General features: G+C 37.4%; 1 protein-coding gene across 2 annotated transcripts; it reads left to right on the top strand.

Annotated features, from left to right (window-relative positions):
• The first annotated feature begins 18263 nt into the window (after nt 1-18263).
• On the top strand, nt 18264-45598 carry LOC149817611 (guanosine deaminase-like). Of its 2 annotated transcripts, XM_089985852.1 has the most exons (5): nt 18264-18565; nt 18663-18722; nt 19009-19199; nt 44087-44191; nt 45258-45598. In XM_089985852.1, exons 1-5 carry the CDS (start codon nt 18550-18552, stop codon nt 45444-45446), a joined length of 561 nt encoding a protein of 186 aa, XP_089841978.1. In that variant the 5' UTR covers nt 18264-18549; the 3' UTR covers nt 45447-45598. The 2 variants fall into 2 exon arrangements, with proteins under 2 accessions (XP_089841978.1, XP_089841979.1); XM_089985853.1 differs by lacking the exon at nt 18663-18722 and having other exon boundaries at nt 18270-18565.
• Nucleotides 45599-63500: the final 17902 nt, after the last annotated feature.

The following is a 63500-nucleotide window of genomic DNA, read 5'->3' as shown; positions in this document are numbered from 1 at the left end:
GCTACAATCGTATGCCTAGTAGTACACTACGTTGACCATAGGGAGAGAGACAAGTAGTCCCAGACTTTGGGTTCTAGGGAGAGGGATGTCTTGACAAAGGATCCCAGACTCTGGTGTAAGTCTCTCAGTGTTCTTTCAGGGGTTTAAAATATAAAATGAAATGGTTGAATGAATGCTCTTGGGAGGCCTGAGCACCCAAAGTGACCCGAAAAGTAGTGCCTTGGGAGTTGAATCAGGATGATTACTTAATTTGTGATGATATCAAGCATGACATGTAATTCAAAAGTAATCTAAATGGAAAGATATAAATATTATATGTCATATATGTAAGTCATGTGATATGCATAATTATTATTGCTAGAATTTCATATTACGATACAATATTTAAATGATGACATGTAGATTAATTTTTCTTATCTGTATGTTGCATACTAGAGACCAGGTATGGGTCTGTGAGATTATACTGAGACATTAAGTTGTCTCACGCTTCTTTACATTACTGTTTTCAAGTTCACAGGAGTAAAGGATATTTTTGGAATGAACTAGACTGCATTTGAGAGTCTACTGTTATTTTTTGTTGCGAAACTCTGATATTTCATTCAATAAAACGAATGAAATTATTTTTGATACTTTAAATTTAAGTGGATCAAATGAATGGTTTCTACTTAAAAATCTGTGGTGTGCCCAAGGTCAACACAAGTTAAAAAAAGTCATTGTTTGAAAAGTGTTAGAAACAAAAAATTAACTTTTGGGGCATCACAAGGCTAGGCCATAGAAAAACTTCTGCAAAGTGATGTTGCTTGAGAGTTTGATTCCAAATCCTCTAAATAGGGAGAATGACTACTCTATTTATAGGTTTTGAAGTCGATCTAGATATGTTCCTATATATCCGAGATTTGGGATAAGATCTAGGGTTGAAATCAAAAGAATTCAAACCTAGGGCTAAGATTCGATCTTAGGGAGGTGATTTAAGAGGGAAAATCTTGAGTTTAATGGGCTCATTAAGTGAGGGGGTGTCCTTGGATGTAAAAAATGGATGAAAATGGGCCTGAAAGCGCATACTCAAAGCTTGCCGACATTCAAAATATGGGACATTTCAAAAAAGGTAATAACGGTGAATGGGTGAGTAATAATGACAAATCATTTATCGTTATTGCTTTCTAACAACGATAAATGTTGATAACAAAAAAAAAGAAGTAATAACGATACCTGATTTTGTGTCGATATTGCTAATAATGATAATTTGAGAAGTAATAATGATAAATCATTTGTCGTTACTAAACTGGAAAATAATGTCTGATAAGTCAACTTGTTTTGGCCATAACTTCTTACTTCGATGTCAGTTTGAGGTGGTTTTTAATTTGTTGAAAAGCTAATATCCTCAACTTTAATCCACATTTTATATACAAAAACAGATTCGATAGTTTTGGTAGTAAACAATGCTCTTAAAATTTGACCTACCTGAAAATCAGGTTTTTTTACTAAACAAGTCATATTGTTTTGGTCATAACTTTTGATTTCAGTGTAGGATTGACATAATTTTTAGCTTATTGAAAATATGAAAACCTCTATTTTAATTGTTATTTTTGACAAAAGCCATGAGGATGCCGTTTTGAAGGCCAAAAATGCAATTGAAGTTCATAGAAACTTAAAATATGCCGAAAACATTGGATTTTGGGTACCAGATTGACATGGAATGATTCAGTCAAAATTTGTGTGTCTACACCCTCATATAGGAAGAATCATAGAGAACATATGAGAGAGAGAACCCTTTACCTTTGAGGCTGTGAATATTCTTTTTTTTTCTTGGAAATCAAGAGCGTAATTGCGTGCTCCACCTGATATGCTCTCGTCCTCTTTTGATCATCATCCGTGAGCATCCCAACAGCTAAACAGCTTTACTGGAGCTTTTCCATTTTTTTCACTTTCATGTCCGGCACCCCAAATCCGTTAATCCCCCCCCCCCCCCAGTCTTTTCTCTTATTTTGATTGGCACGTTGAAGATAGCCCTTGGCATGATGTAACTCAAGCCCCCTGTGAAAGGTTCTGTGTCTTGACCAATTAAATGATCACAGTTCACCTAATTCTCGTGTACGACAAAGCCAGTTCATCTTCCCAAGCGCAGGACCAACGTAAGTATTGCTCACAGTCAATTTGCACCACAAAAAAGAGCAAACATTTTTATTTGTTGTTGAACAAATACCACATTTCCAATAAATTAACCTATAACAACTTGAAAAAAAAGAAAGAAAATATTGTATCTAGCAAAAAGAATCTTTCCCATTATTTATTTTCTCTAGGCAAGAATCTTTCCCATTATTTATTCTCTCTAGGCAAGAATCTCTATCCTCATTATTACTATATTTATGTACGTGCACGCAAGAAAGTATATATTCATTCACTGGCCCCCTTTGTCATTCATAGGCAAGGTACTAAAGATAAGGCTGTCATGCTTTTGGCATTTGTGCAACTCCCATGGCTTTCATGCTTTTGCCTGATTCTATTTCTGATAACCATGCGTAAATGCATTCAAATAGAAATAGCAAATAATACCTATTCTCATTGTTGCAAGAATTTTTTTTTTCTTATCACAAACAATGTGCCTATTCAACTTACGTTGCCGATACACCTCTTCAATCCCTTTGGTCTCTCTCTCTCTCTCTCTCTCTCTCTCTCTCTCTCTCTCTCTCTCTCTCTAGAGTCAACGGCCAGCCCTTCGCCAGATCGAGGTGGTGTGGACCCAGATCTGACTGCGAGGTGCTGGTGCCAGTTCAAATCCAGGTCCAACCATACCTATCATAAAAAAGAAAACCATGCTCGAGCCCTATAAGAATTACATCAACTAAAGGCAGTCCGGCCATGCCCGGTAAAATAATATTTTTTACGTTTTTTACATTGAAATTTTGCAGGTCTTAACTAAAACTCGAATTAGACCTTGGTTTGCTAATAAATTTTATAAACTATACCAAACTGTTGGGAAACGATAGGTACAAAACTGATGAATCGATAAAAAAACAAAATAAATGGGAAGAAGCAAAAGAAGAAATCAAACCACACGAGGAACAAAGATTTACGTGGTTCAGCAAGTATTGCCTACGTCCACAGCCGCACTGAAAAACTGTTATTCGATTATGAGAGATCGTTACAAAGGGCGGATGGCCCTCTTTGAATAGAGGAATCCAGAGAGTGTTACATGGACTATGCAAGTGTAGTTCAATATATTACAAGGACTCTTGTAGTATGAACCTACAAGAAGTTTAGGATAAAATTACAATACTACCTTAAAAAAAAATCGTATCCAAGTATAGGATTCATATCAAAGTAGTTGACAAGCACCACACTCTTCCAACAATCTCCCACTTGGAGAGTGATCTCCTTCCAACAACCTCATCTTGTAACTTCTTCCTCAAACAACCCAGAGTCTCTGTGTGATGCCTCCAACTCCTATCCGTGAAGGCCTAGAGAAGTTGAGCATGCCTTCAGCTTCTCAACTGTAACTTCCTTGATTAGCATATCTGCAATTTTTTTGCTGGTATGGATTTTCTCAAAGATAAATTGTTCATCTTTAATAAGAGAACAAATGAAAGATACCTTATGTCAATATGTTTCATTCTATAATGGAACACTGTATTCTTTGCAAGACAAATTGCACTCTGATTATCACTATGCAATTTAATTTTTCCTTGATGCTTGCCCAATTTAGACAAAAGATTTCTAAGTCATATAATCTCCTTACATGCTTCCACCACTGCAACATATTAGCTTTTGTAGTGGAAATGACAACTATCTTATGAAGCTTTAAAGCCCAACTGACTGTTGCACTACCCAAGGTGAATACATAACATGTAGTGCTTTTCTTGCTATCAAGATCAACAACAAAATCTGAGTCCACGAACCCCTGAAGTCTAATCTTTGATCCTCCATACCAGAGTCCCACATCTGTAGTGCCTCTCAAATATCTGAGAATCCATTTTACAACATCTCAATGTGTCTTGCCTGGATTGGTCATAAATTGGCTGACAACTCTCACTGCATGCATAACATCCGGCCTTATACACACCATTGCATACATAAGACTTTCAACGACAAAAGCAGATGGAACTTTCTTCATATAAGCCTTATCATATGGAGTCTTTGCACACTGGTTTTTGCTAATCCTGAAGTAAGCAACCAATGGACTGCTAGAAGGCTTTGCCTTTTCCATGTTGAACCTCTGTAAAATTTTCTCAATGTATTGGGCCTATGACAACTTCAGCTTCATGTTTACTCTGTCCTTGCTGATTCTCGTACCAAGTATTTGTTTAGCTGGACCCAAATTCTTCGTTGCAAACTTCTTCAACAACTCACTTTTGAGGTTCTGTATTTCTTTCATGCTTGATCCATCAACAAACATATTGTATACATACAATAGCAATATGATGTAAGAGTTATCAAGTTTTTTAAAATAACAACAGTGATCAACATTGCATCTACCCTAACCATGCACAAACATAAATTTATCTAATTTAATGTACCACTGTTTGGGAGCTTGCTTCAAACCATTTAGATTCTTCTTGAGTCTACACATTAAGTTCTCATTTTTTGAAGTTGTAAAACCATGTGGTTGATGCATATAAATCTCTTCCTCTAAATCACTATGGAGGAATGTAGTTTTTACATCAAGCTGCTACAAATGTAAATCTTTTGAAGCCACCAAACTCAAGAGAGATCTGATAGTAGTCAATTTGACAACAAGAGAAAATGTAACGACCCCAACTCATACTCCTTAAAAAGTGTGAGTTTTTTTTTAACAAGTGCGAAAACAATCCCAGAGACCCGGGGCCTTTACAGTTCCACTCACCATTGGATAACCAACCAACCACAAGGGATCTTATACTCATCGTTTATACCAAACTAAAATCAAACCAACTTTATTCATTCAAATGCAAAGAGTCTGAGACACAAGTAATTGAAAGTAAAGAAAACAAATAAAAAGATAAAAGGAAAGAGCCATGTCGTCCAAAGAATCTGCCCTGTAGTCGTTTGGTCCCCTCGTGACTCTTCTCAGAAGCAGGTCACTTCACTAGGCATCTGAGGCTGCAAAAAATATAAAAAGTAGGGTATCAGAATCCAAAGAATCATGCGTACAAGTCCTTCTAATGAATCAAATAAGTAAAAAGAATATAAATAAGATTCATGCAATGTTTTAGAGGAACATAAATATATCATATTTATAATTCAAATAATCATTCATGCAATAGGGAACATGTATTAAGCATGAGGAAACATTTAATAATAACAGAACTCACAATCTAAGCATTAAAGACATTTAACATGCATTAAGGAACAACATCATGCATTCATCAATATATCACAATTAAGGGAACAAGTAAATATGCATGATCTAATGAATAACATGAATATGCATGATTTCAATGCAATGTATGCATAATTTATTATCTTCAATTAAGTTTTCTTTTATATGCGTGTCCTTATTAGGATGCACACGCATTTAAGTTCCACTTTTTATTACCATCACCCGCAGATACTCAAAATGAGTAAATTCCTCGAGGTCAAGTTAGGTTCCCAGAGTAACTTAACATATAATTTGTATTTTATTATTGGGTTTCAAACTTAGCCCTCGACCGATATCAAGAAACAACATCATTCATCGAAACATTAAAAATCAACATCTAATGTCAGAGGCACTAGGGACATCAACATCCACAAGTGCCACTTTTCTTGGTATACCAAAACAATAGTTGTGTATACACACACCACCCCCAGACAAAGTGGAGGACTCTCCCTAAAACCGTGGCCAGGAGAAGAACCTCAATATCGGGTTCATGGATAATCAAATAAAGCACACAGAGTTTTTGTATCCTCGTGGTCCCCCAAAACCGAATCTCTAAGATTCCTATTCTTCTGATGAGAGATCCCAGAACATATATTACATTGTTCTTATTTATTATCTTTTTATTAAAAACCAATTATTGAGTTTTGCAATTCAGCATGCAAAAGCAAAGGCAAAAACTTGCATCTACCCCTGCAAGAACCATCACGAGACTCCCGATCGTGGAAATATATAGAACAGTGTAATATAGTGCAATAAAATAAATATGATTTTTGTGATGCATTTACAATAAATAAAGGAAAAAACCACAACTTGAAGCCCACCGACCCACGATGTTTCATTTCAATCATCGATGCGCCATATGCAAAAACCATACCAACATGTCATATAGCAAATAAATCACATGCTTTCTAATGCACATTCATATATGCAAACCTTTATCATGCGTATGAAACAAAAATATTCATTAGCATGTATTTACTTAATTCATATGCAACTATGTCAAGCACATCTTTTGATTTAATGCATTCACTCATGTCAAATGCATGTTTTTAATTCACATACCCACATCATATGCAAGCCTTCATTCATAAGTCTTTTTACACATGTGACTACTTGCACAACTACATATATGCAGCATGACCCAACATTTCAGATTGGTACATATTCACAAAATACACATGTAGTTAACATTGCCTTTGAATATCGATCACACAAAATGTGTTAATCATAAGTAGGTAAAAATTTGGAATCTACAACGGGCAACACACAATAGAAATGATATATATATATATATATATATATATATATATATATATATATATATATATATATATATATATATATATTTCCTAAAGAAATTTACACCCAGTCGACCTAGTCGGCTGGTGTTTCAAAACAGGCCCAGCTGACCTTAGTCAGTTGGGTCGGTCTGGTCAACCCCAGGCCGGACTGCATGCCAGGCCAGGCTGGCCAAGTCAACCCAGTTGAATATTAACTACTTGCCAAACTCAATACATTAAATAATATAATGGGAACTATTCCAAATAGATGTGATAATGAGACCCCATGAATTGCATGTTATGCACAAACGAAACTACAAAAACAATATACCAATAATCTAGTCCTTAAAATGCAAAGCCAAAATAATATTTTTCACTAATGTAAAGGACTACCCAAAAAAATGAGGATCCAATCCTAACTTGGAATATATAGTTAAATGATTTGGACATCTTAGTGTCATACACATTTTCTAGCTGCTATAAAACAATCAATAGAGAGATCCCTATACAGTGTATTTCCCTTTATGCTATGTCAAAATGCCTTAGTGACATCAATTTGATATCAGACAAATCCATGGCAAATGAAGACACCTTTGATGAGCATGATTGACAATCCAAAAGAGCAAGACAAAGGAAATATCCATTTGATAAGGCAGAATACATCAAGTATGAGAATAGGTAGCATTTTCCATTGAAATCCACTTATAGCAAAAACAGACCAATCATGATTTCACATGCAAGTTCCAAGTGAGCCAGCAATTTCGCTTTTTCATTTCTCCAGGGAAAAGGTGCAGTTATTAAGGCACATAACACCCCAACTAGCCCCGAGTAAGAGACTATTACAGCCATCAGATAATAAACCACTGTCAAGTCCAAATTTATTTTGGTGTATCACACAACCTGATGCTAAGCATCGTGGCATAGAAGTCTGGGTTGAAACCTTTATTATCTTCTTTATAAGGGATATATAGACTCCACAAATTAGGTAAGAAATGTATGCTCTTGAAGGAGAAAGTGGGTGCACAATGAAATTTTACACACGTAGAGGCATCTTAACCACACACACATTGACACAAGCTCAAACTTCTCTTTTGAGGATCCACATCATACAACAAGATTTCACAAATAGAAAGTCCACAATGTTCCATTCATATGACAATGTTTATTAAACCACGTAACCATATCATTTTTTTTCTACTTCTCCATGAGATCATATTTCTGCCCAAAAATATGAAATATCCTGAAACAGATATTCTAGTGTTTGGATCTCCTGTTGAATCCGCTAAGTCAATACATGTACGAACCAACTCATCGAGTGCTCATGGGTATGGCGCCTTTTCCTAAAACATTAACTTGCCATGAAGTATATATTTGTATCAGGGTCATACTTATACATATTTGTTTTTCTTCTCACAGACATACATGCATGAAATCATCCATACTTTAGGTTATTCATGGAAATCGATTTTTATCCTAGAACAAGTACTTATCAATCTACTATTATCGTGAATAAAATTTTGTTTTACTGTGAAAAAGGCACATTCAGAAATTTATTTCTTTGAAAGCGTGAAAAGAATCAAAACACATGTAATAACTTATTCTTGCATCTTTCTACAACAAGAGTACATGCACCAAATCTGGACTAGATTTGTGCATGTTATAAGCATGGCAAATCTTTTCCGATTTAGGGATTCACAAATATAAGTGCATAGATATAGATCTTTTTTTTTTCATAAACAAATTTCGAAAAAAGAGCAAAAATCACACACCCATTGGAGTAAATACCCAGATTTACTCTCTTCTCACGTATTTTACCAAATCATTGCACAAAATACATATCAGTGCTCTTTTTCTCATTCAAAACAAAAAAGGAGCGTGAATCAAAGGAAAATAATGGTGGATCAAGGGTTGGATGGCTGAAAAAGATCAAATATCCTCCTCTTCTTTCCCCTTTTACATCTCTTTTCCTTACTTTCTCTCTCCCCCTTCTTTTTTTCCTTCTCTTTCTCTTTTCTCTCTGTTTTTGAAGTCTTTTTATATGCCCCCATAGGGGAGGTCGCCCCTCCTTCTCCAGCCCTCTCTAAGAGAGTTTCCAAAAGATGGAACTCTCTCGCTCTCTCTTCCTTTGTTTTCTATTTTTTTTGAAACATTTCCAAATGTTGACTTTTCAACATTTATTATTTTTTTTAACTTTTCAATCCTTTTTAAAACTCTCTTTAAGTAAGTTTAAGGACTCTTTTAAGGAGTCCTACTCAGCCCTAAAATAAAAATATGAAATTAATATTAATTAATTAATTATTATTAGTTAATTAATTATTAATTAATTAACAATTATCTATAGGTACCCAAAAATAACCAAATTAACCGAGAAGGCTCCCTAACTTTATTTAATCTCAAAATAGAGCTTTATATTCAATTTAAAGCTAAAAAAAATGTGGGGCTTGGATTTGAATTTGGATCCAAATCCAAGATCCAAACATATACCCAAAACAAAAATGGATCAAGATCTGGATTAAATCTAGATTTAAGTAGGACTTAAATAAGACCCAAATCCATATTAGTTCAGATCATAGACCTTGGATCTAATCCGATCCAACTCCGGATCCATTTTGACAAACTGCTCAATTTTCAAGAAAAACGCGATTTTCAGGAAAACCAGAACTTAAATTCAGAAAAGTAAAATATCGTTGCACACAAAATTTTGAGACACATCCAACGATATATTACACACATATAAAATTTCGAATTTCACCCAAAAATAACCTAAATTTTGTTCAAATTTTGCTTGAATTTAAAGGTAAAAACTAAAACTTTTTCTCACATTTTAAGTGGCTCATTTAGACCTAGTTGATGAGACCTGGGCAATACCCAGACTCAAAACCATCGGTCTAAAATTGACGTTTTACCAATTTTTCTCCCATAGCCAAATTTTCGAAAAACCTGAAAATGACTGTATAAAAATACGTGATCTTATAGAAAATATCTCAGTGTAGTATGTACCTACATTCTGTTGAAACCCTTTTACCACTAATCTGGGCTTATACCTCTTGGTGCCATCTCGTTCTTCTTTCAGCCTGTAGACCCACTTGTTGTGAAAAAATTTCCATCCTTTAGGCAATTGGACCAAATCTCAAGTCTGATTTGACAACAAGGAGTCCATCGCCTCATTCATAACTTTCTGCCAATTTGTGCTGCTATCGACCCGTAAAGTTTTTTCAAAACACTCTGGTTCACCATTGTCAGTAAATAGTAAATGATATAAAGATGAAGAATAACGACTAAGAGGTTTAATTGTTCTAGCAAATCTCCTAGTAGTAGTAGAGGTCTTTGATTTTGCAGGTACCACCCCACGAGAGGTCTGACATCTCTCTCGTTTATCTCTTCTAACTCTATATATTCTTTCTTTTCCTTTTGATTTTTAAATTTGCTTTTATACATAATGTTCTCATTGAATATGACATCCTTGCTTCTAATGACTTTTTGATTTTCTTCATCCTAAAATAGATACCCAAAATCATTTTGTCCATACCCAATGAAAATACACTTCCTAGACTTGGTATCCAAATTGTTTATGTTTTGAGAATCAATATGAACATAAGACATGCAGCCAAAAGTCTTTAAATGTGATAGTTTTACCTCATTCTTAGTCTATGTAACACCCCAAAATTATCAACTTAAAATATGTGAAAATTTAACCCAATTTCTTTTTTTGAGATAGAGTTTTAAAAATAGCACAACGAATATAGTTGGGATTAAAAAGTTGGACAATTCTAGCGGGTTACAAAAATGAAGTAAATAAACTGGGTTGGACCTCATCCCATCAGAACTAGATCCATCCCCACTCACATAATAAGAACAAAGGCAATTTCATTTCAAATTTATAATATCGTTTAAAACTAGAAGTATAAGTTTTTGCGAGATAATTAAAAATATCTCAAATAAATTGAGACATCCCAAAGGTAGTTCCTAGGACTGCCAAGACAGTTAGAAATATGGTTTTCGACCTCGTCGCCACATCACGCCCTCGCACTACTTCCTTATTCATCACCTGCGTCTCATGAAACGAGGTCAAACTCTTGCGAGCAGGTAAGAAAATCTACATTCATGCGCATAATGAATATTATCAAAGCGTAGATCATGAATGTCATATCATGCTATCATGGTTTCACAGTTTAATAGTCATCTGAGCAGTATAGGTGCATAAGAAAAGTAACTATTCACAGATATTACAACTAGCAATGGATACAACAGAGATATCATAATTATTGAAATCATTTAACATGGATATAACAATTACAGAGGTTTGGTAGTTAGCATTATTAAAATAATTTTATTTCTCTTGATTACACATTCGGGTACGTGAAGGTAGTTGTCATCGTGTCTGATAGAGTATACCACTGGTGTTTGTTATGTCATTGATGTATTTTTTTCTGTGATACCTACAAACCAGATAAATACACCCATCATGCAGTTTGTGACCGAGAGAATCTTTGCAAGGGTAGCCGGATTGCAATCTGTATTACTGTAGTAGCTGAGGAATACCACTTTTGGCTAACTCCAACCTCCCTAACTTCAAGTGACTGGAGGCCCAAGGACGCCATTGCTCCTTAATACAAGTCAGTACGCCATGTAGATGAAATCTACATGCGACTTTGTCACTCAAAGTTGTACCATTTCACCCTCTCTAAGGTGGACCAACATGGTGAATGAGTTACTAGACAGTCTTATTTTTCTTAAGATGGTTAGCAATTCATGCCCTCGCTTCATGAGGCAAATAAGCTCAATAGACTCAATACTTCCCTCAGGGTAGTATACATGTCATGACATGGTTTGGAAGTGAGATACGATGCTGTTCAAATGCAGATGAAATAAAACGTCAATAAAATAGGAAAAGAATGGTGGGATGCAAGATATGATTCAGATGCTCAAAGACGAAATGTGATGCACAGATGATGTTGATGCACAATGAAAAGGGCCGATGACTCTGTGTAGGGTACTCACAAATTGATGCAGCAAAGCAACATGTAAGGCGCGATATGCAATGCATATGAGATGGTGAGGGAATGCAAGACACAAATAATGCTGTGCTGAACACACAGGGGATCCAGTGTTGAGAATAATATGCAATGCTATGAAAAGGAGTGGATAATGTCAATGAGATCACCACGATGTGGAGTGAATGATATGCATGGTGCGGTAAACACAACATGGAGATAAGAAAGAAAGCATGGCAGAGGAGGTTGCGATGATGCCAAAAAAAATGATGCCAATCGAATGCGATGTACAACAAACGCAATCGAGATGCAGAAGATCCGATGATTAAATGTTAAATGGAATGCAGATGATGCAGGATAGACACAATGAAGTTGAATTAAAACAGAAAATAAATGATACAAATGAAATGGAACACACATTAAAGAAATGTAACAAAGAATGATGCATCAATGTTGAGAAGTGTAGAAAAATAAAAAATATGTTGGATCTTTAAAACACACAAACTAGAAATTATGATTACAACTACTGAAAACAAAATCCCAATGAACTAAAAGCTAAACTTACATATTAGAAATAAAATACAGAAATAAAAGAGAGGTAATCGATGATAATATATATGTATTTCTTTTCTTCTTATTTTTGATTTCAGGTAACCAGATTCATTAATCTAGCATGATTACCGTATTAGCTGAAGGGATTGAGGAAGAGAAGGCTAATTCCCTGATGCTATTTGCTGGAGAAGAACGAATCCAATGCCTTTAATCAAGAAGAAGAAAAAAGAAGAATAAGGGAAAAGTAAAGAAGGAAAAGCAGAAGGAGGGAGGAGGAAGGGGAGAAGAAAGATCAGAAAGGGGGATAGAGGAACTCATTCTTCTCTCCTTCTTCCAGCTGATCTTCTCAAAGACTCGATGTCTTCTCTTCTCCTTTGTATATGCTTATAAAGGAGAGAACGATTACAATTTTTTTAAAAATAGTCTTTCCAGTTTTTCAAAATTTTCAAAGAGAAGGTTTTAGTTACAAAGATTTTCAAAAGGGCCTAAAGTTATTTTCTGAAATTTTGCCCCTTTTGTATTTTTTGAAAGAAAACCTAAAATATAAAAAAAATGAGAGGGATTCAAGAGATGGGATCCAGATGGAGTTTTTAAAAGATTTTGTAACATATTGACTTTGAAATTCGAGGATTTTGTAAAGGAGAGTTTTTGAAATCAAATTTAAACAAATTGAATTTTAAAAAAATGGATCTGGATCCGACGTTCTGAGTAAAGATCGAATTTGGATCTTGAACTGAGGAAAAATGAGAGGAATAAATCCAAATAGAGATTGGATCTGAATGAAATACCTGAGCCATATAGAAAATTGATTTTGGATTTTTAGATTTGAATTGAAACAACCCATTCACATGCTCTAGCACCTTTAGCCCATAGGAACACCTTGCTTGTGAAGGTGATATCAACAAATTTTCAATGTGTGAATATCTGCATGTGAAGTGAGACATTCTCTCATAATTGCGGGTTCACATCCCACCCAAGCTCATAAGAGAGCATTTTTCAGCATGCATTGCAATATTTATTTTCTATGACATAGAAGATCCACACAAGGTCAATGATGTTCACTTAGGTTCATTGAACCTTATGCCTTAACTTGTCATCGTATAACACAAGACATATGAATGCATTTAATTTCATGATGTACATCAATGCACTGTACATTTCTACAACATGCTATGTGTTTCATTCATGTATGATCCTCATGGCAAATTCATATGACATTCAAAATCATATACATGACAATCATGACATTGTATAGTATTTTATGGCATCATCAAGGAACATCATCATCTCATGCTTTTTTTATGTAGACATGCATCATATGACATTCATTCATGATGTGTAAATTCTAAAACATATCTATACATCTCATATGCACCTTACCTCATATGCATTTTGGGATAAACATGCTCACATAAATGAATGAATGATTTTTGTGTCATATACATCTCATTTCTAGTATAAATGCATGTACATATGCACTCACACACATACGCATTTATGCATTGCATGAGTTATTCTATTACATGACATCTCATAATTCATTCATCTTTGAATGTATGAATGAAACATTGAATTGCTCACATGCATATTATGTATGCACTTATGCATTTAAGCATATTTCTTCATAGTTCATATAGAACAACATCACTTGAATACATATGCATGTGATATATGTATACTTATGCATTTTTATAAGCATTTTTCTTATGATTTGCATAGATTAAAATCACATGAGTAATGAGTATATATGCATATTATATATGTACTTATGCTAAAATCACGATTGCATATGCATATGATATGCATTGTCATAAATATCTTTATTCATGTATGCATAGACTAAAATTATTTTGAAAGCATATATGATATGCATCATCATAAACATTTTTATTCATGTATGCATAGAACGAAATTACTTTGAAAGCATATGCATATGATATGCTTTCTCATAAACATTTTCATTCATGTATGCATAGACTGAAATTACTTTGAATGTATATGCATATGCATATGATATGCATTTTTATAAATATTTTAATTCATATATGCATAGACTGAAATTATTTGAAAGCATATGCTTAGAATATGCATTTTCATAAAATTGCTTATATGACTGTCTTTAACCCCCCCCATCCCCCCTGCCCGCCTTTTTTTTGCAGGTGGTAGGGTCGATCAGTCGGTCTGCCCAACCAACACTGGTCTGGTTAGGGACAGACCAGTCTGTGTGGCTGGGTTCAGACTCGGACTGAATTGAGTCTCTCGGTTCAGGCCGGTCTCGCCCGGTTAGGCACAAACTAGGCCCAAAATGAGGGATTCGATTCAGACCCAATCTAGTTTTTGAACCGTGAATGGGTTTTGAAAATGACACTCATATATGAATCAAGTTTCGAACCATGAATAGGTTTCAAAAATGGTAACTTATGATGCATAATGCATAAGCAAGGTTTTTAAAAATGAATGTTTTTAAAAAATGATAACACACCATTCATAATGCATACAAAAAAATGATAACATATCATCCATAATGCATACATAAGATTTTTAACCTTAAATGTATTTTAAAAACGATAACACACCATAGATAAGGCATAAGCAAGATTTTTAATTATGAACATGTTTAAAAAATGATAGCACACCACCTATATTGCATACATAAAATTTTGAAACATGAATGTATTTCACAAATGATAACACACCAATCATAATGCATACACAACACATGATTGTTAACTATGAATGTGTTTAAAAAATGATAACACACTATCTATAATGTATACACAAGATTTTGAACCATGAATATGTTTCAAAAATGATAACACACCATACATAATGCACATATAAGGATTTCAACCATGAATGTGTTTAAAAAATGATAACACACTATTCATAATGCATATACAAGGTATTTAACCATGAATGTGTTTCCAAAATGATAATACACCATATATAATGCATAAGCAAAATCTTTTACCATAATTGTGTTTCAAAAATGATAACATACCATATGTTATGCATAACCAAGATTTTTAACTATGAATATGCTTAAAAAATGATAACACACCATACATTATGCATAAACAAGATATTTAACCATGAATGTATTTAAAAAATGATAACACACCATACGTTATGCATAAACAAGATATTTAACCATGAATGTATTTAAAAAATGATAACACACCATCCATAATTCATATACAAGGTATTTAACTATGAATGTGTTTAAAAAATGATTACACACCATACATAATGCATTAACTCATCCGGTAAGAGTTACTCAGGAATATAGCCAATTTAAAGGGACCCCACTAGTCCAAAGTCCGAGGCTAAAGTAGGGTGTACTCATACGCCTGGGTCGCCAAAGTGGCATCCAGCCTAAGGAGAAGGTGCTGACTCTTTGGTCCCAAGTTCACTTCGAGAGTATGTGGATGCTAACTGATGGTCACATTAAGGGCTTGGGTTTCAGTGACCCCATTAGAGGTTTACCTTGCAGAGGGAAGGGTCCATTAAGTGGCATGGTTCTCGGTGAGGGTTCCTCTTCCTAAAAAAAAGCAGGGTATACTCTATGGTCGGCAAGAAGGACCTCAAGTTTTTACAACAATGAGCTTGCAAGTGAGCGGTAGTTTTCTCCAGTTATCAAAAAAAAAAAAGCAGAAAAGAAACACAAAAATCAAATACAATTCATTTACTCATATCTGAGCACGACTTTCTGTGAATTAGGATCATATTCTCATTTTCAATTGTGTAAATGATTCATTTGCACACAAGAAAAGTGCAAGCAAATTTGCAAACCAAGAACTTTCATGATTTTGAAATGAACACAAGTTCGAGTCTTGAAGCTGGATATTCTAGACAACTGTCTGATGGCGCATAGGCCCACAAATGTTACTTTTGCTATGCTATGTCACAACTAGGTCTCCTATCTGAAGGCAGTTTCTTCGTGTTATAGTTATAAAAAAGAGGCATAATAAAGCAACAAATTATCCATATTCCATAGGACAAAAATACTCATCACCGTTCGAAGAAGTTCTGCGCATGTATGCAAAGTGTATTAGTTCAATAGCTGCCCTTTTTAATAATGACTCACAAACATGCAGTCCTTTTTGGTCCAAGGGGTTTGGTGTAGTGAAAGGGGCCTTGACTACTTGATGGATGGTCAGGGTTTCATTCCCATAGGGTATATTTGATCCCTTGTCTAGGGTTGGACGAAATGAACAAAAAGAACGGAACAGAACATTGTGTTCTTTTTGTTCCAAGCCCAACAAATGTCCTTTGTTTGATGGGGGAAGAATGAAGAAGAAGAAAAAACCCTAATCAATGAAAAAAAAACTTATATCCAATCTTCTGCAATGCAAAAATCATATCGAAAAAGCCCAAAAAAAATGTAATGAAGGACCCATCACCATCTTCATACGCATCCGAATTCGACCCAGTGATTCCTGAGCTCCCGATCCCATTTATCATATCCTGACCCCACAACACTCGCCACCCTCTCCATTCACATTCACATTCACATTCATCATCTTTGACGCCGACCACGGGCCTCGTCTCTGGTCGATGCAGAAGCACCCGACCTGAATCTCCGCCGAAGCCCCCAATTTGAACCTCAAAGGAACCCCCTTCCCCAAGAAATTCCTTCCAGTAGACACGAATGAAACAAAAGAAAGATTAATCCCAGAGCAACAAATCTCCATGGACAGGCATTCGCAGCCCAAAACCCTAACGCATCCTCCTGAAAATGCGATCATCTTCGCTTATGAAACCACATCCAAACCGTTCTCTGAGACTTCGACCACCATGACGATTGGCCGGCTCATCCTGTTCTCCATGGAGAGAGAGAGAGAGAGAGAGAGAGAGAGAGAGAGAGAGAGAGAGAGAGTGTCGGGGGACCCTTACCCCCGACTTTTTTTTAAACATGTTCCTCTTGTCCTGTTCTTTTTGTAACAGGGGGAGGGGTGTTACAAAAAGGACAGGTTTTTAAGGACACGGCAGACGCTGTTCTGAGCGTCCATCACATCCAACGTTTGTTAAAATCACCATCCCCCAAGTCCATTTCGTCCCATTTTGAGCGGGGGACAGTGATTCAAACATATCCATAAGTGCCAAACCTTTTGGGATAAAAGTAAAGGGGTAAGCCCTTGCTTATCTCTAGATCAGCTGAAGCTGAACGTCTCTACGAGGGTAAGGGGTGCGACATGGGTTTACCAAGCATAAGTACAGAGCAGGCTGAGCCGGCGTGATTAGGTCTCTGATCCCGAGGGTGGTTTCCCCATTCTTCATGAGGAAAAACAAACATCAAGTCCTTTTCTTTGTTGTCAGCAATTGCAAGCGTTGCTTGTCTGTAAAACAGTTTCAATGACAGATAACACCCACAATTTGCTTAACAATAATTTAGGACATATTTGGCCAATTCACTAAAATTAACAAAGATATGAACTCCCAAAATTTCATCTACTTGAACCTAATTTGTAGATGAGGATGTGGTTTTTCTTTAATTAAAGCTTATTCTTATCCCTGCGGATATAACTACCATAAGCAGCATTTGTGGGCCAAGCTCTAACACCCTATCCACTTATCCTATCCCACACTACTATTGCTACGGGTCTATGAGTCTTGTAGGATCGTGATCCAGACCCGGGTATGAGTAAATCAAATCTGGACTAGATAAAGATTCAAAACTACCCGCAGTAGACTTTTCTTCAGAAGAAAGCTGACATGTTTTACACGTTTAAGGTACTAAGGAGCTTAGGTCCACAGGATGTGCAGGCCCACAGTACAAGATCCAATTTGGACCCAGATCTTCACCCTGATCCATTTGAAAAAAAAGAAAAAGTGACCGGGTATGGATGTCCCCACTTAAAGTCCCTTTCCAATAACGCATGTGAAAAGGCAAAAAGTTTCCTTTATGTAAATTTTGTGTGAAAGGAAAGTGGCTAGCAATTTCCTTGCGATATTTCCGTGTGATGATACGTGCAAACTTTCTTCGATTTTATATAGGAGCCTCCCGTTTTGACCAACGCACGTCCCCCCTCCCAAAAGCCTCTCTCTCTCTCTCTCTCTCTCTCTCTCTCTCTCTCTCTCTCTGTCTCTTTTCTGCTTATGCATCGTCACCACGTCCTTCTTCCGATCGCTTTTTCACGCATTTGTTCTCTAGATTCTGTTCCGCGAACCAGTTCCCTTCTGAGATTCGACTGCCCACCATTTAGTCTTTCGTTTTCGAAGCTGATTCGGCAACATCATCATCTCAAAATCCTATAAATCATATGAATTTTGCCCAGAATTGTTGAGTTTTGCCTGCAAAACTCGTTTTTCTTTTGTGGGTATTGGAGATCGTAGTGGTTTTGAGCAGAAGTTCTCAATTCCTGTGGATTTCCTTTGTTTTCCTGACATGGAAGAAGCTAAAGGTATAATTCTTTATTAGAAATTTCTTATGTCCTTCTTTGCTTCTTCCCGTCTTATAGGCGATGATTCATGTCTGCTCTTCTTTCTCTCCGTCTTCAGTTGTGGAATCCAAGGATGGAACAATCTCTGTAGCCTCAGCATTCTCTGGGTACCATGAAGGTGATTGGATGATGTTTATGTTCATCTTGTGTATAACTGAATCTAAGCATACGAAATTCGTTCTTGGTGATTCTAATAACTTGATGTGCATGCATTGTAATCGGGGATCAATAATGTGACTCACTATTGATTCTTTCCTGAAATGGGGCGTTAATAATTTAGATATATATGGTAAAGCATGATGTGGGTACTTGTGATGATTTTTGTGATACGGGTGTTTTGATGTCTGGTTGATATCTGCATGTTCTGTTGTCTGAGATTTTTTACTTGGGTCACATGGATTCAGCTGTTCAAGATAGGGATCATGTCTTCTTGTCACGGGCTATCGAAGAAGCATATAACGGTGTTGATTGTGGAGATGGAGGGCCTTTTGGTGCAGTTGTGGTTCGGAACGATGAAGTTGTTGTGAGCTGTCACAATATGGTTATGAAGAACACCGATCCGACTGCACATGCAGAGGTCACTGCTATCAGAGAGGTCAGAGTCGTGAACACAAAATTGCTTTCTATTGTTAATTGTTAAGTTTCAGTCTTCGAAAGATCACGTCTTATTTATCTTTTGTCTGTCTCTGTTGTTTATCAGCAGTATTTTATCTCTTGCCCATCTCTTTTAATTATCTGTAGTCTTTCTTATTCGAAATTTAAAGTCTAGGTATTTGCATCTTGGTGTTGTTTATGCACTGAAAAATTGGAGAGTATTATTTTATGGCCTCAAATCTTGGTTTCTGTTTCTGTTTCTGTTATTGTCCAACAACTATTTCCACTAAACTCCTGCATGTCCATCGTTCAGATGTCATTATATGTTTGTTGACTTTGCTTGTGATTTTTTATTGATAAGATGGTAAGGATCAGTGAAAGTTTCCATGTTGTCTCTTCCATCAGGATTTTTCTTTGTGAATTTAAAGGTGGTAGCCTTGCATAAGGATATAGAAACCTTCATTACATATTATGGATTTAGTGAATCTATCATGATGTGCCATTTTGCTTTATACATTTATCTGCTTAGTATTGATTCATTTTGGTCAAGAATTGTTTCTAAAATCATTTTTCATGCTACATGTCTTTGAGAAACTTTGGCTGATTCACCCTACCAAAAGGAACGCGATTTTTTGTAAAATGTGGATGGTTGCCTAAAAAAATACATGGCTAGTATAATTTGTTCACTATATGCATCTTAGTGTGGAGGGAGATTGAATGGCTTCACTGACAATGGCTTTCAAGTTAGTCTTCCGCCAATTTCTATGAGATCATTTTCCTTTCTGAGAAGATCTGGTACATTAGTCTGGCTATCGTGTTGGCTGTGATTTTATCTCATTTCTGATTTATAGTAGATAGTCGATTTTGATGCCCTCGAAATGAGAAACGTCAAGGTTGAATCCGATTTAATAGGTGAGCTACTGATCGACTAAAATTTATGTCGAAACAATAATGATGTTCAGAGCATTCGACGCCATGGGTACAATCTAATAAGATTAGATCTAAATCCAAAATTCATAATCTAAAAATATACAAATCATTTATTTTCTTGTTTAGTTTATATATTTTAGCTTTTTCAATTATTCTTGAAATAATCTTCATAACTTGAGACAAAGGTTCATAATTAATCAAAATCAAGAAAATCAAGAATTCATAATTATAGTCATAAATACACCAATAATTCATCATTTATTCATTTTAATTATCAAGGAAAAATCTTGGATTTTACACCATCTATATACAGAATATACTTGAATATATATATATATATATATATATATATATATATATATATATATATATATATATATATATACAATCAAGCATATACGTATGTACAAGACTTGAATTTCTAACACTCCTCAAACTTATGGTGCAATCACCGAAAGTTTGTCAAGAAGAAAGTTGAACCTTGGTGAATACAAAGCCTTGGTGAAGAAATCAACAAGTTCATATTCTGATGTCACATAGGAAAGATCAATAGTCTTCTTTAAGTACTCTTCACGAACAAAGTGGTAGTCCATTTCTATATGCTTAGTCCGTTCATGAAACGTGTGATTCTGAGCTATGTATATGGAACTCTTGTTATCACAACATAATCTTGTTGGATTCTGAAGATGAATTCCCATATTTGAGATCAGTTGTTTGAGCCACATGATCTCCATGGTAGTGGTGGACATTGCTCTATACTCAGTTTCTGTGGATGATAACGACACTTTTTGTTGCTTTTTGTACTTCTACGAAATCAAGGATTCCCCTAGAAATACACAGAAACCAGTTGTTGAACGCCTGTTGTTCGGATCCCCTCCCCAATCAGCATCTGAATAAGCAATGAGATCTAATGAGGAAGAAGATGATAGAAAAACTTTCTTATTGATGGTGCATTTAATGTATTTGATGATTCTCATGACTGGTCATATGAACTGATGTGGGAGCATGCTGAAACTGACTGGCCACATGGACAACATGAGATATATCAGGTCTTGTAATACTTAGATACATAAGAGATCCAACCAGTTGTCTGAAGGGAGTTGGATTGTCCAAAGAAACCCATCATCAACTTGCATCTTTGTTCCAATAATCTCTGGAGTATCAACAACTTTGTCATCTGATAATTCTGACCTGTCAATGATGTCTAAAACAAACTTTGTTTGTGACAATATATATCCTCTGGTAGAATAGGATACTTTTATTCCAAGAAAGTATGTTAGAAAACCAAGATCAATCATTTCAAAAGTGTTTTTCAAAAACTGTTTTACTTTTTTAATTCCTTCTTTGTCACTCCTTGTAATCCGCATATCATCAATATATAGAAGAAGAATTACAATACCTGCAGAAGAATTCTTGACAAACAAAGCGTGTCAATATAACATGGTTTGAAACCATATTTAGTAATAACATTGTTAAGCATCTTGCCTTTAGAAACCATCAATCCGGGTGGAACATCCATATATACTTCCTCATTACGGTTGCCATTTAGAAAGTCATTCTTAACATCCATTTGAAATATATTTCAATTTTTAACAGCTGCAATAGCAAAAAGGATTCTAACAATTGTCATCCTAGCAACAGGAGCAAAGGTCTCTTCATAATCTGCTCCATACTCCTGAGAATATCCTTTGGCAACTAACTTGGCTTTATGTCTTTCCAAGGACCCATTACTCTTTGTCTTGACTTTGAAGATCCATCTACAACCTATGGTTTTCTTCCTAAGTGGTAAGTTTAGGATTTTCCAAGTGTTGGCACCTTCAAGTGCATCTAGTTCCATACGCATGGCTTTTTCCATTCAGGAAGATTTTTGTCTTCATTGTAATAGGAGTGTTCAAAGTATGAATGAATGGCTAAAAGACAAGCTTTATGTTTAGGAGATGAGTCATAAGAAACAAATCTATTGGGAATCCTTAGAGTTCTCTCAGATCTACGAATAATAATTTGTTCAGAGGGAGCTTCCAATGATTCATGACCATCTTGATTTAGATTTTCAGTGGATATGTTCTTATTTCTTCTAGTGTATACTATTGGTTCAACTGTTGTTCTACCCTCAATAGAAGACTCCATAGGAGTTTCTTGATTATCATAGTGATCATCACACCCATAATTAGAAAGTAATTTAAATAAGAAAGAGTAATCAACATTTACATCTTGTGATATACATCCTTCAAATCCACTTTCATTTTCAACAAAGTTAACATTCCTTGAGACAAGGAGTTTATCATTTTTAACATCATAACATTTAAACCCTTTTTGTGATTCAAAATAACTAATGAAAGCACAAGGAATAGCCTTGGAAGATAGTTTGTCTCATTTATTATTCAAAACATAACACTTACAAGAAAAAATTCTAAGTCTTTGAAAATCAGGTTCATACTTAAACAAATTTTCAAAGAGAATTTCATTTGATAGAGATTTGAAAGCATCCTATTTATAAGAAATACTGAGGTTAGGGCAGATTCGACCCAAAAGTTTTTGGGCACATTCCTAGAAATAAGTAGTGTCCTTGTAGTCTCTATAATATGTCTATGTTTCCTTTCTGAAATTCTGTTTTGTTGTGGTGTTCTAGGACACGATCTTTGGTGTAAAATCCCTTCATTTTTTAAGAATTGTTTGAAATCATTTGATAAATACTCTCCCCCAGAGTCTGTTCTTAGGATTTTAATCTTATTTTCAAATTGAGTTTTGATCATGTTATGATAGTTTTTGAAGGATGCAAACACATCGGATTTAAATTTAAGAAAATAAATCCAACAGTATCTAGTATAATCATCAATGAACACAACATAGTAGGAGAATCCTCCTTTGGAAAGTATAGGAGCAAGACTCCACACATCCAAATAGACCAATTCAAAAGGCATAGAGGAATAAAAAGTCTTTTGTCCAAAGGGCAAAGATATCATTTTTTCAAGTATGCATTCGTTGCATTCAAAATTGTCTTTGCAAAGGTCCTTAGTAATAGGCACACAATTTAATTTCTTTATATTTGGATGACCAAGTCTATGATGTCAAACTTTGATATCTTTTGTTTGAGCAATATTACAAAAAGATTCTTTTGGATTACAAAGAGAGTTCATGTAGTAAAGATCTCCTTGCCTAGAACCTTTCCCAATCATTTTTTCGGACTAACGATCCTACACCCAACATTTGTTTGATGAGAATACGATATCATATCCGTTATCTGAGATTTGAGAGATAGAAAGTAAGTTAAGATGTAATTTTTTTATAAATCTAACTTTTGGAATGTAAAACTTTTTGTGTTTTGTTAAATCGTTTTTAAAATTTTTAACACCCTTTATTTCCAAAGAAGTTCTATCAGCGGTAGAAGCAAAAGATGCATTTGAGTTAGGTTGACATTCGGATAAAAGAGACTTATGTAGGGTCATATTAAATGAAGCTCCAGAATGAAGAAGCCAAGATCACGTACCGGAAGTTGAAGAAGATGCAATGGCCGCCTCGGATGTAGATCCTTTAAGCAATGGTTGCAATGCCTCCGTCAATTGAGACAATTATTTGGAGAGATTCTTGAGGCTTATGATGTCTTCTTCTTGCTTTAACGGAGCCGCGACAACCCTTTTTTCATGAGGTCTATAGTCTTTTTTGAATCTAGGACATTGATGTTTAACGTGACATGACTCATGACAATTATGACAAATTACTTTGTATTCTACTCTATTTTGATTTTTATTAGAGTGAGGAGGCCTATAAGGCTTGATATAATTTTCTGGTTTAAGAGCATGATCATCTCCTTGATTGTTACTAGGTGTAGCAATAACACTATCACTTTTGCTCTCTAGTTTCTTCTCCACTAAGTTTAGTGAGAATTTCATGAATTGGAGGAAGTGATGAGGAAGATAACAAAGAGGCCCTAGTTTGTTCAAATTCGGATCTTAAACCATAAAGAAAGGCAAAAAATCTTTCTTCTTCAACTTGAGCCCTCCTCGTCTCAATAAGCTTTCCTTCCCATTTTGGTTCAAATTGAGCGAGTTATCTTTCTCGGTGAACATACCTTTAAGATATTTTCATGCCTCACTTGCCTTTTTGTAGCATAAAAGATTTGAGGTAATCTTGGTTTCAACCCCACTTAGCATCTAAGGTAGGATTTTAGCATTTTTCATATCCCATTCATCTAACTTTTTATAATACTCCTTTGCTTTTTCTCTTTCTTTTCCTTCGAGATTTGTCTCGACACCATTTTTGCATATAGTAATTTTAGGAGTAGGTTTGAAGATAGTACCTCTAATATATCCCCATAATCCTTGACCTTTTATGAATGTCTCCAAGTGTCCCACCCAAATGATGTAGTTGCTATCGGCAAGCTTGAATAGTGGAACAAAGTTGAAGTTGCTTGAGTTGTGTGACGAGAATTCAGCCATGTTGAAGAGGAAGAAACCATGAGCCAAAAAAGGATCACCAATGCGCTTTACGAGGCAGCCTCCACGAGTGAATACAATCAAAACAGCCCACCGGCTCTGATACCATGTAAAGAAGCACTCTAATATTTGTGACAATCAAGTCTACTAAGGACTTGATAAGAATAATCACTCACAAAGTGCACTAAGGCATATAAATATCACAAAATGCACTAAGGCACACAAAAAACATCAGCTTTTTATTAAGAGGAATCCTCACTAAAAACATGAAATACAATGGGGGTATTACCCCAATATTTATACGCAAGAGGAGGCTGGTTAGTCGTTGGGCCAGCCTCCCAATGGCTAGTCAAAAAGTCAAAAAAATAAAAAAAATAAAAATGAAAAGAAAGAAAATTAAAAAATAAAAATTACAATAAAGAAACCACCTATATACGAAATATACTTGAATTATATATATATATATCTATATATATATATATATATATATATATATATATATATATATATATAGTCAAGCATATACATATGTACAAGACATGAATTTCTAACACACTGCCCATGGGCCATGGATTATGTCTTATGAATTGGTTAAGTGACCTGAAATGAGCAATGACTCATGGCCTCTGTAACTTGGTTAAGTTGGCCCAACTAGCAAGTGCACTGTTATGACTGGAGCCCTGGGAAGGTTGGTCTTATGGATTCAAGCAAGGGAGGTACACACCACGGGAAAGGCGAGCAACGTGGGGAGGAGAGAGAGAAGCGTTTCTCCTGGACGACTGCTCAGAGGGGGACTTTTGGTGGCAGGGGGTTGACGTTAAAGAATGGAGAAAAGGCGTTCCCTTTAGGTCGATGATGGGCGTGAAAGGGAGACGAGGGATAAACACATTCCCTTAGAGAACAAGAACACAAACCAGAATGAAGCTTAGAGAAACCTTTGAATAAACTTCATTAAAAAGACTTGAGCATATACACTCTTATTTATAGTTTACATAAAGAGCAAACAGGTAAAATACAAAGGGGGGGGGACCTCTATCCTAGAGGGGGCTATAGGCTGGTCGACTTCTATAGTCCTTCCCAATATGGTCTCTCTCTCTCTCTCTATATATATATATATATATATATATATCTTCCTTTCTTTACAGTCCTAGCCTTGGTAGGATTTTAGGCTGGGCAGCTTCCTTGGATTGGATCCCTGGCTATTGTCTCTAGGTTTGGTGGACCTTGGGGTGGTCTTGGTCCGTAACAATCCCATCTCTCAAACTCGCCTTGTCCTCAAGGTGAGAACTCTGGATATTGTGCTGCTATCCAGTCCTCTTCTTCACAGGTTGACTCGTTAACACCCCTTTCGATCCATTGAACCAACACCTCAGTGACCAAGTGACCGCCCTTCTTTCGTCTCCTTTTCTCGATCACTCTAGAGGGCTACAACGAAGTGTCCCCCAACTCGGGCAGGGCCAGACTCTCATCTTGCGGCTCCCCTTTATAGGGCTCAAGGCATGAAATATGGAACACATGGTGTACCTCAGCTCCGACGGGAAGGTCCAAGCGATAAGCCACTGTCTTGACCTTCTCCAAGACAAAAAAATGGCCATAGAAATGGGGTGTCAGCTTGTGTTGATGTACTCATCGTACTTTGCCTTGCTGGTGGGGTGACAACTTGAGGAGCACAAGATCACCCATTTGAAACTGTCAAGGGCGATGCTTCTGGTTGTACGCCCACTTCATCCTCTCCTAAGCTGCAACCATGTTCCATTGTAGTAACCGCAAGAGGTGGTCTCTCTCTAGCAAGGATGTTTGTTTTGCCTCTGCCCACACAACTCCACTCACATACTTGGCTATAGTTGGAGGAGATCGTCCATACACGGCCTAAAATGGGGTTGCCTGTATGACTGAGTGGTAAGACGTATTATAGGACCACTTGGCCCATGGGAGGAGTCTCATCCACGCCTTGGGTTTGTCACCCACGAAGGCACGAAGATAGTCTTCTAAACACCAGTTCAACACCTCTATTTAGATGTCCATCTAAGGATGACAGGTAGTACTCATGGCTAGCTTTGTCCCATGCAACCAAAAGAACTCAACCAAGAAGGTACTGATGAACACTAGGTCCCCATCGCTGATGATGGTATGAGGCATCCCGTGCAAGTGGAAAACCTCGTGCATAAACAACTCGACAATGAATTTGGCAGTGTACAGGTGAGTCACGACTAGGAAGTACCAGTACTTGGACAAACGGTCCACCAATACCATGACAGTGGACCTTCCCTGCACAGAGGAAAGCCCATCGATATGTCCTCCCATACACAGTCTGATACAGGCAAGGGTTGTAGCAACCCTGCGGGGGGAGGCTGCCTCATACTTGACTCGCTGGCACACGTCATAACGCCACACATGTTTCTTTATCCTCTTCCACGCAAATTCCCTGCTCAATCTCTGATAAGTCCGGTGGATTCTTTCGTGCCCCACTGTTGGACTTGCGTGGTACTAGTCTATGAGGAGGGGCCGTAAGACCATATTCGGGAGGAACTACTATCTGCCCCCGATGCATCACCAAATTCCCTCAGATTTTAAACCCAAGGGCCTCCCTTCTCCGTGACTACTATCTACGCCCTAACTGAAGAGAGGAAGTCGTGCACCTCATACTCTTGTTGGAGGCCGTCCAAGAACGGGAAAGTGACTGCGATCATGCTGAGACACATCAACTCGTCCCTACAACGAGAGGGCACCAACCACCTGATTACTACCCCCCTTACGGTACTGGATATCAAAGTCGTACCCAAGGAGCTTCAAAACTCACCTTTTTTTTGTGGGAGTGCTCACCGCTGTTCGAGCATGAACCTGAGGCTCCTATGGTCTGTCCAGACTATAAAATGTCGGCAAATCAAATACGACCGCGATTTGTCCATGGCTAGGATAATGGCCATGAACTCCTCGTACATGGACAGACCTCGCTTTCCAGCCGTGATGACCTTGCAGAAATAGGCTAGGGGGTGTTTCTGCTGCGTGAGACAACCCCTATACCTAGCCCGGACACGTCAATATCAACCACGAAGGTCTTCCTAAAATCTGGTAAGGCCAACACGGGCGCCTGAGTCATGGCATCCTTCAGGGACCTAAAGGCTGTGGCCGCCTCGAGGCTCCGGTTGAAGGCGCCCTTCTTCGGTAGGGTGGTTGGGGGATGGGCGATCGGAGCATATCTCTGATCCAATTTCCGGCAGTACCTAGTAAGGCCAAGAAATCACCGCAATCCTTTGAGAGACTGGGGCACCGGCTAGCTCTGCATTGCCTCAACTTTCTTGAGGTCCATCTCCACACCTTGGCCTGAGATAATGTCCCAAATAGTGGACACAGGCACAACACTTAACATCATTAGATACTCCAGACTTACAAGAGGATCCAAGCAAACCAGAAGATAACAAAAATTGAAGTCTAGAACTTGATACATGATCCAACCATTGGTGCCACAACGCTGAAGAATCCAAAATTGCAACACCAGCTCTATTCCCATCATCTCTCCTTTGACTCTGATTCAACTGATCCAAAAAAGTAGAGATTTTCTCGCATAGGCCCAATCCCAATCTTCATCCCTGATAGCCGATCCTACACATAACAACCATCAAGGGTAAAAGTTAAATCACAATTATACTGGCTAATTTTGCCAACAAAAAACAAATTCATGGCAAAATAAGAGACATGAAATACTTCGAGAACATTGAGTTTATCACAAGGATTAGACTCAGGAGTAATATAACAAACTTTTGAAACAAGCATCAAGGAACCATCTGCAGTGCGAAAGGCACCACTCCATGGTTTATAATTAGTCAGCACGAACTCATTTGCATATGACATGACGTTCCTGAGTCTATCAACCAACCCGAAGTCGAGCTAGGAATACCTACATAAGCACAACCAGATTTACCAATGAGACCAGAGGAACAGGTTTGCACAGCAGGAGTGACAGTGGAGGTGAACGCTGCATTAGGAACATGACCTTTTATCACAATCTTTTCCCTCCATGCAACTCCAAACACTGCAGCACTCCCTCCAAACTTCATTTCTTTCCTCTTCAATATGGGACATGCTTTTTTCATATGCCCCATCTCCTTAAAGTAATGACAGCGAACATTACTCATATCATACTTTGAAAACCCCACCATTGCCTCACCAAAACTGCTAGGCTGTTTTGCTTCCACCACAACAGAATCACCAGAGGAATAAGACTGAAGTGACTTCATCTTAGTCTCCTCAGTCATGATTTCATAAAAGGTCCTCAGAGGAAGACACATTCTATGAATCACAACACTTCTTACATTATCAAAATCAGAGTGCAATCTCATAAGAAACTCAATTACTTTTTTGTTGTTTTCCTGGATTGCATTTCTGCCTTTATACAAGCGTTGCAATTCTTGCACGTCTCATGCCTCTCTGTCTTAAGGTTTTCAGTTCTTACATTAACTGGTACTGCTTTACCCAGTTCTCCTGCATGTACACTTGCTTGAGATAGCTCCAAGCATCCTTGGCTTTAACAAACTTAGAGATGTTCATGTCCATTCTTGGTTGACCTTCGCATTATTCATCTTCCATTCTTTGGCCGTATTCTCATAATCCACATCTCAAAGTTTGGGCTTTACTGAAGTCCCATCAAGAAAGCCTCCTAGTCCTTTGCCTTCAACGATGGCTAGCATAAAATCAGACAAAAAAGAATAGTTGGCTCCATCCAACTTAACTGTAGTCACCTAAATAGTGTCTCTGTCTCCCTTCTCCATTTCAACTCAATCTCTGAACTACAATACTTAGTGGCTGCACCAAACAAACACCAATACCAGCAAAACACAAACAAATATGTTGTAAGGAGCAGTCTCAGAACAGACAAGTAGTGTGCCAATACGCAAAAATCCAAAGCAAACAATCTGTTATACTGCCAATGCCCAAAATCCAAGGATGGAGACTAAAAAACAGAGAATATACTTCAGCTTTAACACAATCAGAACTCAAAACATGCATTAAACATGTTCAACAGAGAATCAATACACAACTTCAAACCCAAACAACCCACTACACTACCGATACCCAAAATGCATTGGTCGAAACTCATAAACAGTGGATTCACTACAGATTTCATGTATATAGCATCCAAAACGTACATTAAACATGTTCAACAAACTAAACTCTCACCAACACATCTCACTCTCAAATCTGATAAACATGAAGAATGGAAAACCCTTCTACCGCCAACAGTAACCACTTCAAGAAATACTAAAACTGCCTCCAAAACATAATATGCTTGACCCAAAACACATCTACGAAGATCCTAACATAAAATCAACCAGCATCATGCATAACAAGCCCAACGGAAACCACCGATAAGATCAGTATGAAGAGATTTCTCAAGACTGAGCCAAAAACACATGTTACCTAGAAAATATTTGTAAAATCGCCCAAAAATCTACTACTTAGCCAATGATGCTGATTTTTGACTTATAATTTCACTAAAATCAGAGGCTATCAAATTACACCTTTGAACCACAAAAATCTGAATGGCCATACTGGCGATGCTGACATCAGCACCTCAGTTTGCGTGCAGTCTAGGAACAACATGGATGAAGCTTCTCTTCAGCACCAAGATCTTCTTTCCAATCTCCTCCTAATGGCTCTAATACCATGTTCAAGTTAACATCCACAAGAAGGAGAAGATGAAAGGGGAATGCAAGAAACGATGAAGAAAAAACTTCATTAGATAACTAAATAGGGTTACAAGAATAATAAAGGGGGTCGACCTTCAGGGCTCACTACAAGACAAAAGTAGAAAAAGCTCACTACAAGACAAAAGTAAAAAAAAAAGCTCACTACAAGACAAAAGTAAAGAAAGCTACTTTGGGAGTATTACAAAGACAAGAAATACAACATTTCCTCAATACTCTCATGGTCTGCTGTACCTCCACACTGGCTAGTGCGTGGTATGAAATCTTCGGAACCTCCTCCAGAATGTCATCACGCGAGTCAGACAACTTGGTATCACTGGGTGCTCCGTCCTCGGCCTCACTATCACATAGGTATAGATTCAGGACTTTGCACTAATAGTCCCTCATCTATACCTCGTCGCAGTGATAGTAGAGGCCCTTCTTGCGGTGCTCCTCCATATGCTCACTTAAGAGTCGCTTCACCTGAATGTTGGGGTGCGATTTCGTTGCACACTTCAATCATGTCTCAGGTGTCTAGGATTACAAACGTGTCTGGGACAGAAACAGTTTATGAAAACGGATTCAAGAAGGGCTTGGCCTTGTAAAAAGACCTTGCAAACAATCAAGTTTTCAAATAACTTGACATTTCAAATGATAGCATAAAATAACATTCAAATGCTTTACACCACAAAAGAAAAGAAGTACAGTAAATGCACTATTTTAATAAATGTGAGGAGACAACTCTTCTCTCAATTACACTTTACAATGGGCTCACATAGCCCTTATTTATAAGGCTTACAATCACTTAAAGATAAAGAGTTGTTGGGCTATTCCCAACAACTCTTATTAGAGCTATTGGGAATCAACCCAACGTCTCTAATTTCAGACTGTGTACAACAGTAAGTGGCTGACTGTGTACAAAAATATTACATAAAAAGAGAACACAAATAAAAATAAAAAAATTACAAAAATAAGAAAAATTAAAAAGGAAGAATTATAATTATATTAAAAAACATGAATACGCATAAAATATAGAAATAACTAAAATACCCCTACAACTAATACAAGAAAGAAATATATATTTTATATATAAAAGAAGTATATGTATCTTCTTTTGTATATATAAAATATATATACAAATATTTTATATAAAATGCATTGTCTTATGAATTACAATTTAACACCCCCCCTCAAACTTATGGCATAATGACTGAAAGTTTGCCAAGAAGGAAGTCGAATCGCGGAGAGCACAACGATTTGGTGAAGAAATCTGTCAGTTGATATTCTGAAGTTACATATAGAAGATCTATGACTCCTTTCAGATATGCTTCTCGGACATAGTGGCAGTTCATCTCGATGTGTTTGGTCCGTTCATGAAATGTGTGGTTTTTGGCAATATAAATTGCACTCTTGTTATCACAGTATAGCTTAGTGGGCCCTTCTACATTAATCCTCATATCTTATAGTAGCTGATGAATCCATACAATCTCCATAGTAGTAGTTGTCATGGCTCGCTATTCAGCTTCGGTAGAGGATAATGATACATTTTGTTGTTTCTTACATCTCCATGAGATTAGTGAGTCTCCTCAAAACACACAAAAGCCAGTGGTGGAGTGACAATTATTTGGATCACCTCCCCAATCAGAGTCAGTATAAGCTATTAAATTTAATTCAGAAGAAGCGGATAAAAATACTCCCTTATTCAACGATCTTTGTATGTATCTGATGATCCACAAAATTGCACTCATATGAACGGATGTTGGTGCATGTTGAAATTGACTGACAGTATGAACTGCATGTAAAATATATGGTCTAGTATTACTCATATACATCAAGGACCCTACAAGCTGTCTGTAGGGAGTGGGGTCCTTAAGAAGAATTCCATCATCAATTTTCATTTTGGTTTCTACTATAGCAGGAGTTTCACAAATTTTATCATCTGGAATACCTGACCTGTTAAGAATCTCAGAAGCAAGTTTAGTTTGAGATAAAAAATAACCTCTATGTGAATATGCAACTTCAATTCCTAGAAAGTATGTTAAAAATCCTAAGTTAGACATTTCAAATTTATCTTTTAAAATAGATTTTATGCTCTTAATTCCTTTCGAATCGCTTCCAGTTATTAGCATATCATTGACATATAAAAGCAATATTACTATTCCTGCGTTGGATTTTCTGACAAATAAAGCGGTGTCAGTAAAACATGAGGAGAAACAATTTTTCAACATTACAGAGTTAAATCTATCATATCAAGTCTTGGGGGCTTGTTTTAGTCCATAACGTGCTTTCTGGAGACAAAGTACTTTTCCTTTAGGAGTCTCCATTCCTGGAGGAGCATTCATATACACTTCTTCATTAAAATCGTCATTTAAAAAGGCGTTTTTGACATCCATTTGGTAGATGTTCTATTTTTTAATAGAAGTGATGGTAATAAGGCATCCGACAGTAACCATCCGTGCAACAGGGGCAAATGTTTATTCATAGTCAATCCCGTATTCTTGACTATATCCTTTAGCTACTAGATGAGCTTTATATCTTTATAGAGATCCATCGCTCTTGGTTTTGACTTTAAACACCCATCTACACCCTATGGTTTTCTTACTCTTAGGAGGGTCTTGAAATTCCCAGGTCTTCGCTTTTTTGAGGGCTCTAAGTTTATTCTCCATAGCTTCTATCCATTCAATACTTTTTTTGGCTTCTTCAAAGTTTTTGGGTTCTACATATGAGTGAATGACACTAAGGAAAACTCTATGTTTATGTGTGAATGAATCATAAGAAATGAACCTAGAAGGGACTTTTTTATTTCTCTCAGTTCTTCGTGGATTTTCCTCATTTGAAGAGGTAGTTTTACTAGATTCGTTATATTTTTCTATTGCACTTCTAAAATTATTTCTATGAGAATATGTGATAGGATCTCTAGATGTTTCTTCATCAATAGGTTGATAGGTAGATGGGTGTAGTAAAGAGTTATTTTCCTCAACTTCATTATCACTAGAGTCATTACGTGGGAACTCATCATCATTAGCATCATCATTTCTAGATAATAACTCAAATAAAAAAGAATAATCCATATTTTCTTCACGAGGTTCACATTTTTCAAAACCACTAATATTTTTCAGAAAACTCACATTTCTGGACACATAATTTGTCATTTTTAATATCATAATATCAAAACCCCTTTTGGGTTTCAGAGTAACCAAGAAAAGTACATCTGATAGCTTTTGGGGAAATCTTGTCATTCTTGTCCGTAAGAACAAAACATTTGCATCCAAAAATTCTTAACCTATTATAATCAGGTTCTTTTGTGTACAACATTTTAAAAGGCAAAATTTTGTTTAAATTTTTGGATAGAAGCCGATTTATGAGATAGACAGATGTGAGAGCTGCCTCAGCCCATAAAATTTTTGGTATGTTATGTGAAATGAGAAGGGTTCGAGTAGTTTCAATGATATGTCTATGTTTTCTTTCGGCTAATCCATTTTGTTGAGGTGTTTTCTGACAAGATTTTTTATGGAGAATACCATAACTCTCAAGATATCTTTTGAATTTATTTGATAAGTATTCTCCTCCACAGTTCGTTCTAAGAATTTTTAAGTCACCATTAAATTGGTTTTTGATCATCATATGATATGTTTTGAATGTCGTAAAAACCTCATGTTTGTGCTTAAGAAAAAATATCCAACAATATCTAGTGTAATGGTCAATAAAAATTACATAATACGAAAACCCCCCTTTTGATAAAACAGGTGCCGGTCCCCATACATCCGAATGGATAATTTCAAATGGTCTTGTTGTAAACAAAGATCTTTGATTAAAAGATAAACTTCTCATCTTTCCAAGAGTACAATCATTATAAGTGAAAAAACTTTTACAAAGACCTTTAACAAAAGGTAAATAAGAAATTTTAACAATATTGGGATGTCTAAGCCTTTTATACCATACATTAATATCTTTATGTTGGACAACATTACAAAAAAGGTTTTTTGGAATTTGAAGGAAGTCAACATTAGCATAGATCTCCCTTCCTAGAGCCTTCTCCAATCAACCACCCAGACTGGCGATCCTGTATCCAACATTTATCAGATGAAAATTTTATAGCACATCTATGGTCTGAGAGTTGAGAGACCGAAAGCAAATTTAAGTTTAATTTTGGTATAAATCTATTTTTTAAAATAAAAAAACCTTGTTTTTCAAAATTTTCAATTCCTTTGATTTAAAGAGAAGTTTCATCCGCGGTTGAAACAAAGGATGGAGAGTAATTTTTTGAATATTCGGAAAATGAACAAATACTTGGAGACATATGAAAGGAGACACCCGAATCTAAAAGCCAAGAAGTCTTACCGAGAGGAGAGAAAGTTGACATGGCGGCTCCGGAAATTGCCCTCTTGAGAAGTGGTTGAAGTGCTTCCACAATTTGATACAAAGAAAGAGCTCCATTTGAATAAGATGAGCTTTCTTCCTTTTGGGGTTGCGATGTGGTAGCCATGGCAAGTAACTTCTTTCATTTTGGACAAACCGGTTTGATGTGCCCCGGTTTCTTACAAAAGTGGCACACAACTTTGCTATAATCTCTTTTTCCGCCTTGCCCACTATTTTTCCTTGCGCCTTGATTTTGATTTTTGAAGTGGGGAGGTTTGCAGGTTCTCAAATTGTTTCCCGGTCCTGAAACGACATTAACACCTTCACCTTCTTCTTGGTTGAAAGGTGTTGCAAGAACACTTGGATTATTTTTGCTTATACCCATACGAGTCTCTTCCCCACTTAATTTAGTAATTACATCCTCAATAGAAGGGGAAGTAAATGCGGATAGAAGAGATGGTCGTATTTGTTCAAATTCGGGTTTAAGCCCATTTAAAAAGTTGAAAAAACGATCATCTTCTAATTATTTATGCCTAAGATCAATGGCTTCACCACTCTATTTGGGCTCAAGCATGGCAAGCTCATCCCAAATAGAGGACAACTCCGCGAAATACTCTCTAATAGTCATTTCGCATTGTTGGAGGGTCAAGGCCCTTTTTTGAAGATAGTACTTGTGAGACAAGTCTCTTTAAGTGTACATTTTTTCAAGATATTGCCATGCTTGAGAGGCCTTTTTGAATTTGATAATGTTGGCATTATTTTTTGTTTCAACGGATGAGAAGATCCATGATAGGATTTTAAAATTTTTCATCTCCCATTCCTCATGTTTCTTACGATAGTCTTCAAGTGCTTTGATTCTCTCTTCACCTTCAAGAATCTTTATTTTTCTTCTTTCTACCAAGGTAATTATTGGTTCCAGTTCTGGTATTGAGCCTTGGACATATCCCCAAATCCCTTTACCCTTGATATGGGCTTCCATATTACCGGCCCAAACATGATAATTTGAGCCATTGAGTTTGAACCTAAGAGAGAAGTGAGTCTTTTTCCACCATTTTGAGAAGAAAGAAAATATAAAGTGAAGAGGATCTTACCACAAACGAGTCTTTAGAGCTTACTTGATGTGGTATGATTCTTTCGATATATATTGCAAGGAGTCTCCAAGTCGAAGATCAAGAGAAATGTAGGTGCATGCCTTTCGAGGCACACGATCTTCTTCAACAATCACCTTTCTTCTTCAATAATTTTCAACGGCTCTGATACCATGTAAAAAGACCTTGCAAACAATCAAGTTTTCAAATAACTTGATATTTCAAATGATAGCATAAAATAACATTCAAATGCTTTACACCACAAAAGAAAAGAAGTGCAGTAAATGCACTATTTTAATAAATGTGAGGAGACAAAACTCCTCTCTCAATTACACTTTACAATGGGCTCACATAGCCGTTATTTATAAGGCTTACAATCACTTAAAGATAGAGTAGTTGGGCTATTCCCAACAACTCTTATTAGAGCTGTTGGGAATCAGCCCAACGTCTCTAATTTCAGACTGTGGCTGACTGTTGTACACTGTACACAGTCAGCTACTGACTGTGTACAGAAATATTACGTAAAAAGAGAACACAAATAAAAATAAAAACATTACAAAAATAAGAAAAATTAAAAAATGGAGAACTACAATCATATTAAAAAACATGAATACGTGTAAAATGTAGAAATAACTAAAATACCCCTACAGCTAATACAAGAAAGAAATATATATTTTATATATATAAAAGAAGTATATGTATCTTCTTTTCTATATATAAAATATATATAGAAAATACATTGTCTTATGAATTACAATTTAACACGCCCCTCGTTGTAGAGACACAAGACTAATGGGGACTCGACTACCAAAGAAATCACACGGTGGTAGAGGTACGGTAAACAATACCGGTAGCGTCGAGTGCACACACAACTGGGTAGGCGCTGAGCTCCTGCGCAAGGCATAAACGTTCTGTAACAACTGTCGAACACCTAGGTTGGTCAGACCCTCCCAAAAGTGTCCAGGCTACCCTAGAATACGAGTCTGGGCTCGGTGCGGACTGGGAATGAATCAACCACACGTCTACAAAGCCGTTCTGGACTGTTGTCCGACTCTTTGCTCAAACAAGAAACAACCTGGAGGTCGTGGGTCAAGCTGAATCATTCGGATTCAGGTTAGATCAATGTTGGGACTACTCTAACATTATACAGTAATCAAGATCGACGCTACTGAATCAAATACTACCCAGAAAATCAGAAAAATTATAGATTCGAACCTAAATGAAAACCGAGAAGGGCATGGGCCCTTGCTGCATCGTCCAAGCAGGACCTGCTGGTCAGCGTAGCTCTTGGAAGGATTGCTCTGATACCACTGTTAGGACCCGAGCCCTGGGAAGGTCTGTCCTACGGATTTTGGAGAGGATGTAAAGCATGACTCGTGAGGGAGGCGTGCAACATGGGGAGGTGAGAGAGGCATCTCTCCTGGATGGCTACTCAAAGGGGGACGTCTGGTGGCAGGGGGGTCGACGACAAGGAAGGGAGAAAATGCATTCTCTTTGGGTCGATGATGGGCGTAGAAGAGAGGCGAGGAAAAAACACATTCCCTTAGAAAATAAAAACACAAACCAGAACGAAGCTTAGAGAAACTTTTGAATAAACTTCATTGAATAAACTTAAGCATATACACTTCTATTTATAGTTTACGTAAAGGGAAAATACAAGGGGGGACATCCAGCATAGAGGGTACTCTAGGCTGGTCGATTTCTACAGTCCTTCCCAGGAAGGTCTCTCTCTCTCTCCTTCCTTCACAGTCCGAGCCTAGGTGGGACTCTAGGCTAGGGGGCTTCCCTGGAGCTCCCTGGATTGGATCCCTATTGATGTCTCTGGGTTTGGTGGACCCTGGGGGTAGTCTTGGTCCGTAACATGCACTAAATAAAATCAATATCAGCAAAAGCTTAGATCCTTAGATGCATCATTTAATTAGCTCACTAGGGTAAGATTGTGCCAGAACTGTTGTTTGACCTGGCAGCCCCATTCTGGGTTATGGATTGAGTCAAATGAACTAGGTGGTTGAATCCAGTTGAATCACGTTAATCATGAGCGGTTTGAAGCTGCTGAAGAATTTGTATTATTGTTCCTTTCTACTTCTTTCTGAGGGAGGAAATGCAAGATGACGAATTTCTTCATGTTTCCTTCAATTTTTTCTTAAATAATATGTTTGCCTGTTTCAACAAATTTTTGAGGATTCTGATATTATATTGATTGAAATTTGTACATTGAGTTGAAGAAATATCTCACCTGTAAAACCTCCATGGTATCCACACCCAGTCTCTGTACTTAATCAGTGATTGCATTGCTTCTTTTTCTCAATCAGGTAATGTTTCTCTTCTTTTTTTTCCTTACGATGAGGAACCCACCTAGATCGAGCCCTAACTGGCCACACACTATAATGACAAACCCCAAAAGAGTAGACTGACACCACAGTGTTGCTCCATAACTGTCACATGTTTTAGTTCCAAGGGAATCGAACTCATGAGGTCTGGGATCTCCGGACATCCAAATGCTCCACCCTAACCAACTGGGAAATCCTGCAGGGCCAAGTAATGTTTCTTCTTAAAAATGAAAAGACTTAGAAAGGGATCTTCATGTTCTAGATCAGTGGCAGAATCTGCACCAGAAACTGCTTCTATAGCTAGGGTAATGCTGGCATCAGATTGGAGGAGGTTTTCTCAAGTTAGACCATGTACTTTCATGGATTTAATGATAAAACACCATGAGTATATTAACCAATGTTGTGAAAAGCGTTGAGGCGAAGCGAGGCGCTCCACCAGAAACTGAGGCGAGGCGTAAGCCTCAATTTTTTTTTGAAAACTTAAAAAAAAAACAATAAAAATAACTAAAATTACAAATAAATAAAAAATGCTTCTTTATTATTATTATTATTATTATTATTATTATTATTATTATTACTATCACACCTTAGGCTGGCGCCTTGAGGCGCCGAGGCCCTCCTTTTGCGTCTTGAGGCGTGCTTTTAACAACACTGATAATAACATATTAGTAAATAATAGAAATATTATACATCAGTCTGGGTGCGGATCAGTTGAGGGTTTACTGTTTAGAGCTGAACCAGGTGAGCGTTCAGCCTGGAGCCTTAGGCTGAGTCAGGTAAGTTTATCACCCCTTAGGTTAGGAACTTATCTCTAATTTTTAGCTGTAATCAAAGATAAAGCCTCAATTTACCGGCTTTGACAAATTTTTAGGGTCCTTAATGTGTCCATTTTTTATGTGTATATTGTGAAACTCTGCAGCAAAAGTGGTTTATCATCTATGTCACATGGGTGCGGGTGCGGCACTTTCAAAAACCTAGGGTGCGGGGGTGCGGCAGGGGCAAAAATGTAAAAAAAAATTATATATATATATATATAATTTTGAAGTTTTAACCAGTGTTGTAAGAGGCGTACGCCTCAGGGGCGAAGCGCAGGCTCAACGCCTCGCTTCGCCTCATCGCATTTACAACCTTGCTTGAGAGTCTCACATTGTGAGAGGCGTACACCTCAGTACCTGAGGCGTACGCCTCTGAGGCGAAGCGCAGGCTCAACGCCTATCTTCACCTCATCGCATTTAACAACCTTGGTTTTAACAGTTAACATTGTCGTAATATCATTCATCAATCATCATTCATGCAATATATCAACCTAAATATCAATCAAATAAGTAAAGCAATTACATAAATCAACCTAAATATCAATCAAATAAGTAAAGCAGAAAAGAACTAAATTACATACCAAAGTATATCCTGATGAAGTAATTGATCTTAATAATTTTTTTCGTCATCATCAAATGCATCATTAGAAGGAATACTGGGCTCAGCTAAATCCATGTTTGTTATGTTGAAATCATGCTCTCCCTCGAAGTCACACTCTTCTGGGTTTACATCCCAAAATTTGGATGTTCCTTGTCTGCGTTACAAACCCAATTTGAAAATGTTAAATACAATACAAGTATATTTAAATGAAAAACTAAGAAATAATCAAATAACTAAGAGCGCAAATTAGTACCTGTATTCATCATTGGTTCGCGAAAGTAATCGAAGATTTGAATGAACATATACTAAATCCTCTGCACGCTTGTTGGTGAGTTTGTTTCTCTTCATGTTGTGGATTTGAGAATATGTGCTCCAATTTTTTTTACAACAAGATGAACTAGCAGGCTGCGATATCAATCTTAATGCAAGACGTTGGAGAAGATGTGTTTCTGATTCAAATGTTGACCACCATGTGATAGGATCTATATTATCCTCTTCTCTCGCGAATAATGTTGGTCCATATAATCTCGAAGATGAAAATTTTCCAAACTCTTGTGTGACTTGATGTAGAAGATATGCTTCTGAAAAAAGTCTTGTCATACACATATTTCTATGTCTTGATAGCTCTGGATCTAAATTTGGAGGGACACGACCAATACCACCAGCCCGCCACTTATTTACATAATATTTTGGATTAAGAGAATGTGCCATGCAATGCAAATGAGTGTTGCTCTTATCCCATCTTCTGACTAAAATTGAATGAATATGATTAAAAAATTCTGAATCATCCAATGCAAGATTTTTTTCTTCATGCTTGAAAACTATAGCTTGTATTTTTTCAATCATATTATCCCACATTTTATAAACTCTATGAAGCATGGGTCCATTCTTATCAACTTCTCTTAACATTTTTCAAATAGGTTGCGTAAATTGAAGAAAGTATACCACTCTATCCCAAAACTCATCATCAAGAATGATTTTTTTAATTTCTTGAGCCTTGATATCATCATCAGCACGATAGAATGTCCAATTTTCATCAGTCACCATGTTAATCAAAGTATTCTTCACTCTTTTAATCCTCTTCACCATCACAATGATGGACGCAAAACGTGTTTCAACGACCTTTAATAATTTCAGGTCAGAATGCCTATTAAATATAACATTAGCACGATGGTGGTTAACAACAAAATTCCTAATGCTTTTGACATTTCTTTCTAAATCTTCAATCCATGAACATAAAGCATATGCTTGTAGAATTTCTTTTTCTTTGGGGTTGCAGATGCTTTTTACGGCCAAATTTAAGCTGTGTGCTACACAGGGAGTCCAAAAAATATGAGGGTACTCACTCTCCAAACTCAACGCTGCACTTTTACAAATTGGAGCGTTGTCTGTAATTATTTATACCACTTTCTGATCACCCACTTTTTTTATGACTTCTATAAACAATCCCTTCAAATACTTTGCATTTTCAGATGCATCAAGTGCTTTCAAGAATATTGGGCCACTAAGCGAACAAACAATGAAATTGATCAGTGGACGCCTTTGAATATCTGTCCATCCATCAGACACAGTAGAAACTCCATTTTGCTCTCATGAATATTTTTTAATCTCCAGCAACCTCTCCACATTTTCCCTCTCTTCTGCAAGAAGTATTGTTCATATTTTTTCTGAACTTGGAGGCACATAGCCACTCAAATTACAATTTGCCAAGGATGTTACTAAATCCTTCCAATAAGGATTTATAGCCGCATTAAATGGGAGTGAAATAGAATAAAAATACCTCCCAACTTTTCTATCCAATTCTTCTCTCCCATATGTATTGAATGCTGTTTGTATCGTTCCTCTACATCCTACATTGACTTTTTTTTTTCAGCATCTTCTTGGTGGCTTGCAAATGACACACTAACTGCATAAGAATCGGCCATTGCCTTTCTCTTCTTGTATTTTCTTGTATTGTCTTCGCATTGCCTCATCAACTTTTCTGCATCCTGAAATGTCATGTCCTGATATCTTCAACATATGAGCTTTTACTCTTGTGTAAGACCTAACAAAATCTCTTTTGCAAAGCTTGCATCAAAATCTCTTGTTTCCACCACCTTCTTCTCCAGTTTTTGCAAGTTTATCTACATGTACCCATAGTGGCCCCTTCCCTGTCGACCCAACAAGAGAGCGAGAGGGGGGGAGGGGGCTCGACTCCTTCCCTACCAACCCAACAAGAGAGCGAGAAGGGAAGAGGGGGGGGGGGGCTCGGCCCCTCCCCTGCCGAAATCAGAGGGAGCAGGGGGGCTCAACCCCTCTCCTACCAACCCAACAAGAGAGCGAGAGGGCGCAGAGGGGGTTCGGCCCTTCCCCTGCCGACACAAGAAGAGAGCGAGCGAGGGTACGTACCTGCGAAAGGAGAGGAGAGCTTAGGAGGTGGCGCTGGGGCGTCGGTAGGAGAGAGCTCGAGCTGAGCGGGATAGGAAAGATTAGGGCAAATTTTTTTTTTTGCCCTAATCCTCCTTTTCATCAGGGATTTTTTTTAATGCCGAAAAGTGGACGAAAATGACCCTGGGTGCATTGACCGCACCCAGGGTCGTGTTGACCGCACCCGGTGCTGCACCCGCACGCGCACCCGCGTTGCGTCGACGAGGGTGTGGCACCTGTTTTGCCGAGTCCCTGTGAGTTATCATGAATGTCACCTTCATGCAGTCCCTTCATTTGGTCTGGAAAATCAATAGTGTACTTGTGTCATGCTAGCATCAAGTTCAGCCTCCCAAGAAGTACCTCAAGCCATCCCAAATTTTAATGCAGAATCTTTTATCTAATAAATCATCAGTGATGATGCTTTCAGAGCTGGATTTGGTAACACATTAACTCTTAAGGTTATCTGTATTGGAATTGAAATATTAACTTGACTTTCATACTCTAGAACCTGGAAGGAAAACCAATACCACATCATAAAAAATAATAATTTGAAGGTATTCTTACTTAATATGTTCTGTTTTTTCTTTAATCTGACACTAAAGGTCCTTAAAGAAGCTGATGGACTTAGTCAAAGCTGTTTAAGAGGTGAGTTCAACTATAGTGTTTTTCATGTGTATCATAGCACTATTTATCTGTTCATTCCCTTATCCTATATGAGATTCATACATGGGCTATCATTCAGTTGCAAGTAGTGGTTTTTTTGTGGAGTTTCCTCGCATATATAAGACCATTGAAAGAAAGAAAAGATGGACATCACTAGTTTCATATTTTAATATACTTGGATCTTCTTATTTGGCAATGGAGAAATTTTATAAACTTAACACAAACATCTAATTCTATGTATCTTCTACTCATGTGTTAATAAGAAAAATGCATGTCCAACATAATTGAATTCTCAAAGGTTTTAAGATTCCTTATTTGGCACGTGTAATGGTTGTCATGATTGTTCCTGGCAACAAGGCTAATCAGAGCAGGTTCCAAGGTGTTGCTCATTTGAGCACATAAAAGGCAGGAAACATGGAACCTTGTACTGATTGTGAAAATTCCTTTCCAATCATAATTCTTTATGGGATCTGAATTCCAAGGTCACATTTCACTTCTATCTCTGGATGGAAAATTGTCAGTGTTGTGCATATTTCGAGGTGCCACTTCTAATCTAAGGCTCCTCATATTACCCTGTTTTTCATTTTAGCTAATAATAAGATCCTTCTTGTTCCTATGATCATCATTCGTTGTCATATTGCTTTACTCTTAATATGAGGATGACACAGTGTAGTCCTAATTGTTTGTGATTACTATCCTTGGTGATTGCCTCACAATTTAATTATTTTCATCTCTAGAGTCATCACATTTTGGCGTTGGTAACAGTATTGTTATGGTTTCTTTATGTTTTTTTTTTTGACTTCCAATGCATGCTTTCTCTTTCCCACAAAGCTGCCATTTCATTTCATAATGTTACTAGTTGTCAAAGTAAACATCAATTGTCCACTACAGTGTTCAAACTTCAAAGCAAAGCATCATTCTTCGGCTATTCACATGGATACAGATATGGAAACGGATAGAAAGGAGAAAATGCATGATTTTTTGTGGAAATTAGGACACAAAGGGACACACTTTTTAAACATTTAATTATACAAATATATATTATCTGGTAAATTTTATATGTAAAATCTGTTTATTATTAGATAGTATTTATTTCTTAACTGTACATATGTCTATAAAGTTTAAACTCAAGGTTTTCGAGAAGAAAAACCATGTAATGAAATATAAAAGGTTAAGAAATATAAACACAGTGTTTGACATGTGTCACAGTGTGACACTTGTCACCATCTTGTTTCATGTTGCTAGACATGTGACCCTATTTTAACATGTCCTTTTGAGATAGTTTTTCATCATCCCCTCTTAGATAGTGAATTTCAGTTTCATCTATAGTAAAAATCTTTAATTCAAAAAGTTACTGTAACCTCCCTGACAGGATTGAAATTATTTTTTTTCTGAACTGCCTTGGTTCTATTTAAACTAATGATGTTTGTGTTAAAGTATTTACTGGGATGACTGGCATAAAGTTTACATATCCTGCAAAGTACTGTTGTTATTTACTTGTTTGTATATTTGTTTTTGCTACCTCAATCTCCGATCATGTACCTGAACATTATTATGATGTGAATATTTCTCCATTCAGGCATGTAAGAAGCTAGGGCAGATCGAGCTGTCAGACTGTGAAATTTATGCATCTTGTGAGCCATGCCCAATGTGCTTTGGGGCAATTCATCTCTCGCGCCTTAAGGTATTGCCAAGTGCTTGAAAATAGTTTTGGGTTCAGACAACCTGCGCTGCATCCGAGTCAATGTTCATAGGCATGTAAATGGTCTAGGTTTGATTTGCTCGTGGACATTACGAAATCCTACATATCGGAATTTGATTTTGGACTTGAATACATATGAGTAGGACACTTCACTTTATTTGATAAGCTTTTGATCTGTTCAAGTTATGATTAAATATTTAGTGAAGCTTTGAATGTCAATTGGTTTCAGATATTGTTCAGATCATATGTGAAAGCTCCAAACCTGACAAATTATAGCTAATCAGACATGGAAGGTTGAATATGATAGTTAGACTCCTTAGAGTTAGGGCTGGTAAACCATCCGAATGAACCGAACATGGCATGTTTTGGTCTTGGCTCGTTTACAAGTGGATTGAGCTCGTGACTCGGCTTGCGTTTGTGTTTAGCCGACCCGAGCTCGAGCTGGCTCATGTAAAAAAATTCCACGTTATTTATACATGGAATATATATTTTTATATATTTTATATATTACACTTGATAGTTAATATTTTATGTATATACTTTCTATGCATGCTTCTCTTTGTATATATATTTTATGCATTCTTCTTTATATATACATACGAGCTTTCCTGAGCCGAGCCTAGCATAACACTGTGTGTTTGGGCTCAACTTGTTTAAGCTAAACGAGCTGCTCATGGCTCGGCTCACCAGCTATACGAATTGATCATGTACAAGTTTGGGATGAGCCGAGTCACAAGCTTCTCAGTTTGGTTACCGGCCTTACTTAGTCAAACTATCTTCAACTGAGAGCTCTTTGGTCCAAATCCTGTCAAATGTAAACCCTAGCTTGACAATCCAAAAATAAGGACGTGGAAGGGGCTAACTGTTGGCTAGATATCCCAATGTGGCATTAGACTCGGCATGTACTTCTTATGTGTGGGATATGGCTGATAATGGTTTATCCAATCCCAAAACAGTTCTTTTTTGCTGATCTTTTGCATTCACTGTGCTATTCTTTATTTTATCTCACTTATGTTATAACTTGCAATTTTTTCTTATGGTTATGTAGAGATTGGTCTATGGAGCTAAAGCAGAAGCAGCAATAGCAATTGGGTTTGATGATTTCATAGCAGACGCATTAAGGGGCACCGGGTATTACCAGAAAGCTCATTTGGAAATCAAAAGAGCTGATGGGAATGGTGCCATAATTGCTGAACAAGTGTTTGAGAAAACCAAGCAGAAATTCCAAATGTACTGATGATGCTTTCTAGCCTGCTTCATTATAACTTCTCATGAAGATATCGTGTTTAGTACCTTATTATATTACCTCTCATATTGACTAGGCAGATTCTCATTAACCTGCTACTAAACTCGTGCATGTGTTCAAATCTAAACACCTCTTTCAACCCATGAGACATGGATGACAGCCACCAGTATGACCTCTCTCTCTCTCTCTCTCTCTGCGCACGCTGGACTAGATTGGACTTGGAATGGTTAGAAGATCATGGTAATGGCAATCTCTACATGAAGGGTGTGTTTGATTGCCTTGGATCTCAGATTCAAGGAGCCTGGTGTGGCATTCAAGCCAGATCAGAGGGCTGAGCAAACACAGGATCTAGACCCTCTGAAGTTCCTCAACATAAGTCTAGAGAATTGTGATTCTGAGATTCATGCTCTCTCTCTCTCTCTCTCTCTCTCATTCATACATGAGCACCTCACATCTGAGATCGAGGCGATCAAATGCAGAAGGGAACGCATGCACACAAGTGCATGATTGTACGTATAGTCCAACATTTAACTATTCCTCTCTTGCTGAACGACAGGCCATTATCTTTCAAACCACCACTTCTGGTCACTGATCATGGAAATGTGCATACTTAAAGCTGGTAACAATGCCTTTTAAAAAAGAAAAAGAAAAGTCTACTTCCCAAAGATAGATGGTAGCCACGTAATCAATGGTCTGGTGCATTTTCTTGTGTTAGATGGGGTTGGGTATGGGTCGGGTTTGGTTCTGACCCAGGTAGAACCAGACCTGGCCCTGATTTTCAGGTATGGTATCTGATCCGGACTTGGGTCTAATTGGACCCACCATAAGAAAAACCATACCCAGACCCGATAAGAACTACATGCCTGGGCCATACCCGGTAAAATAATATTTTTTATCATTTTTACAATGAAAAACTGCAGGTCTTCCTGTTGGGCCTGGGTTTGGTATAAAATTTCACAAACTATACCAGGCAACATGTATTAATCGGACCTTCGGGTCAAAACCCGGGTCTTGATCGTGTCTTCTTATATACCATACCCAAACCCTATAAGGTTTGTTACAGGTAAACCCGATCCGTTGTCACCCCTAGTTGGATATGATGGACGGATGATTAGAGTTGCAGAATCTCAACCAAAACAACTCTTAAGGTTTTTTCCAGTTAATATAGCGTGGGAAAACCACAGTATGACAAGTTTACAAAGCAAATACAAATCGAGATGAGTCCTTATCTGGACTCCAATCCCCAGGTTTATCAAACCAATACATGCCTCTCCAACAATGGTAATCATTAAAAATACCTTGGACAACAAAGAAGGACCCTCTAAACCGGAAGAACATCGGCCTACAACTGCTCAGTCTATGACACCGATTACCAAATAGTAATCGGCCCTCCACCTTAGGATAAGCAACATCTATTATTGTCAGAAGTGAAAAAGATTCCCTTATTCTAAAGTTGCACATAGGCCAGACTAATCTCAACAGCCAGCACCTCAGGATAAGTAACATCTGGCCACTAAAGAAACCTCCAACCACCAAATACCTCCCAGTTGAATCTTGAACCATGAATGCAATTTGATAACCAAACATGACATCCCATCTACTAAACTGGAACAACAAATTTCCAGTTGGAACACTTAAAGATGGTTCATCATAGACAACACCATGTCCTCCTGAACATTGATACTGCAGTTTAGAGAGCGAGAGAGCATCCCTAGGTACTCTATCGTATGCCTTCTCCAAATCAATAAAAACCATATGCAAATCTTTGTTCCTCTCTCTATATCTCTCAATAAGTTGTCTAAGAAGATGTATAGCTTCTATAGTTGATAAGTATAAAACCAAATTGAGTTTTATACTATGATAGTTTGTGCAATCTTGTATATCACCCTTATTCTTATATAGATACACTAAAGTACTTTTCCTCCACTCATTAGGCATCTTATTTGTCCGCCAAATCTTGTTAAAAAGATTTGTCAATCATTTTAAACCTTTCTCACCCAAACATTTTCAAGCCTCGATAGGTATACCATCTGGGTCAACTGCCCTTCTTGATTTTATTTTCTTCAAAGTCTCTGCAATTTCTTTCTTTTGAATCTTGCGCATGAAGTCACGATTCATCTCATGAAAAGGAATGGAGAAGTCTCCAAGATCCTGGGCATGACTTCCATTAAATAGCTTATCAAAATAATCTTTCCATCTCTCCTTAATCTTCTCATCTTTGACTAAAACCCTTTGCGTTTCATCTTTGATACATCTAACCATACCCAGATCCTTCAATTCCCTATCTCATCTTTGCAAGCCTATAAATATCCTTCTCGCCCTCTTTGGTATCCAACTTGTCATAAACCTCCTTATATACTTTATCCCTCACGTTTCGAACTATTTTTTTAGCTTCCTTCTTTGCTATCATATACTTCTCTAAATTCTCATTATCACGACTCTTACTTAGATTTCTATAACACTCTCTTTTAACTTTAATAGCTAATTTGATATCATCGTTACATCATGATGTATCCTTACCTAGCGGTGCACCGCCTTTAGACTCACCCAATACCTCCTTAGCCACCTTTCTCATGCCACCCGCTATCTTATTTCACATTGATTGTGAATCCTCCTTGAGACATCAATCAACTTCCTTAACTACATGCTCTACAAGCATTCCTTGTTTAACTCCTTTCAGTGCCCACCACTTAATTTTAGGATCTATCTTATGTCTATCCCTTTTGCGGCATTTTCGAATTCTAAGATCTAAAATTAAGACTATGTTGTGTAGCTACACTTTCTCCCGGTATAACCTTACAATCGATGTAATAACCCCTATATCTCTTTCTAAGTAAGAAAAAATCTATCTAACTCGTATTAACCCCACTTTTAAATGTTACTAGGTGAGTCTCCCTCTTCCTAAACCAAGTGTTTGCTAAGATCATATCATAGGACAAACCAAAATCTAAAATTCTTTCTCCACTTTCGTTTCTTTCTCCTATACCATAGCCTCTATGGATACTCTCAAATTCATCCCTACTAATGCCTACATGTCCATTAAAGTCACCGCCGATGAAAAGCTTTTTTCCATAAGATATCCCTTGTACTACTCCATCTAAATCTTCCCAAAACTGATGCTTAATGAAATCATCTAAACCTACTTGAGGTGCATAAATACTAATAATATTAATAATATCCGTACCTAATATTAATTTAATAGGTAAAATCCTATCACCCTTCCTACGGACCTCAACTACATTATCTATAAACTCACGACTAATAACAATCCCTACTTCATTCCTATTTATTCCTGTATACCAAATCTTATATCCCTAAGGTTCTATCACTTTTGCTTTCTCACCTACCCATTTGGTCTCTTGTAGACATAAAATATCCATCTTTTTCCTACACATAACATCTACTAACTCTACCAACTTACCAGTTATAGACCCTATGTTTCAAGTGGCTAACATAATTTTATGGTCTTGAAGTATCTTCTTTACCCCCACCCGTCCAACAAAGTGAGGGAACCCTTGCCTATTTGACACCACACCCGGGCGCTGGTGTGACACGTCGCTTCTGGGCGACGACCTAACAACCCTTGCCCATTTATCACTGCCTCCTGGCCTATAGAGTACAGTGTGTCGCTCAGTAGGGAATGCCCCAATGAAATTTTCATATTGGTTCATATTCATAGGGTGTGACTAAGTTTTTATGCTGGCTGTCACTGGCCTACCGCAACCCTCCTCCTTTATCCGGGCTTGAGACCGACAGTGTATAATACACAGGCAGAGTTAATTAAAAAATATTACGTGTCAATCAAAGCTATTAGAATAATATTAAAATATAATTTTAAGTATTTTTTATATTTATTAAAAAATAACCTATTCAAGGATGAAGTGTACTGATTTTCTGCCAATACGGTATATATCAGCCATAGAGGCCGATACACACTGATACTGACAACATTGCTCGTACCGAGCCCCATACTTGTGAGTCATCTCAACCAGCTTGCCAACTATACCTGGTGTGAACTGACAATTCAGTTATTTCTTGGTTGCATCAAGAAACAATATATATATTTTTTTCATATTAAATTTATATTTAAATGCATACTATAAACATGGTTCATGCCTTAAGTGCTAATTCCTTTTGTATTTAATTAGTTAACCATACGGATAGGTGTTAAATATGCATTAAAAAAAGGAATTAGTCATTGAGAATATGATGCAGGTTATGGATTAACAAATTATTGACATGCAAATTAAGACCATTTTTGTGCAGAAAAACTTGTTTTTGGCCATGACCATCTGAGCCAACCGTCCACTTACTATTTGACATTCAAAAGCTAGCCAAACAGTGGCTACCTAAACCACTTAATTAGAAAGAACTGCATGGTTGAATTCTCGCCTAACCATGCGGTTTTTTTCTCTCACAGTATTGAGGCAGGTCTTCAAGATTCCTACAAGGGCAAATTGCAGAGAATACAAACATGTTATCAGAGTCAGTGCCGTAAAAAACCTTACTAATGATTAATTAAAGCCAAAAGAAAAAGAGCAAAGATCTTTTAATCATGTGATCAAGAAAAACACACCCACCTAATTCCAATTATGCTCTAGATTCTCCAAAGTGAGACAGTAGACCAAATTCTCTCTCTCTCTCTCTCTCTCTCTCTATATATATATATATATATATATATAAGAAACCCTTTCTCTTTCTCCACTTTTCATTATTTATATCATGGTATGTGGTGGAAGTACACTTGTCTCCTTTTTCTTTGACATGGTCCACATGAGATATAGATATTCATATCTTTCTAGAAATTTATGTTGCCTTCAATTGCTTTTTCAGATATCTTTGAAAGCAGAATATTAGGCGGTAGGCTAAACACTGCATGGGCACATCATAGGACAGCCAAGAGTTGCATTACCTTATCAACTTTGAGCAACTTGGTTAAAACCAATCATGGATGTAAGGACCTGCCTCAGCAGCATCGACTAATATAACAAGCATGATAGGAAGTGTGTATAGGTGAAAAAGCAGGTGTGCCTTTATGAATTTCATTTCAGCTTTTAGCAAACATAATTTTGCTTTTCATGAGAATATCAGCCAATGATATTATAAATGAATTCAAGAAGCTTGAAACAATTTTAAGAACAATTCCTCTCTCTCTCTCTCTCTCTCTCTCTCTCTCTCTCTCTCTCTCTCTAGCCCGAGACTTCTTTAATAAAGATAGTGCTATGGTCCTGATTCTACATTAGACCCCAGACTTTGACCCAAGTAAACATGAGGGTAAAGTTTTAAACCGATGCCACAAACCTTATCTCGGGAAAGTCTTGTGATAATTTCAAAGCCCTAAAAAAATATCAGCAGATAAAAAACTATTAAAAAGAGCATCAAAATTTGTTTCTATTGTGTTTATACATGATATATAGTTTTTTAAATAGGTGATTGGAAATATTTTCAGAACATTTGGCGTATTCAGGTTTTAACTTAAAAATATCATGTTTCTGCCGGTCAACAATATGCTTCTTAGATTTTGTATGGTTAGGAGGAACCAACATAATGTACTAATGAAGAGTCTGATATAATAACAGACCCAGTCAAAAGTTTTCTACTCCATGGTTGCAATACATATATATGTTTGTGTGTGAACCCATTGAGACATGCAAAAAGGGGCATATATGGAACCGATAATTGCACAGCCTAGGCGCTAGGCTAATGAACGATCTGATAGATGGAACTTGGAAGGACTTAGTCAAAAGCGTACATAATAAACAACTCTGAATGGAAGACCTAATTTATTAAACTTACACTCTTTTTTGAGAGGTTGGTGTGTGTTCTCCCCTGAACACAAATTTGCGTGTTCCTGTGTGTACGGAGGAATATCCTGAGACCCGCAATAATTCATATGCTGATGTTGTCCACGATGACTTTATAATAAAATAACATATATAAAAAGTAGATATGCTTTTGACTAAAATGTCTTCCCGTAAAATAGATATGCGTTGAATGAAAATGTCCTCTCGCTACCCGTAAATAGATTTGCAAGTTTTTCTTTTGTTTTTAGCTTGTGTTACGACACATGATCGTCTTCTCGTTCTTGCCTGATGAGTTGTGGAGCCTGATTCATAGTTTTTTCCCTTACAGAAGGGAGGGGGGGTTCGGAGATTTCCCTCGACGCGGGTCCCACTACGCGGTCAGTGGGTGGGGGTCTTTGGGGGGCAGCGCCCCCCTGAACAAATTTTTCTTGGGCTTATGTTTGAGACTCGGTTTCTTATGAATCAGACCAGACTTGTTTAGGTTTAGGGTTGTTGTCCTTGCCTTGTATATATTTTTTTTTTCTTTCTCTCTTATAACTGTTGAAAAGAGCAATAAGATTTCTCTTTGAGCGATCATGGTTTTTTTTTACTTTCACTGTTGAAAAGAGCGATTTACAGTAGAAATCAGATAAAAGAGTAACGATTTACAGTATAAATCAAATCAGAGAGTAGCGATTTACAGTATAAATTAGATAAGAGAGTAGCAATTTATAGTAGAAATCAAATCAGAGAGTATCAATTTATAGTAGAAATCAAATCAGAGAGTAGCGATTTACAGTAGAAATCATATTAAAGAGTAGTGATTTACAATATAAATCAAATAAGAGAGTAGTGATTTGTAGTAGAAATCAAATCAGAGAATAGCGATTTATAGTAGAAATCAGAGAGTAGCAATTTATAGCAGAAATCATATCAGAGAGTAGCGATTTACAGTAGAAATTAAATCAAAGAGTAGTGATTTACAGTAGAAATCAAATCAAAGAGTAGCGATTTATAGTAGAAATCAAATCAGAGAGTAGCGATTTACAGTAAAAATCAGATAATAGAGTAGCGATTTATAGTAGAAATTAGATCAGAGAGTAGCGATTTACAGTAGAAATTTGATTTGTAGTGTAAATCGTTATTCTTTGATTTGATTTCTACTGTAAATCGCTACTCTCTGATCTGATTTCTACTATAAATCGCTACTCTCTTATCTGATTTCTACTGTAAATCGCTACTCTCTGATGTGATTTTTACTGTAAATCATTATTGTCTAATCTGATTTATATTGTAAATCGTTACTCTCTTATCTAATTTTTATTGTAAATTGCTACTCTCTGATTTTATTTTTACTATAAATCGCTACTCGCTTATCTAATTTCTACTGTAAATCGCTACTCTCTTATCTGATTTATACTGTAAATCGCTGCTCTCTTATCTGATTTCTACTGTAAATTACTACTCTCTGATCTAATTTCTACTGTAAATCGCTACTCTTTTATCTGATTTTTATTATAAATCGTTACTCTATTCAGTTCGACGTTGCCACCATTATTTTTGTTGTAAATCGCTATTTTTTGTCTACTCAGTTCGATGTTTGCACCCTGGTATCATGATGAACAATAGACATAATGCTGATTTCTCTGGTAATTCAACTATTTCTCACGAACAGACGATGACAAAGGGTTCTCCGATGATAATAGACGACATCGACGATAAAGGGTGCTCTGACGGCAGCAGATGACAGCAAAGGGTGCTTCGACAATAGCAGGCAATGACAAAGGGTGCTTCGACAGCAATAGATGACGGCAAATGGTGTGTCATCAATCAGAGCTCCTGTTATAGCAGATGGTGCATTGTCAAAGGGTGATCCAAAATGTTTAGGGCGATATGTTGCGAGGAGATCTTGTTAAAGTCGAGGAGTTTGCTCTTTAGGGCGAAAACGATGATGATTTTAACCCTTTCTGACAGAAGGGCTTTTTTGTTCTTTACTCGAAGCATCGTTTTATGGTGTTAATGGCAGAAAAGGGTACTTAATTCTTTGCAAACGCACCAGACTCCGATGCTAAGTGATGCCGACACACACGAGGAAACGATCCCCATGTGCTTACATATGTGGCGCTCATTCAGACCCGAGAACACGCACCTGCGTGTTGGGGGGGGGGGGGGAGGGGAACATATAACCTGCTTCGCTCTTTTTTCTTCTGATGGCTCACCTTGACTACCAGCTTTTACTTTTTTAACACATTTATGTGTTCCCTTTAAAACGCATCAAATGATTTCCATGTAAAATAAGGAATCAAAGCTTATTGCTCCTCCCCTATTTGATGGCGTACAGGAAAATCTGTCAAAATTCTAAATTAAAAAAAAAATGGTCCCTAGTCTCCAATTAAGCTTTCAAGCCAAGTTAGGAAAGTGAACAAAAAGAAGGAACCCACGCCATATAACTTTGACCAATGAGGGAAGAAAGAAGAACTCGTTTCTGTCAATCATGAGGAAATCAAAGGTTTCACAGTTAGTACCAAAATCTATTAATCTTGATCGTCAAGATCGACATTGATGGACAGGGAATCTAATCCGGTTCACTCATTGCCTCCCTAGCTCTAGTATAAATATCTCCAAACCATTCCTTCTTGGTAAAACAGAAAGACTTCAAAAAAAGGAGGAAGAGAGAGAGAGAGAGACATGGCAGGAAAGAGCAGGCAAGTTAGAGAGAGAAATTCATGTTCTTTTCCTGAGAAATCAATTTGGTCCATGCTGAATATATTCAAGAAGCCTGGGGCCAAGCCCAGCAATGTGAAGCATGGGCGCGATGAGGCGCCGAAGGCGAAGGCAGCACCACCTCGCAGAGCTCGTGTGAGCGACGAAGATGCTGGTTTATGGGGTGCAGGTGAACCCGACATAGACCAGAAAGCTGCTGATTACATAACCAGGTTCTACCAGCACCGTGGCTAACAAACTCACCAAGTACAGCATGCAAGTCCCTTTGCTTCCCTCTGCGGTCCATACGAACGAAACCGAACCCCAGTAGTTCCCTTTAAGATTCAATAGTTTCATGTATAATTCAGTTTGCCTTAACAAATAAAGTTATTCATCTGTTTTGTTCATACATAATAAAAGTTTAGTTTTGAGTTTTGAAACTTCAGTTCTGATGGCTTGCATGTACATAAAATCATAAACAAAGCTATATATTCATCCTTTGTTCACACGTTTAAAATTTGAGCTTTGAACTTCTTCGGTAAAAAAAATGGATAAATGAAGCTTTGAAATTGCAAATACGTTTGCGAGCATGTACATATATATTCGTAAACAAAGCGATTTATAAGTATTTACGTCGCGCTCTAAAACTTCAATTACATAAAGTTGATTGCATTAACACAAGTTCAGCAGAATGCAGACAAGCATTTCAATAAAAAGAATGTCTTCTCACCTATTCTTAGAGCTATGTCGCATGGAGACGACTGGACATATACGAGAATACAGCCATTTTTATGAAGTATCCAGTATGAATAAGTACAAGGTTGTTAAATGCGATGAGGCGAAGCGAGGCGTTGAGCCTGCGCTTCGCCTCTGAGGCGTACGCCTCAGGTACTGAGGCGTACGCCTCTCACAACTGGTATGAAAGTGAAGCGGTGGGAGGGGAGGCAGGGAGCGGTGGTGGAGCAGCTGGCCGGCACCTGGCGGTGGATCCACCGGCACTTGGGGTTAGCACAGCCGACAAATCGGGCGGAGGAGGAAGACTTGGGGATGAAGGAAGGCTTCAGTAGGTGGATCCACCGGCAATTTGCGCATCACAGCACGCCTCAGTACCTTGAGCGTGCGCCTCGCCTCTGAGGCGTACTCTTCAGGTACTGAGGCGTACGCCTCTCACAACACTGAATAAGTATATAAGAGGGTACGGAAGGAGAGACAGAATGGGGTATCCCTATGACCTAGCCTCATGCACAGGCCATCGCCTTCACCATTGATCCAATCAGGATTCCATGGTGTGACACGTGTCATTCCTACCATGTGGGTCCACCAAGTACAAAAGCAAATATAAAGAAGTAATGGCGTCATGAAACGTGACAATTCACAAACTAACCTTTCATGGGGAAAGAAGTGCCTTTGGCTGTCATAGTCTTCATGATTAAGCCTGTGAAGAATCTACTGAATGCGGGGTAACTTTTACTTGGGGCCATATCTCTTTCATGGGTATGTTTTCACTACAGTTGCAAATATTCTCTTCACATGGCTGCGGATTCTGTGATATTAAGACCATAGAAGCCCTTCTCTAGAAAAATTCCTACTGCATCTTGTTTGCCTGTTTTAGGCTTCAACTTAACTAGTAAGCAAGTAAGAATGTGGAACATATACCCCAACAGCTACACCTACAAGACAAAACGTTTATGTATCGAAACATACCAAATTGACTGGCCTAACAATTCTAATTGTGACAATCATCATTTTATGAAAGTAATCTGGCCAATGGTACAGCCTACCAAGGAGTTCCAAAGACTGATAAATTGGCTAGAAAAACCACAAAACATGGCAATTACAAGCTCATGCACATATTCACAAAAATAGGCCTTGCAGTCTTAGATTTTAGTGTCCTACAAGTTGGTTTAAAGCCCAGAAAACTTTCATTGTCAATTGAGAATACCAGAACTGCCAAAAATACTGCTATATTACACTTCATTTTTAGATGGTATTTAAAAAAAAATTAAATGTTTTGCATTATTTGAAAGCTGTTCAGATATTAACAAAAGAGCTGCAAACTTTGACCTAGAAGTGCCTCAAATTGGCTCAAGCTATAGAAAGGATCTTGTAATCATGCTATTAACACCAAGGAATTAATTAATTCATTAGATCAAACTTCTCAAGAGATTGCATGACCTAACCGAACTGAACTTTCCTTCTGTCCAAATTGATGGCATGAGATTCACCTAATTAACCAGTGCTCTAAACCAGTGTCGCATGTCACACTTACCGATGTGTTTAGCAAACGGTGAGCCGCCTGATTGTAATAACCAGCGTTGAAACCACGTACAATTAGTATTTTACTTGTTAGTTACATGTTTATGTGATTCAAATTTCCAGTAATTAAACAAATGCCCGTAGCATGATCTTTGGAAAATTTGAGCGCAGTTTATTTACTAAACTTAACCGTGGAAGAAATAGTCACAATGCTCCACAACTAGGGCATATTTTTGGTATCATTTCCATGAAAGACTACAAGGACAAAAGGATTCCACGAAGACAGAGGTAAAGGAGATGTAGTTAAGAATTTTCTCCAGGCAAAATCTCCCAATTGGTTGAAACTCTAGGTGATAGATAAGAGAATTTTTAGTTTCCTAAAGTATGTAACTGTGTTGGCCCTTAAGTTGATCAAGGAACAAAAATGCCACCATCAATCAAGAAACCTGAGGCTGGACATGCGTCCAAGTTAAAAAATGTTCAAAAAACATACAATGAATGATACCATAAAGCAAATTATTCTGCACATCAACAGTACCGAAGAATAAGCTTGGAGATCTGCGGTATATGGGTTCTGAACTTTCAAATTGCAAAAGCACTGCATGGAATCTGGAGGAGATGAAGTATTAGTTCAGATACTTAGATTCGGAAAGAACGCGAAGATATTTTAAACCAACTCTCAACCTTTCGTATAAAAGCGAACCCGTGACAGCTGCGCCGGACATCGAGTGTACAAAAGAGCACCAAGGTCTTGAAATTCTTTCGTCAAAATTCTTCTTTTCCGGTCTTGCCTGATACAGGATCAAGGTCCACTAGGTGGATTCAGCTTCTGTAGCAATCCTCACATGTTCCCCGTCAATATCAGCACTATACAACCATCAAAATTGGGTGCACATACAGTTCGTCTACAGTTCATCAATCAACTGGGCAGTGCACTCCCAACCTCACATGTTTTTATGGATGACTGTTTTATGAGAGGGTGGTGTATGTTCCCCCCGATGATTCACTGAATCCCACGTCTGTGTTTGGGGCTTTGAATGAGCACCACGTATACAAGCACATGGGGCTTGTATTCCCGTGTATGTTGACATAACTTTGCATCGGACTCTGGTGTTGTTGCAAAGACTTAAGTACCCTTTCTTGCTATTCTTCTCATAAAGTGATGGTTTGAGAAAATGACAAAAATGCCTTTCATTCAAAAAAGAAAAAACAAACCGTTCAAAAAAAGGACAAACATGTCCTCCATCCAGAAAGTCGAAGATGATGTTGACCCTTCAAAGTCTTCTTCTTCTTTCTCTGTAAAACACTGTAAAACCCTCTCTCTCTCTAGAGAAGAAATCAAGGGAGGATTCTTGAAAAGACTAAAGTGCCCCAAAGATGATTATTTAAGACTCAGTCTTTGCACTGCATGATTATCCGAGAAAGAAATCTCCCCTGGAGGAGGCCATGAACATCAACCCTCTCACTCTCTCTCTCTCCCTTCTCTTTCTGCTTTAGTGCACATCCAGCAGAAGATCCTACATTGCTCCATCAAGCACCGACTGACCTGCACATTGACTATTGTGGAGCCTGATTCAGAGTTTTTACCCTTACATGAGGAGGGTTTGGGGGCTCCTCCCAGCGTGGGTAGCATCATTCAACTAAATGAGTTATAGATCCTGATTCAGAGTTTTTACCCTTACAAGAGAGGGGTAAAACCTCATCTCACTCTCTCTCCCTTCTCTCTCTACTTCTGTGCACATCCAACAAATGATCCAACATTTCTCCATCAAACACCGACTGACCTGCACACTGACTGTAGCATCGTTCAACTTGATGAGTTGTGGAGCCTGATTTAGAGTTTTTGCCCTTACAGGAGGGGGGTTTGGGGGCTCCTCCCAGCGTGGGTAGCATCATTCAACTTGAAGAGTTGTGGAGTCTGATTCAAAGTTTTTACTCATTCATATTTTAAGGCATTAGATCTCATGTTTGAACATCCACACATTTGTAGTTTGCTTTAATCATGTTCAGTTGCTTTCTAGATTATACTTTGAATTTTGGTGCATTTTAGATCTATCGATTTGTATGTAACCAAAGCTCATTTTAATTTGAATTTTTTACTGCAACTTCATGCATATGTTTTCATGCTCTCCACCAAAAATCAGATCATTCTGAGTTTGTTTGACCCACTTAAAAAATCGAGATTCAGAACCTGTTATTTTGCACCATCAGGATTTTAGCAGAATCAGGACCAACTTGCGGGAGTGATTTCTCCCTAACCAGAGATGATCTTTCTGATTCGTAAAAAAGGTTGTTTTCTAAATTGAATCTAGTTTGTTCATATCAAATTTCAGCAATTTCTATGGTGTTTTCATACCAGTTTTGGGTCAAAAACCATAACCCTCTCACCCTATGTCATTTTAACGGCTCAGATTTTGATCCATTTTATTTGAATTTTATTTCTCTAAAACGGGTTCTATTCGTTTATGTGTCTAGTTCATCCCTGTAAATTTTCAGAATTTTTCATGGTCAATTACTATTTTAGTTTGATTAAATACCAGAACCTTGTATCCAGATTTTATAAATGTTCTGATTTTGGCCCCCATATCATGACTGTTGTAGCACTTCTTCAACAAATCGCTATTTGATTGGCAATATTCTTCAGCAAATCGTTGTTATGATTTTTTGGGGTCTCTAATGAGTCCCTACTATGATTTATAGTATTTTGGGGTCTTCAACGAGTCTCACAATGATTTATAGTGGTGTCCGGTCTTTTAACTATGATTTATAGTGCTTTGGGGTCTCCAACGAGCCCCACAACGATTTGTAGTGTTTTTTGGTCTTTTAACTATGATTTATAGTGTTTTCGGGTCTCTAACGAGATCCACAACGATTTATAGTGTTGCTGGACCTCGCTATAGTGATTTGTAGTGTTTATCGCTAAACACTACAGCGATTTGTGATACAAATCGTTATCCGAATCAGGACCAACTTGTTAGAGCCATATCTCCCTAACCAGAGATCAAATTTCAAATCCGTAAAAAGTGGTGTCTTCGTTATGAAGTCTAATTTATTTCTATAAATTTTCAGCGATTTTTATGGTCATTTGATACCCTATTTGGATCTAAAACCAGACCCCTATCAGTCTGCCTTATTTGAGTGACATAGGTTTTTATTTCATTTTGTAAGAGTCATATCTCCCCAACGGAAGATCATTTTCCAAATCCGTAAAGAGAGTTTTCTTCTTCTATGTGTCTAGTTTATATCAGAAAAGTTTTATAACTTTCTATGCTCATTTGATATTTTAAATTTGTTAAAAACCGAGACATGTTATTATTCCCTTTTAACTGAGTGGATGAAAGTTAATTATAACTTGTTGGAGACATCTCTCAGTTTTTAATAGGTTTGAAATATCAAATGAGCATAGAAAATTATAAAACTTTCCAAATATAAACTAGACAAATAGAGGAAGGAAACCCTTTTTACGGATTTGCAAAATGATCTTCTGTTGAGGAGATATGACTCTTACAAAATTAAATAAAAACCTATGTCACTCAAATAAGGCAGACTGATAGGGGTCTGGTTTTAGATCCAAATAGGGTATCAAATGACCATAGAAATCGCTGAAAATTTACAGAAATAAATTACATTTCATAACGAAGACACCACTTTTTACGGATTTGAAATCCGATCTTTGGTTAGGGAGATATGGCCCTGACAAGTTGGTCCTCATTCGGATAGCGATTTGTATCACAAATCGCTGTAGTATTTAGCGATAAACACTACAAATCGCTATAGCGAGGTCCAGCAATACTATAAATCGTTGTGGGTCTCGTTAGAGACCCGAAAACACTATAAATCATAGTTAAAAGACCAAAAAGCACTACAAATCGCTGTGGGGCTCGTTGGAGACCCCAAAGCACTATAAATCATAGTTAAAAGATCGGACAACACTATAAATCATTGTGAGGTTTGTTGGAGACCCAAAAATACTATAAATCATAGTAGGGACTCATTAGAGACCCCAAAAAATCATAACAACGATTTACTGAAGAATATTGTCAATCAAATAGCGATTTGTTGAAGAAGTGCTACAACAGTCATGATATGGGGGCCAAAATCAGAACATTTATAAAATCTGGATACAGGGTTCTGGTATTTAATCAAAATAAAATAGTAATTGACCATGAAAAATTCTGAAAATTTACAGGGATCAACTAGACACATAAACAAATAGAACCCGTTTTACAGAACTGAAAAATGATCTCCCATTAGAGAAATAAAATTCAAACAAAATGGATCAAAATCTGAGCCATTAAAATGACATAGGGTGACAGGGTTATGGTTTTTGACCCAAAATGGTATGAAAACACCATAGAAATTGCTGAAATTTGGTATGAACAAACTAGATTCAATTTAAAAAACAACCTTTTTTACGGATCGGAAAGATCATCTTTGGTTACGGAGAAATCACTCCCGCAAGTTGGTCCTGATTCTGCTAAAAGCCTGACGGTGCAAAATAACAGGTTCTGAATCTCGATTTTTAAAGTGGATCAAACAAACTCAGAATGATCTAATTTTTGGTGGAGAGCATGAAGACATATGCATAAAGTGGCAGTAAAAAATTCAGATTAAAATGAACTCTGGTTACATACAAATCGATAGATCTAAAATGCACCAGAATTCAAAGTATAATCTAGAAAGCAACTGAACATGATGAAAGCAAACTGCAGATGCGTGGATGTTCAAACATGAGATCTAATGCCTTAAAATATGAATGGGTAAAAACTTTGAATCAAACTCCACAACTCTTCAAGTTGAATGATGCTACCCACGCTGGGAGGAGCCCCCAAACCCCCCTCCTGTAAGGGCAAAAACTTTAAATCAGGCTCCACAACTCATCAAGTTGAATGATGCTACAGTCAGTGTGCAGGTCAGTCGGTGTTTGATGGAGAAATGTTGGATCGTTTGTTGGATGTGCACAAAAGTAGAGAGAGAAGGGAGAGAGAGAGAGATGATTGATGTTCATGGCCTTCTTCAGGGGGAACTCTTTGCCTCCCTTGATTTCTTCTCTAGAGAGAGAGAGGGTTTTACAGTGTTTTACGGAGAAGGAAGAAGAAGAAGATGACGATGAAAAGTTCAAACTGACATTTTTAATGGCTCAGGTTTGTTTCGGCGGATGACCATCGGGAGGAGCCCCCAAACCCTTCTCCTGTAAGGGCAAAAACTCTGAATCAGGCTCCACAACAAATCAAGTTGAATGATGCTATCCACATTGGGAGGAGCCCCCAAACCCTCCTCCTATAAGGGTAAAAACTATGAATCAGACTCCACAACTCATCAAGTTGAATGATGCTACCTACGCTAAGAGAAGCCCTCAGACCCCCCTTCTGTAAGGGTAAAAACTCTAAATCATACTCCACAACTCTTCAAGTTGAATGATGCTACCCACGCTGGGAGGAGCCCTCAGACACCCCTTTTCTGTAAGGGTAAAAACTTTGAATCAGACTCCACAACTCTTTAAGTTGAATTATGCTACCCACGTTGGGAGGAGCCCCCAGACCCCTCTCCTATAAGGGTAAAAACTCTGAATCAGGATCTACAACTCATTTAGTTGAATGATGCTACCCACACTGGGATGAACCCCCAAACCCTCCTCCTGTAAGGGTAAAAACTCTTAATCAGGCTCCACAACAGTCAATGTGCAGGTCAACCGGTGCTTGATGGAGCAATGTAAGATCTTCTGTTGGATGTGCATAGAAGCATAAATAGAAGGGAGAGAGAGTGAGAGGGTTGATGTTCATGGCCTCCTCCAGAGGAGATTTCTTTCTCAGATAATCCTGCAGTGCAGAGACTGGGTCTTAAATAATCATCTTCGGGGCACTTAAGTCTTTACAACCACTCCTTTTTAAGAATCGTCATTTTTTTTGGCACCAATGGAGGAGAGCGTACTTAAGTCTTTGCAATCGCATCAAACTCCAACGCTAATTAATGCTGACAAACATGGGGATACGAGACACACATGCTTACATACGTGGTGCTCTTTGGGACCCCCGAACATGAGATGTAGCTAACTGCCCTGTTCGGGGGGGGGACATATAACCTGCTTTGCTGTTTTATGCCTATACTCATTACATTCTCATTCACTACACCCAATTTCAAGGATTTGGACTCAACCGTTAGTTTACTGACCACCAAAGTTCGCACAAAGTGGCCTCACTCATTGAGTAAAGCAACAGTACAGCTGCTGACGTAGTTAGGTTATTGGGCTGAGTACTTTACAAAATAAAGTATTCAGGGCAACACAAAACACAAAATCAGTAACACGCAGCGATTTTCTGTGTAAAACAAAAACACAAAATCGATATGCAGACAGCAATTTTCTGTGTAAAAAACAAAACACAGAAAATCACTACACGCATAGCGTTTTTATGTATTTTGTGTGGCCGGAGTACTCTGTAAAGTACTCAGGCCCTATCATTGGATCTTCTCCATGTTTCAACAGCAAAAAAATCGATAAACCAACATTCATTAGTTGATCAAAATTCACATACACAAGTGCACACACACACACGCATCATGCTCTAGTTGCAAGATGCCATCATAGCAAGCTACAGGAGATTTGCTTTTTTTCCATATCTGAATGCAATTTATGGACGTGTCCACCTATATAACCTGGTGAGTTTGCGCAATATTAAAAAGGCATTTAGTTCTTGATCCAGTGCTTGTCACAGTTGAAAAATCTGAACCTACATCAAGGATTCAAGGATTGAGACAGATGTTAACTGAGCAATTATTTTTTAGGAAGACCCAAGAAAATTCAAGTGACCTGTTCAGTACTTTTGTTGGCCTCTATTGTGGTTTGACAGGTTCTCAATTATTCCAGATATGTTAATAAGCAGGTTGAAGAAGGTTTCTTTCTTTCTAGTCCATAATGATCAAGTCTTATCCCAACTACATGAGGTTAGCTATATGAATCATGTTTCTCCATTCCTTCCTATTTAGACATAAAACTTTAATCACCTTATAGTCCATGATATCACCTGTAATAACCTCCTTTCAAGTCTTTGATGGTCTTCCACATTTTCTAATTTCTTTCACTTATTGTTCTTTCTTACCATTGCTGTTATAGGTTCCCATACACCGTGCAAAAACCATCTTAAATGACATCAAAGCAGGTTATATGTCTCCCCCCCCCCCCTTTCGAATGAGCACCACTTATACAAGCTCGTGGGGCTCTTATCCCCGTGAGTGTCGGCATCACTTAGCATCAGAGTCCAATGCGGTTGCAAAGACTTAAGTACCCTTTCCCGCCAAGAAACGA

Source organism: Nuphar pumila, chromosome 13 (genome assembly GCF_984573655.1).
Source record: "Nuphar pumila chromosome 13, dmNupPumi1.hap1.1, whole genome shotgun sequence".
Classification (NCBI taxonomy): domain Eukaryota; kingdom Viridiplantae; phylum Streptophyta; class Magnoliopsida; order Nymphaeales; family Nymphaeaceae; genus Nuphar; species Nuphar pumila.
This window is presented reverse-complemented; position numbering and strand designations above follow the sequence as displayed.

Excerpts from the sequence above, each read along its gene's own strand:
- LOC149817611 (XM_089985852.1), top strand. Across the intron at positions 19,200-44,086 it reads AGGTCACTGCTATCAGAGAG|GCATGTAAGAAGCTAGGGCA; the intron begins GTCAGAGTCGTG and ends TTCTCCATTCAG. Across the intron at positions 44,192-45,257 it reads TTCATCTCTCGCGCCTTAAG|AGATTGGTCTATGGAGCTAA; the intron begins GTATTGCCAAGT and ends ATGGTTATGTAG.